At 34.8% G+C, this 72,089-nt stretch overlaps 2 protein-coding genes and 1 long non-coding RNA gene across 3 annotated transcripts; 2 read left to right on the forward strand and 1 right to left on the reverse strand.

Moving 5' to 3' along the window:
- Positions 1-28,664: 28,664 nt before the first annotated feature.
- LOC145585737 (uncharacterized) lies at positions 28,665-34,648 on the reverse strand. The gene is made up of 3 exons (XR_014100718.1): positions 34,393-34,648; positions 30,474-30,560; positions 28,665-28,920 (listed from the first exon to the last, which is right to left on the reverse strand). It is a non-coding gene; the product is annotated as an uncharacterized LOC145585737 (long non-coding RNA).
- A 9,850-nt stretch (positions 34,649-44,498) lies between these two features.
- Positions 44,499-47,378, forward strand: LOC145572302 (uncharacterized). The gene is made up of 5 exons (XM_081631297.1): positions 44,499-44,732; positions 45,231-45,476; positions 45,799-46,106; positions 46,769-46,904; positions 47,004-47,378. The coding sequence occupies exons 1-5, from the start codon at positions 44,499-44,501 to the stop codon at positions 47,376-47,378; spliced, it is 1,299 nt and encodes a 432-aa protein (XP_081487423.1).
- Positions 47,379-53,098: 5,720 nt separating this feature from the next.
- LOC145598518 (fructose-1,6-bisphosphatase, chloroplastic-like) lies at positions 53,099-68,036 on the forward strand. Its single transcript, XM_081654886.1, has 4 exons — positions 53,099-53,651; positions 55,240-55,464; positions 56,018-56,524; positions 67,775-68,036. The coding sequence occupies exons 1-4, from the start codon at positions 53,211-53,213 to the stop codon at positions 67,844-67,846; spliced, it is 1,245 nt and encodes a 414-aa protein (XP_081511012.1). The 5' UTR covers positions 53,099-53,210; the 3' UTR covers positions 67,847-68,036.
- The last annotated feature ends 4,053 nt before the right edge of the window (positions 68,037-72,089 follow it).

Below are 72,089 nucleotides of genomic sequence, written 5' to 3' on the forward strand. Positions count from 1 at the left end.
CTCAGTTTATTTCTAAGACTATGTATACAGACGAAAAAAAGAATGTATAAAAGTTGAAAAAAAAAATAAAAATGGTACAGGCGGTTACCTTACGTTTAACTCTAAAAAATCAGAAAACAACTACAGACGTTGACCGGGTGTTTCAAGGTTAGCACACGGAAATCCGAAAAACTTTGACGAAGACGGAAGCAGAGAATCTCTCTCTAAAAATATCATTTTCTCTCTCTAGAAAGTCAAATGAAAATGAAGTGAGAGAAAGGGGGGGGGGGGGGTAAACTTCTATTTATAGAAGGTGAAAACGCGGGCATCCCCGTTTGAAATTTAAATTTTACTATCCGTTGTTATTGTTCACCTTTGATAGGTGGACACGTGTCATAGGCATCACGTGACATTCACGTGACCCCTGTGAGGGGAAAATGTTGAGGGTAAAAATACCCTAGACATGAGGACCAATGAGAGGAGGCCACGTGTAAAGTTCAGGGTGGCCCAAGTGGCCCAATAGCCTCCTAACACGTGTCCCCTTCAGATAAGCTTCTGAATTGGCGGCCTTCAAGGGCCCAAATCCCAAGAAGCGCCATAATTCGACGCAGCCCACTAAAACCTAGGTCAAGTGACCTAGATAGGGGCACTTTTACCAACGACCCTATAAATAGGGAGATATTTCCCCATTTTGGGAACACATTCAATCATTTATTACACATACTTTCTCTCTCATCAGAGAAACACCTGAGCTTGGAATCCAAGCAGATCCCCACCTAAATTTCCGTACTCTTTATTCTCTTTAAAGTTACTAACTTGATCGTCGAAGGCGGAGCTCCACCACCCGGAGTCTCCGTTGTTTTTGCAGGTACAGCTAAGCCGGACCAATCTTTGTGACGTAACTCTCCCGAGGGACAAAAACACCCAAAACACCCCATATCGGCATATGATATTTTTCTCAATGAATTGAGCTACATGTTTTGCCGTTAGCTTAGCATATGAGGCAGCTTTGACCCATTTTGTGAAATAGTCGATTGCTACAAGGATGAATTCATGCCCCCTTGTCCTGGTGGCGTTATCTTTCTAATGATGTCGATAACCCAAGTAGAGAAAGGCCATGTCCGAGTAGATTGGGAATTTAGTGGCAGAATATGTTGCCTTTGTAGAACCTATTGGGCTTCCCACTTCCCGACATGAAGGGAGACTTGATGGTCATGGAATAATCTTGTCAAAACGGATCTGGGCTTCTCGAGATCAAATTTTGCAAGCTCACCTATTTGTGCTGCACCATATTGCAGAGGTTCACCCATATTTAGAAGAGCACATGGATAGTTTGCGTGTTGAATTTCCATCAAAAGAGGAAAGGGCACTAATGCAGTTGCATAATAAGATGTTTGTTAAATGGTTCCATAATCGTGTGATGTGTCAATTGGATGAGACTGTGTCTGATACAATAAAGTGGCTAGATTATGGTCCCAAGGAAGATGTTCATTCATTTGAGGTATATGACATAAATGGGTATACAATTTTGACTGAGAGTCGGGATAAAAAATACTCATCTACTCAAAATGGTGGTGTCACTCTTGTGGCTTCATCAAGAGAGTTTGCAAGTGCAAAGGATAAATCACCGGTTGACGCACTATTATCATACTACGGGCGAATTAAGGAAATATGGAACTAGATTACTGTGAGTTCATGGTAGGTCTATTCAAGTGTAAATGGGTCGATAATAATAGGCGCAATGTCAGAAATGATGACTTAACTCTTATAGACCTTGGCCACTTGCGGGATAGTCTGGAACCATTCATCCTTGCATCTCAAGCTAAGCAAGTGTTCTATGTAACTGACCCATCCGATCCAAAATGGTCCATCGTCCTTGCTGGAAAAAGGAGAATGTTAGGGGTTGGATAGGTTGATGACGAGGAAGAATATGATGCATTTGATGATTCTCCCCCTTTCAATGCACCTACACTTGATGTAGCAACTGATGTAGACGATGATGCTACTTTTATTCGATCTGACCACAATGAGGGAATACTCGAATGAGGTACTTTTATTGATGCATGTTTTATTTACTAAATATCTTTAGCTCCTACAATCTTGTTTATTTCATGAAGTATTTTACTTTTTTGCATTTTCAACGTATAAGCATGTAATATACACTAAATATGAATTGTTAAGAGGATTATATGTGAATTTGTTATGAAAACAAAGAAGTTAGTGGCAAGTAAATGGTCGAACCACGAAGACTAAGTGTATCAATTTGTGCAAATTAGACTAGTAGGAAAGGTTGTGAGATAGAGAGAGCTTAAACCAAACACTACTAAGAGAAAATAACTAAAACTAGGGAAAGTGGAATCCAATCACATCAATGCATTAAACAACATCATAAAAATAGATGAAAATGACCTCGATTAGGAACATCAACACATTTAACTCACTCTCGCACAATTAAGCATGTTAATTATCCTACTAAACTAATTCACTCTCGTGCAACTAGCCTAGCAAAGGTATGGAAGAATTTAGGGCTCTCAACCAACTCACTCTCGCACAATTGATTGAAAGCACAATTAAGAGCATATAATCGATTAGTTAGAAAGATTCTAATCCATAAAAGCATCACCCATACACAATAATCAAGACACAATTTCATACTAATCACAATCAATCATTCAATTCATTAATATAACCTTAATCTAATTCCCTAGAACAAAACCTAAGCTAACATAATGAAGAAAGACATGGAAAACAAGGTAAAATAAGAATAAAAAAAAGATTAAACAAACAAACTAATTAATCTACTCAAATCAACAAACAAAAAGCAAAAAAAACTAAGAATTAAGCAAAGAAATAAAGATGAGAGAAACTTAGAAAATGCTCATTGAATAGATGAGAAGAAGTTCCACAAAGTTCCTTCTTCAACCTCTCAAAAACTCCATGGAAATCCAAGCTTTCTCTCTCTACAACTACTCCTAAACTAGAGAGAGAAAATCCTAATCTAACCCTAAGAGAGAAAATAGAAGAGGCTAAACTAATCTAATCTATCTAAAATAAAATGTTGATTAAAAGTTGTGAGAAAATAACCCCAAAGAGGGTATTTATAATACAAGTTAAAATAATGTAAAAGAAATTTTAAAAATAAAACTAAATAAAACAATTAAAATAACTAAACTAAAAACCAAAAAAAAAAACAAAACTACAATAAAATAAAATAAAATAAATGAAATGGAAAAAGAAACCCCTAAACCCGTCAGACCCACGAATTCAACAGACCCCCCAATTCCCCTTTCTTGTGGTTGCTCTGATTCTTATCCTCAATTCCATTACTCATAAGCCGCATGCATCTTCACCCTTCATCGACATCAATAAGCAAAATCTTCATCAAGCAAAACTAAATCGCGGCCTTCCGATTTTCAATAATAGTCACGCGCAAAGCTCGTGAAATGGTTCGGTCGAACCATTGGTTGGTGCAGCCGAACTACGGGGTTGGTTCGGTCGAACCATGGGTGTGTTCGACCACACCTCTTCAAATTACAAAACCTCAAAAGTTTCTGACTCGTACTTCGACCGAACTCCTATTCGGTTTGCTCGAACTTGATTAATTTGCCATTTGCTCTGATTTTGCTCTATTTCTTGTGCGAATTGGTAGGGTGATGGCCGGAATTGAGTTGCTGCGTGGTGGTTGATTGGAGGTGGTTCGAGTAGGTGTTGTTGGTGGGCTGAGAGCTGCGTGAGGTAGCAGGGGCTGTTGGTGGTTTAATTGGTGAGGGAGAGGGGGGAATGTTGCGGGGTTGCTGCTTGGTGTCGTGGTGAGTGGTGGCTGCTGTTTTGTGTGGTGAAGGGGGCAGCAGTGGTGGAGCTGGTGGTTGTTGTTGATGTGCTTAGTTGCGTGAGGGAGCAATGCGTGAGGTGGTGAATGGAGGAGGAGTGGGGTTGCTTGTGGGTGAAGGGCTGGTTCAGGTGGTTGGTAATTGGATTTGAGTTTGGAGTTTGGAGTATGTTGTTTGACTCAATTCTCGGACCTTGAACCCGATCGACCAAGGACCCGAAAACACCTACATCCAAAAACAACACGAGGGGATTATCAAAAGATAAAATAAAATAAAATAAAATAAAATAAGATAAATAAAGTAAAATAAAATACTAAAACTAAAGAAATAATAAAATTAAATGAAATAACATAAAATAAAGAAAACAAACTAGAAACTAAAAGAAAATAAATAAAAAGAGAGAAACTAGGAATTAATAAAACTAAGTTAATCTAAATTAAACTAAAAACTACAAAATACTCAAATAAAAAGATAAAAGACGAGAATAAGCAAAATAATAGAAATAAAGGATAAAATGAGCTTAATTATTGAAATAAGACGGAAAAGTATTCAATAAACACCCCTAAAAGTGACATAAAAGTCACTTATCAAAGAACCTTCATTGTGATGAGGATATGGATGATGAAGATGATGACGAGTTGTATGATATTAATAAGGAGACATATTTGGGCAAACCGGAAGACCAAGCTCATGACGAGTTGCAATTTAGACTTGATAAATATGAGCGTATAGCTGACAGTACCCCGCCTATTCAGGATAATGTGGTTTCCAAGTTTGTAGGTGATTCACAAGGTCAAACTCAGATGCAAATTCAAGTGAAAACAACTGGTGGTGGAGGAGGGGTAAAAGCACCGGTGAACAGAAAGAGTAGGCGTGCAATAAAAGCTTTCAAGAAACCCAGGGTTCCCATGGTGCTTGAGTTTGATGAGTTAGGTCAACCTACTGGCATACTAACTAGTAAAATACTCTAAGTAAAAAGCGTCCTTAAACTTAGTAAAATTCTCTTTTGATGTGATATCAAAACTTACACGCCTAAGACTACGTAATATGGGCATGGTATGAGAAACAAAAATTTCATATGAAAAAAAATGTAAAAATGGGCAAACTAGAAGTGGAATAGCCGATGTTAGATAAAAGTCATCTTAAAACTTAGTAAAATGCTATTTTGATATGATTTCAAACATTAAACACCTAAACTAGGTGATATTGACATATTATGATAGAGAAATAGTTCATTAGATAATAAATGTAGAAAATGGGAAAGTAGGAGTCAAATAGTCGATTTCGGATAAAACCGTCCTAAAACTTACTAACATGGACCCTCTTTTGATGTGATTTCAAACCTTATTAGACACCTAAGAGTAGGTAATATGGGAGTTCTATGAGAAATAAATTGTTCATTCGGTAGACAATGTAGAAATTAGGCAAAGTAGAAGTCATGTCGGCCTTATCCGAAATGTATGTCAAATATATGTTGCCTTTGAAATATTTGACATACATTTAGTTTGAATTTTATGTAATATGAATGATGTATAATGTTTGGTTTTTTCTTTTTTTTTTCCAAAGGTTTGCAAGATTCAAAGGAGAGGCCAATTAACAAGGCAAGAAATTGATGAAATTCGCGACATGTGGGCTTTTTTCGTGATATTTTATGGCATCTAGTATTAGTGAGCTTGAGTTTTGTTATTATGAATAATATTTAGTTATCTTTTATTTTATATGTACATTTATTATATAGAATTAGTATGTATGTAGTATATATTATTTGTATGACTTTATATTATTTGTGAGTGTTATTATTATGCATTTTGGTGTAATTACCACTAGGTGAAAAAACAAAATTGGCACCGGTTCAAAACCCCTCAATGCCACCGGTTTTGAACCGGTGCCAATGTGGGGGTGCCAATTACTTGCATGAAAAGCCACAAGTTCAAACCGGTGGCAAAAATTTATTTCATTGTTTTTAGCACCAAAAGTTCTCAAAATATTACTCCCTCCGTCCCCGAAAAAACGACCCATTTGGGTTGATTATGCAGGTATTAAGAAATTTAAATAATAAAAGTAAAAGTATATTGAAAATACAAATTTACATTGGGTTTGTAAAAGAATAGAGAGAGAAAATAATAAAATTACATAGAAAATCAAATTTTTATATGGGGAGGCTAATTTTGCACAAATATTGTTGCAAATTTTTGAGTGTTTTAATACAAATGGGTCATTCTTTTTGAGACTAAAATGAGGCCAAATGGGTCGTTCTTTCGGGGACGGAGGTAGTAATTTTTTTTTTTTTTGTCTTTTTTCACTTAAAAATTAAATAAACTAAATTAAATAAGAACACAAAATATAAATCAAAAATCACAATCAATATAATCGAATCTATTCATTATATAAATAATCAAAAAAAATTTACAGTATAGATCAATAAAATCAATTACAACATATAAATCAAAAAAAAAATTACAATATAAATTAAAAAAAAAATTACAACATCACAATCAAAAAAACCCCATACAACATCTAAATCAATATACTTGAATATTGATTCTTGCATCAATATACCTGCACCAATTAAAACAAAAAAAAATCGATTAAAAGAAATTACAGTAGCTGCGAATAAAATATAAAAAACACCCATAAAATTAAAAAAAAATCAGTTAAACACCCAGAAAATAAAAAAAATCGGATCAAAATTGATTAAAAAAACCGATTAAAATAAAAACAAAAATCGAAAATCAGTTAAAAACCCAAAAAATAAAATTGAAATCGATTAAAATAAAAAACAACCCAGAAAATTAAAAAAAGAATTAAAATCGATTAAAATTAAAAAAACCGATTAAAACAAAAACCCAGAAAATAAAAAAAATCGATTACAATAAAAAAAAAAAAAACCCAGGAAATAAAAAAAACGAATTAAAATCGATTAACATAAAAAAAATAAAAAAAAATCGATTAAAAGATCAATTAAAACAAAAACCCAGAAAAAAACGATTAAAATCGATTAAAAAAACAAAAACCCTGAAAAATTAAAAAAAAATGATTAAAATCGATTAAACCTCAATAATTTTGGATTAAACCCTAACCTTGCTCATGCATGTGTTCGTTGTGATCTTGGTGGTGGTGGAAAAGGCGGTGTTGCATGTGAAAGTGGTGGTCTTCATAGTAAAGGAAAGGATAAGCTGAGGAGGGAGAAGGAGATCGAGAAATAGAAGGAGGGGAAGGAGATTGAGAACGAGGGTTTGATCGGTATCAAAAACCCAAAAAAAAAAATAATAATAATAAAAAAAAAAAAAAAAAAAAAAAAGAGAACGAGAAGGAAAGAGGAGGAGAGGAGACAGAAAGAGGAGGAGAGAGAAAGAGAGAAACGGCTGAGAGGAGGAGAGGAGATGTTAGGGTTGGGGTTTTGTAATGGGCCTTTTTTTTAATACTTAAAGCCACCGGTTCACAAAGGCACCGGTTCAAACCGGTGGCCTTTATGTTTTTGCCACCGGTTTGAAATGAACCGGTGCCATATGTCATGGTTCATTAAGCCGCGCATTTTTTTGCCCATTTTTGCCACCGGTTTGGACTGAACCGGTGGCATAAGGGGGTGCCTTTTTAATTTTTTCTACTAGTGTACATATTATTGTTAATTAAATATATTATTGATGTTACTTTTCATATGTATATTTATTTCATGTTGTTATTGTATTATTATTATTAAATTTGTAATATTTTAATTATTAATAATTATTAATATTAATTAATATTATTAATATTAATATTAATATTAATAATAATAATATGAATAATAATAATAATATTAATTTTCATAATGACAGATTAATATGTATATTAAAACAGGTCATTAATACTTTTATTATTAATTAATAATAATTATGGGAAAAAAAATTCAAATGGCAAGCAGTTTGGCGCCAAAACCGCTTGCCATTACACTGGACATAATATTATGTCAACTGCAAATGGCAAGCGGTTTTGGCGCTAAACAGCTTGTCATTCTCCCCTAATAGCAAGTAGTTCTAAACCGCTTGCCATTTAAATGGCTATTGGCAAACCCCCTAAGCCCATGCTGTTCAAAACCGCTTGCCATTAGGGGGTTTGAACCGCTTGCCATTACGTTTTTTCTACTAGTGACTAACTCACTTTCGTAGGAATCACGGTCAATTTTAGCAACAAAGACAAGCCATTTAAACCTCTAGATCGCTCTAAAGAACGAGTAATGCTCTCGTAAGGGTTTCCTAAGATATTAACCCATAACTCATAAGTAAATTGAGGAAAAGCACAAAAAGAGAAAATAGAAAGTTAAAACCAAAAGGAAGAAAAGTGCGCTTACCATGGACTTTTGTAAATATACAAAACACAAGTAGATACCAAGCTTCCTAAACAAACAATGGTAAGCACGTTCCGAGATATCTAGGGTTGATTGAAACATAGGACATGCTAAGTATAGAGAACTAAGAACACTCAATTCACTTTCATCTCAAAACATTTTTAGCACATTCTCCCAATTAGCTTCAAATCTACTTTTAGCAAGCATCTATATAGTTCCTCGAAGGAACCAGAAAAAGAAATAGATTTTAGGTTTCTTGACGTCTCAACTATTGTATCCCGCTCTATAAGCTTGACCTACATCTCCCTCCACCGATTAGTGACTCAACCACAAAGATCAAAAGGTCTTGGAAAGGGTTGGAATGTAAAGGTGAGAAAAATGAAGGTAGGCTAAAATTTGAAATTTGGTTGTGTACCTAAATTGTGAAGAAAAGATTGGCAAACTATTAACACCAAAACTAAGTACACCAAACAAAAACAGATCACCCCCCAAGCTTATTCAAATATAAGAATCACAAACATATGTATAAAAAGCGTAAGACGCTTCTTTTTTGGGTGTTTTTGTCCCTTGAGAGAGTTACAGCTCAGAGACTGATCCGACTACGTCTGTAACTTCAAAACAACGGAGACTTCACGTAGTAGGAGCTCTGCCTCCGACGATCAAGTAAGAAAGCAAAGGAAAATGAAAAAGGTGCGGGAAGTAAAGTTAATCTTCTCGGATTCCGAGATCAGGCGTTTTCTCTGATGTAAGAGAATGTAGGATAGGTGTAATAAATGATTGAATGTGTCCCAAAAATGGGGGATATCTCCCTATTTAAAGAGTCGTTGGGAAATGTTCCCTCTCTTAGGTCACTTGACCTAGATTTGGCGGGCTGTTGCGCCATTTTGCGGCGTTCTTGGAATTGGGCCTTGATGGCAGCAATTTTAGAAGGTATCTGAGGCTACCACTTTCCAGCCAGCTATTGGCCCACATGGACCTACCTAGGTTGGACACGTGGCCCTCTCTAATTGGTCCACATGGATAGGGTATTTTTACCCAAAACATTTGCCCCTTACAAGTAGCAGGTGGAAGGCCAGGTGGTGTCTATGACACGTGGCATTCCGGGAGTGGTGAACAGTAAAAAACTTTTCACCTTCTAGGGTGTGACAGGGATGCCCCCGTTTTACCCCTCTATAAATAAGGTTTTACCCCCCCCCCCCTCTTTCCTCTCACTTTTCACAAAGAACTTTTACTTCTTAGAGAGAGAAAGAGAGAATTATAGAGAGAGAGAGACTCTGCCCCCGCCTGTAGCGAGTGTCAAAACTTTTGTCTACGTTTTAAGGAACACATCCGGTCACCGTTTGTAGCAGTTTTCAGATTTTCTAGAGTCATGCAAAAGGTAACCGCCTCTACTCTCTTCAAGATTTTTGTAATTTTTCCGTTTATATACTTAGGCTTCAAAATAAAAATGGACTCCCCTTTGAAACACACGGCACCGCCTAGGTCTTTCAGCCGGTCTCCTAATACGGCTGAATCTAGAATTGGGGGTGCCTTTTCTGGACATTCGAACCTGCTTTGTTCATCTCCGAAGTCCTCCGTCTCTGTGTCTGTGCAAGATACCATGGCTAGAGTCAAACAAACGGCTATGAAGCCTAGGAAGCGACGCGCTCAGGAATCGCCCACTGATGAGATTATTCCGGATGAGGAATATGAGGGTTTGGAGGAGCAGGCGGGAACTTCTCCGGGTGGCACCCCTTCAATCCTTAGTGACTCAATCTTGGGGGAGACAAAAGGCAAGGATGATGCCTCTTCCCTGGCCTCTAGTTAGGAGGATTCAGGCGCTGAGGAAGCCGCTAAAAGATCTAGATAAGAAGCATCGGGCCTTGATCAGGAGGATATTGCAGCTAACTACCAGCAGCCACTTAGGGGGCCAATCCTTCCAAATTCCTTGCAAACAAGGATACTTTCTAGAGACCTGGCTGTCATGAGGAGTAGATTCCGAGATTTTGCGGAGGCTCAGCCGGTTGGGGAAGGCTAGAGGATAGAAGTTCCACTTGCTGAGGCAAAAATTGTCTGGGAGGATAATATTGAAAATGCCGACAACTTCTTCGGCTTCTATGAAGCCGTGATTAGAGCCGACCTCCGCTTTCCCCTTAATAGGGGTATTAAGAAAATTTTGAAGGGGTATGAGATAGGACTTTGGCAACTTACCCTAAACTCATGGATCAACATACTGAGCTACATTGCCACCTTTTAATTTCAAAATATAGAACCAAGCTTTGCGGCATTTGCTCATATACACTACATGAGCCGGGCTCTAGGCGGGTATGGGGCATGGTACACATTAACCACCCACCCGCAGTATCTGATGTCTTTAGACAGGCCGTCTAAATGGTCTGGCTGGAAGGAGAATTTTTTATTTGATCTCTTCTCCTAAGTTGGGACACAACCAGTTCTTACGCCGGTACAATCAGGACCCGGTGTTACTTGGGAAGAAATGCGCCCTCCCGCGAATTCCGTCTAGGGCCTATGATCAAATAATGGGGCCCGGATTCTTTGAAACTAAGACCGAGCCCTTGGAGGATGGGACCCAAATAATTTTCCCTAAGAACTGGATACCCCATCCGGACTTTTTGAAGGATGAGGCCTTCCTTTCCGCCTGTGGACTTTGCACCATGTTTCCACAGGGTAGATTCACTAAACGTCCGGCAATTTGCCGTCTATATTCGCCATCTTTTTAACAAATTGTTTCCTTTATTTTTGTAGAAGACGCAAAGAATATGGTTGAACCAAAAAAAATTCCTGCTAAGTCGGCTGCTCAGCCGAGGACAGAGCAGCTGTTAGAGAAGAGAGTCGCCTTAGGGGCCAAGGAGGCTATGAAGAATGGGGTAAAACCGCCTGCCATGCGTTACAGCTTTTTTGCATTAACTTCATAATTTACTAGCTGTACCCCTTTCCTTTAATCTCGAAATTCGCCGATTGTAACTTTTGTTTTTCATTTACAGGATGGAAGAAAATCAATTCTCCGTTCCATTACAAAGCTATTCAAGCGATTGGAGGATGAGCTAAACAAAACCCCGGCTAAGACAAGAAGGAAGAACCCACCTCACTCCAGCTCTTCAGCCAACCCCGATCGAACCACAACCGGGGGAAAAAGTCGGGTGTGATGAAAGCTCAGAACAAAATCTTAGAGCGTGCTGCTGGGAAATAGTTGGATGCCTCTACGGCATCAAAGAGTGGCGAGCCACTCACTGCTGCAGTCGGCGTTGCAGCGGCTGAAGGGGTCGAGTCTTCCCAGCTTCAACTTAAGGTAAGGCAGGGATCGAACTCCCCTGGCCGCTTGACTACATGCGAGTCAAGACTCGGGTCAGGTCATCTGGAGGTTCGATAAACAGCCGACATGAGTTGGGTGCCACCTGTGCTTCTTTCTCACCAGGTACATCTTTTAGTGCAGTTACCCCCTCATGCCGTCTAACATTTAGGCATTCGCCAAGAGGATGGTGAGAACTCTGACCAGGACAGAGAAGCATTATGTGCCTGATGTGCTGGCGGTGGATTTTGATAGAATCTAGGGCCTGCTGGCTAAGGTAACTTAGTAATTAGTACTTCATGCTTTTTTTTTTAATTTTCAAGTGTTTAGCTAACCGCCTTACCCCCCCCCCCCCCTCTTTTTAGGCGATGCTAAGGGTCCCCTTCAGGTGGAAGCAGGAAGAGGTAAATGATGCTAATGTAGGATTTTATAGGTACGAATGCAGAAAACATGAATCATATTCATATAACACCTAATCCAAAGATCATGCATAACACATAATGAATTAGAGTTAATACCTTTGTAGCGTGATTCCACGTGTGATCGAATAAGAACAAGGGAGACAAAGAAACTCAAAAGTGATTCCTCTACTACTTGGTCCATAGGCATGGATTAAGACCTCCACTAATGCTAGTTAGTTGCAATTAAACCCTTCAATTGACCTTCTATGGAGAAGAACGAGCAACGAACCAACCACGAACCACCACATGCGCCACTAGGGGTGGCCGACCGTGAGTCCAAAGGGGGGAGGAGAGAGAGCTGTGGGTTAGAGAGAGTGTGAGGGTTTTGGGATTTCTGGTTGCTTGATTCACAATCAACTGTTAATTATGTTGTATCATACAACCCTAGGCATGGATCTTATTTATAGATCTCATCTCTAAATAAGAGTCCATGACAAAGCCCAAAACCTAATTCTAATCTAACTATGCTAGCCCAATCCAATTCATGATTAGTTACTCATTCATGAGGACCATAAATGGGCCTCTAACTTGCTTAACCCAATACCCTTGTGTGTGACCTCATAGGGTCCATTCTAGTGAGCTTTGGACTATTTGACTAGCCAAAAGATCATTGATCATAGTCTAGCAACAGATAATGACGACCCAAAAGAATGAACTTATTATCTCCATAATAGTGATCCTTGATATATCTAGTAATTGCACTTATCGAAGACAAAACTCCTTCAATCTCCCACTTGTATGAGACAAGTGCACAATATTAAAATTCCTTAAGTCAATGTGTATCAATTTGATAATATGATTGCATCTCATGTCGTGATCATATTAATCCACAAAACTTTTCTTGAAAAACTGATTAGAATTACAAAACAAATGATTACTATGTAATCCATTCGAGCAAGGCCATGCATTTTTTAAATTCTCCCTGTTCAAGGGGCTAAGAAACATTCCTAATTAAATAGGTAGACTCAATCCAATCTTGTGGCAACAAAGGCTCCTACTCAAATCATGAGGTAACCAGGAAACATCTTTATAACCTCTAATTACGGGAAGACGTTTGAATGCACACAGTTACATCAATCATTGAATGGAATCAATGTTCCACTCATGTCAAAGGAATACACTAATATATCCGGAAGCTCTAAACTTGAGCTTCAGAGGAGGTCTATAGTTCGATCATGCATCATTCATGCACATCCATGTGTTTGACCGAGCTTCACTACACTCCTATAGCCCCATGAAATTGCGCTATCCAATCAATCATACATGATAGTCCATTTAAAGAAATCATTTATGTCCACTTTAATGATTTCGAACTAGGAACGGGAATAATATATGGATTTTGTTCACCTGTGACGTTTCATTCACTAGGTCATCAACTTGATGAGCCCATCAATCCATAATTATTTTGGACATTTTATTTAATATCATAAAACCATAATTAAATAAGAGAAATGATGAATTTCTGATTCAACGTAATTCTGCCAATGAATGTATTACATATGTAATAAGATTTTCTCCAAAAACAAATACAACTTAAAATACATTATTAGCCTCAATCTAGTTGCATTAGCATGTTTCTCATGCTTAAGTAATGGAAGGGTTTTAGTAAGTGGATCAGCGATATTCTCATCCGTATGAACTTTGCACATCTTGACATCTCCTCTGCCAACAATTTCTCGAATGAGATGATACTTCCTCTCAACATGGTTGGATTTGAAGTGTGACCTAGGCTCCTTTCACTGAGCAATGGTGCCATTGTTGACATAATATACCTCGATTCCCTTTTGAGAACTTGGTACAATGTCCATCTCAATAAAGAATTTCTTAATCCAAACAATTTCCTTAGCTGATTCTACAGCAGCTAAACACTCTTATTTTTGTTGTAGAGTCTGCGATAGTGCTTTGCTTCGAACTCTTCTAGCTCACTGCTCCTCCATTAAGATAGAATATGTATCCAGACTGGGATTTAAAATCATCTCTATCTATTTGGAAACTCACATTTGTATAACCTTTGACAACCAACTTATCTTCGCCGCCATATCCTAGAAACATTCCTTTAGTCCTTCTAAAGTACTTAATGATGTTCTTGGTAGTTTTCCATTGTGCTTCTCTTGGATTTGCATGAAATTTGCTACACATGCTTAAAGCATATGAAATTAAACATTCGGCCTTGTAAAAATCATGGCATACATTATCGACCCTACTGCCAAAGCATAAGGTATAATAGTGTATGCGTCGTTCGAAGTGCGCCAACGTTAAAGCATGTTGTGAATATGCTTGGAACTCATAGGAAGTGGGAATTGACATATACGATTAGGGACAAGGAAAGTAGGGAGCCACCAGCAAGTTTTTAATGAGCTTGTAAACCGTTCACGGATCATAAAAGGCAACCACAAATAAAGGGACAACGATAGGCAACATCGATTGACCCGTGAAGGTTACAGCTCATTCATAATCCATGAGATTACTAACTCCATATGGTTCGAAACCACGAAAGAAGGATCGGGGATGATAGTACGAAGTGAGTCATGGAGTCACATTCGCTCGTATTAGCCTCTACTCGATTCTTATGGTGAAAAGTGATTCATGCGATCTCAAAGCCATGCAAAAAAAAATATTCAATTCACTCCAAACTATAATTATGCTAAATTGGTTGAATATTAATGCAACACATAATTCTAAAATATTGTGATCACTTGGTTTAATAACAAGATTAAAAAGGATCCTAAATCGGTTTTCCAAATTATCTTATTAGGCGTTATATTTAATTACATATTCCCTTTAAACATGCAATATGGTGATCAATAAATATAATAGAATATACATTAATATTGAAAACAATTCAACAATAATAGTGTTAGTCAAATCAAAATAATAAATAAATCTAATCATGATACTAACAACAAGAATAAAAATAAGAGTAATTAAGTGATTAATTACTCACTTTCTGCGTTTCCTTGAATTGCTACATCATGAATAAACCGTTAGTAACTTCAATAAAAATAAATCAAATGAAAATTAAATTAAATAAACAGTAGAGTTTACTTGGTCCAAACACTCAGTTAATTATACCTTTCATGCCTTGGTTTAAGTATAGAACTTTGGGTATTGTATGAACTCCTTGTAGTGCTTAAGGAAGGAATGAAAGAATAGGGAGGCTAGTGTTTAGTCTAAAGAGGAAGAAGAGAATTATTTTGTTATCAAGATTGTTGATGATTGAAAAAGGGGTGATATTACCTCTATTTTTAAGGGAAAAACAGGGGTCGAAGAATCAAGATAAGATAAGAATTCGAATCGGATAAAACCCTTACGATAGACAGCAGTTTTTGCGGTTTTTGTTTTTATCATATCTTTTGATCCAGAAATCGGAATAAGATAAATAAGATATTGTTGGAAATTTGTTGAAGTATCATTTCTTACCCAATTAAAATCAGATAAAAATCGTTTTTAGAAAAAAAGATATGGATAAAATAGTGGGACGGTGTCAGTTTCGGATAGAGTTTGATATTTCATTCATATCTTTTCAGTTATAGCTCGAAATTGATATTATAATATATCATTGGAAATATAATTTAAAGGGCTATCCAACCATCTATTATTTGGATAAAAACTATGAGGCACGAAAATATTATCTGTCTATCTTTGAACGTCTTTCAATTCGAATAGAATTAGGACTTTCAAAAAAGGAGTTTTATTCAATTTCAAACTATTTAATCTTATCTTTTCAAAAAGGATAATTAAGATCTTGTAGAAACTTATAGAAGCTTCTAATTAATCCTAATTGGTTTAGGGATAGGATTAAGCTTTTGGATCCTCCACATGATCATTGGGTCGTAGGTAAGTTGGCTTAGGTTCGGTTTGGGCTCAACTTAGTATTTTGGCCATAACTTATTCGTTATAACTCGGATTTGGGCTTATAATATATCGTTGGAAAGCTTTTTTCTAACCCCATCCAAATATTAAATCTTTGGACCCAGATTATGGACCAAAATAAACTGGACTAAACGTTTTTATAAAAAAGGACATGAAATGAATGATTTTAAAGGACACGAAATGAATTATTTTGGGTTTAAAGGCACAAAAAGAGTAAAATAAGTGAAGGTTTGGTGAAATGGTCTAGGAATTGGGTTGGTTTATTAAATTAAAAATATGGATTTGAATATGGATTTAAGCACTCTACAGATTAAATACTAAATCGGACCAATAATGGCGGTGAAAGGTTGTTCGTCATCGAGTTTGGTTTTGGGGAGACATTTTTAAGTGTGTACAGAAGCCTCCATTTGACTGAGTTTGTAGAAAAGTTAGTTTCGGAAACGATAGTCAAAGTAGTCGATATGGACGGAGTATGATTTAAGACGTTCTGTGATCTTAAATCACTCTATATACGCCGATACCTGCAGAAAAATGTTAGTTCTACAGATAAAAGAGTAAAGGGATAGAATGCTTATCTGACACCAGTGTATCGGTGAAAAATGAGTTTGGTAGCTTCCTATGCTTGAAGGAATCCACCGGATGATGTTTTGTTGAGATACTTTCTATGCCTGAGGAAAGTCGACTAATGAGTTTGGTAGCTTTCTATACTTAAAGAAATCTACCGGATGATACTTTCCATGCTTAATGAAAGTCGACATATGAATTTGGCGGTTTTCTATACTTGAAGAAATCCACCGGTTTAAATACTTTCCATGCTTGAGGAAAGTCGACAGATGATTTTGGCAGTTTTCTATGCTTGAAGAAATCTACCGGTTGAGATACTTTCCATGCTTGAGGAAAGTCAACAGATGAATTTGGCGGTTTTCTATACTTGAAGAAACCCACCGGTTGAGATACTTTCCATGCTTGAGGAAAGTCGACATATGATGTAATCACTGACTTCTTCGGTTTGAGAGATGACAACGACCGACAATTTTCCATGCTTGCGGAAAAACTTGTCTAATAAGATTGTAAGTCTCTGTGTATCGAGAACCTTGCGCCATGAAATGATGGTGGTTCTATTGTCCCCAAGCGTGGGCTGTAAATGGTCTGCTTGTCCCCGAACGTGGGTTGTAGATGGTCAGCTTGTCCCCGAAAGTGGGTTGTAGATGGTTCGCTTATCCCCGAACGTGGGCTGTAGATGTTTCGCTTATCCCCGGACGTGGGCTGTAATTGAGACCTGCAAAATAAAATTTGCTAAGGGACTTGTATAGACTATGACTGACTTGATCAACTAATTTGACCAAGCTTGACTTGACATGACATGACATGTGTATAACTTATGGTTGTGAGTGCATATGGTGTGTGTGTGTGTGCAAACACAAGCAACAAAAAATTCAAAAGCAAAAATTTTCCGTCATTTTTTTCATGAGACAAGTGGAGGGTACCGACTTTCTCCCGAGAAAGACGTGAGAAATGAAGTTTTGTTTTCGAACTTCCCTCGATAAAAAAATTTGAAAAAGTTTTTGAACTTCCCCTAGAGAAAAGACATGAAAAAGGGAGAAGTTTTAAACTTCCTCGTTGAGCACGACAAAATGAATCGCATGAGTTAAATTGCTTGTCTTGAAAATAATGTATGCATGATGCATGTCCTTAGGCCAGGAGGCTAAGGACAATTACATCATGTCACACGATAGATGAATGAACTTAGGTCATGGAGCTAAGCGTCATATATGGTGTAAAGAAGCGATCTTGAACGTCACTTAGGTTTGGAAGCTAAATAAGCACGTATATAGATGAAGTGGGTATAAAAAATAAATAAAATAAATAAAAACAAGAATCTATAATCATATGTTATACGAGTTGAAACAGATTAAAGGACTTGGATAAGACTAGCTTGACACGAATAGATATAAAAATAAAAAAAAAATAAAAAAAAATAAAAAAATTGACGCTAAAAAGACACCTAAACTGGACAGGTTGTAGTATATCGGTTATATCTTTTGATCTGTAACTCTAATTGCGGAGAAACTAACTCCAAATGAAAGATAAAACTCGGGGCTACAGATCCGTAGGTGGTACGACACGTAACTCTTTCTAGAACTCCGGATATGACCAAAACAAGTTGACTCTTGTGCAGTATACGAGAATAAAAATCCGGGTTGACTCAAATTATAAAAAATAAAAAAAAAAAAAAAAAAAAAAAAAAAAAAACTATGACTCGACTCTAAAAGAATAAAAAGAGTTTGATAAGAGAAAAAAAATTAATTAAAAAAATTCAATAAAAAAATGCACATATAAGCACATCGTCAAGCATGATGCAAAATAAAATTTGGCCAAGGGACTTGTATATACTATGATTAACTTGACCAAGCTTGACTTGACATGACATGACATGTGTATGACTTGTCATTGTGTGTATATTTGTATTGGGTGAGTGTGTGCACAAACACGAAAATGCAAAAGCAAAAAATTTTCCGCCATTTTCGTCATGAGATGAGTGAAGGGTATCGACTTTCTCCCAAAAAAGAAAGACATGAAAACTGAACTTTTATTTTTGAACTTCCCTCGATGAGAAAATTTTGAAAAAGTTTTTTAAACTTACTTAAAAGAAAAGACATGAAAAAGGGAAGAAGTTTTGAACTTTCTCCTTGAGCCAAACGAAATGAATCGTATGGATTGAATTGCTTGTCTTGAAAATAATGTATGCATGTTGCATGTTCTTAGGCCATGAGGCTAAGGAAAATTATATCATGTGACACGATAAATGAATGAACTTAGGTCATGGAGCTAAGCATCATATATGGTGTAAAGAAGTGATCTTGAACGTCACTTAGGTCTGGAAGCTAAGCACATACATAGATGAAGTGATTATGAACGTTGCTTAGGTCAAGGAGCTATGCACGATATGCTTTTATGATTATAAATCAAGACGATATGCTTTGTATGATTACAAATCATTGATATATAAATGTTGCTCAGCACATTATGCGATGCATGAAACAATGAACATTACTCAGGTCAAGAAGCTAAGCAAGTATATAATGTTTCTTTTAATGAATGTTGTCTTGAAAGATGATGAAACATGCACAGTGTTGAAACAAGATTTCATGATAAAGGGTCCTTAAAGGGAAGGATTATCGATATGGATATGGATGTGTGAGTGAAGTGTGTGAATGTGATACTAAGGCTGGCTGCAAGGGTTATGGTGATGGAAATATATGTGAGAAGCGTCAAAGATGATGACTCTTTAGGCTGGGTAGGCTAAATGATGTGGCTCAAGCCCTTAATTCTAGATCTAGAAGGATAGGGGTAAGCATTGGATATTCTTTGACTCAATCAAGCATGGATAGAATATAAATGTGAATATGAATGTGGCCGCACCTCGATGTGAGGTTGCCTACGTATCCATTAGGAATCAGGCCAATGTAGCTCTAGCCGAACTTTGCACAAGTGTGTGTACACCTCAAAGTGGTCTATCAAGGGTTGTAATATGGTTAAGTGGCGGGTCAAAGAAGAAAAGGGTACAAGGCTCAAGACCCAATAGGATCCCCGAGATATGTAATTGTGAATTTGAATTTTGCAAGTTTAATTTTTTTTTTTTTTTTTTTTTTTTTTTTTTGCTTTTCGTTTTATTTTTCATTATTTTGAATCAATGTGGGCAATCTCATATCATGTGGTCCATCACTCACTTATCATTCACGTTTCTCAGGCACGGTACCAAGCACTCGATGAGAGACGCAATTTGAGACGTGTTCGTATCAAAGACATTGGAACACTTGCCCTTAGACATTGTTTTATTGTTCCTTTGCTGCTTTTTTTTTTACTTGCTTTTTGAATGTTACACAAATTACACATCTTCCTATCCCAGGGTTGAGTGAATGTGGGTTGAAAAAATGAAGGTCAAACGTTAGACGAGGCTCAAAGTGGTTGATGAAGAAATGGAATGTGTGCTTGAATGGTTAACGGGAATGACAGGGTTGCAAAGGTACCTTAAATCATTGGTATACCTTGTGTTTGGTACGGCAATTGATTTTTTTTTTTTTTATTTTGTGAATGACATGATCAAATGCAAAGGAACGAAATGCTCATTGATGGAGCATGGCATATAGACATAAGGATAAGGAGAACCTATACTAGACTTATTAGGGTAAAAGGGTTGAAACAAAAGAAAAAAAAAAGCATGAAATCTTGGTGAGAAGCTTGCATCATGCTTTGTCTTCATGGCTGTTTATGAGTTACTTCTTGCCTCCTAGTGAGGAAAAAAGTTTGTTGTTGTTGATGCTTTGATTGGAAGGAAAGAAGTAAGGAGTGACGTTCCCCTTATTCTTCCAACTATTGCCTAGTGATTTTAGACTCCAATACTGTGTAAGGAAGAACTCATTTAATGTATTCACTCAATACTCGGATTGAAAAGGAAGAGCGTATGAAACAATTTTGAAAACTGATTGGAAATAATCCACTCATTTCTATTACGACGGAAAACGATGCATGCATGGTCCTAATATACGATCATAAACAATATAGTGCATTACTCGAAGACAAAGTGTGTGCAATAACTCAACATGTGTGATTAGGTGAGTTTATTAAGACTCATGGTATGATCTCATGGCTAGACATGAGGACGTTAGTCATAAATAAGATCATCCACAATCAAAGACAAAGAACACATGTTAAGGTTAGCACAAAAATCGATCACAAGAAACTAGGAAGAGGACTAGAATTCTAGAATAGTTAGGACTCATGGGTATAAAAAAATAAATAAATAAATAAAAATAAAAATCAATAATCCTATGCTATAGGAGTTGACACGGATTAAAGGAATTGGCTAATACTAGCTTGACACGGAAAGATATATAAAAAAAAATTCATAAAGAAAGTTGACACTAAAAAGACACCTAAACTGGATAGGCTGTAGTATATCAGTTATAACTCTTGATCTGTGATTTTTATTGGGAAGAAACCAATTCCAAATGCAAGATAAAACTTGGGGCTACAGATCCATAGGTGGCACGACACGTAACTCTTTCTAGAACTCCGGTTATGACCAAAACAAGTTGACTCTTGTGCAGAATACGAGAATAAAAAACCGGGTTGACTCAAATTTTTTTTTTAAAAAAAATATCTATGACTCGACTCTAAAAAAATAAAAAGGGTTTGATAAGAGAAAAAAAAAATCAATAAAAAAATGTACATATAAGCACATAGTCAAGCATGATGCAATGAAGTTCGCAACTTAAAGTCAAGATCTATGTTCCACTATGGTCAAGCATTTGGGTGTCAAAGGGTACAATGGTTAAGAGTTTGGACGCGTTAGCAAGGCAGCCTCTCTTAAGGGTGTATGCCAACGGACGGCTCCGCGAGTTCGTGATGAAATCGAACTCGACTCCATTGTTTGGGTGGATTTAAAAACTCGGATGAACCCTTATTGCCATGAGCGTTTTCGGGTTGATAGAGCTTAAATCCCCCGGGCTAGCCACGTACGTAGAACACGTACTATTGTGGGAAAATAGGTAACCTAAAATGCATATGCATTTGTGACAATGCCAATTAAATCGCAGGAATACAATTCAAGAATCTTTCTAGTCTCATCCACTCATCTTAATTAAATACCGATCACTCAAATCGATAAATAACCAAGAACCCTCCCCAGTGGAGTCGCCAAATTGTAGGTGTCGTTCGAAGTGCGCCTACGTTAAAGCATGTTGTGAATATGCTTGGCACTCGTAGGAAGTGGGAATTGACATATACGATTAGGGACAAGGAAAGTAGGGAGCCGCCAATAAGTTTTTAAGGAACTTGTAAACCGTTCACGGATCATAAAAGGCAACCACGAATAAAGGCACAACGATAGGCAACAACGATTGACCCGTGAAGGTTACACCTCATTCATAATCTATGAGATTACTAACTCCATATGGTTCGGAACCATGAAAAGAGGATCGGGGATGATGGTAAGAAGTGAGGCATGGAGTCACATTCGCCCGTATTGGCCTCTACTCGATTCTTATGGTGAAAAGTGATTCCTGCGATCTCAAAGGCATGCAAACAAAAATTTTCAGTTCTCTCCAAACTATTATTATGCTAAATTAGTTGAATATTAATGCAACACATAATTCTAAAATATTAAATAACAAGATTAAAAATATTCACCATATTCCTGCGATCACTTGGTTTAATAACAAGATTAAAAAGGATCCTAAATCGGTTGTCCAAATTATCTTATTAGGCGTTATATTTAATTACATATTCCCTTTAAACATGCAATATGGTGATCAATAAATATAATAGAATATACATTAATATTGAAAGCAATTCAACAATAATACCGTTATTCAAATCAAATAATAAATAAATCTAATCATGATACTAACAACAAGAATAAAAATAAGAGTAATTAAGTGATTAATTACTCACTTTCTGCGTTTCCTTGAATTGCTACATCATGAATAAACCGTTAGTAACTTCAATAAAAATAAATCAAATGGAAATTAAATTAAATAAACAGTAGAGTTGACTTGGTCCAAACACTCAGTTAATTATACCTTTCATGTCTTGGTTTAAGTATAGAACTTTGGGTATTGTATGAACTCCTTGGAGTGCTTAAGGAAGGAATGAAAGAATAGGGAGGCTAGTGTTTAGTCTAAAGAGGGAGAAGAGAATTATTTTGTTATCAATATTGTTGATGATTGAAAAAGGGGTGATATTACCTTTATTTTTAAGGGGAAAATAGGGGTCGAAGAATCAAGAAAAGATAAGAATTCGAATCGGATAAAACCCTTACGATAGACAGCAGTTTTTGCGGTTTTTGTTTTTATCATATATTTTGATCCAGAAATCAGAATAAGATAAATAAGATATCGTTGGAAATCTGTTGAAGTATCATTTCTTACCCAATTAAAATCAGATAAAAATCGTTTTTAGAAAAAAGGATATGGATAAAATAGTGGGACGGTGTCAGTTTTGGATAGAGTTTGATATTTCATTCATATCTTTTCAGTATAGCTCGGAATTGATATGATAATATATCATTGGAAATATAATTTCAAGGGCTATCCAACCATCTATGATTTAAATAAAAACTATGAGGCACAAAAATATTATCTATCTATCTTTGAACGTCTTTCAATTCGAATAGAATTAGGACTGTCAAAAAAAGGAGTTTTATTCAATTTCAAACTATTTAATCCTATCTTTTCAAAAAGGATAATTAAGATCTTTTAGAAACTTATAGAAGCTTCTAATTAATCCTAATTTGTTTAGGGATAGGATTAAGCTTTTGGATCCTCCACATGATCATTGGGTCGTAGGTAAGCTGGCTTAGGTTCGGTTTGGGCTTAGCTTAGTATTTTGGCCATAACTTATTCGTTATAACTCGGATTTGGGCTTATAATATATCGGTTGAAAGCTTTTTTCAAACCCCATCCAAATATTCAATCTTTGGACATAGATTATGGACCAAAATAAACTGGACTAAACGTTTTTATAAAAAAAGACACGAAATGAATGATTTTAAAGGACACGAAATGAATTATTTTGGGTTTAAAGGCACGAAAAGAATAAAATAAGTGAAGGTTTGGGGAAATGGTCTAGGAATTGGGTTGGTTTATGAAATGAAAAATATGAATTTGAATATGGATTTAAGCACTCTAAAGATTAAATACTAAACCGGACCAATAATGGGGGTGAAAGGTTGTTCGTCATCGAGTTTGGTTTTGGGGAGACATTTTTAGGTGTCTACAAATAGCCATACGTCTCATCTCGTCTGGGATAACCAAACATTGAGATTTACTGCGCGTAATTCCATGAGTCATGGAGAAAAATCCTCTTTTGGATTTTGCCATCTCAAACCTATCAATAATCTTGTCAATATAAGTCTCTTGACACAGTCAAATCATCCTTCGAGACATGTCTCGATGGATCTTGATTCCCAAAATGTACTCAGTGTCACCAAAGTCTTTCATGGAGAAACAACTCTTCAACCACTCCTTGACTGACTCAAGCATTGTTATGTCGTTCCCCATGAGTACTATGTCATCTACATACAATACTAAGAAAACTATGCTGCTCCCACTGGACTTCTTGTATACACAAGGTTCCTCTTCACTTTTGAGAAAACAAAATTGTTTGATTGCTTCATCAAAATGAAGGTTCCAACTCCTTGATGCTTGCTTCAATCCATAAATGGATTTCTGAAGTTTGCATACCTTTACAGGATTTTCTGGATCTTCAAAACCCTCAGGTTTTGTCATATACACTTCCTCCATCAAGAACTTATTCAAGAAGGCGGTTTTGACATCCATCTGCCAAATTTCGTAATCAAAAAATGCAGCAATCTCTAGAAGAATCCAAATGGACTTAAGCATTGCTATTGGAGAAAAGGTTTCATCATAGTCAATACCATGAATCTGTCTGTACCCTTTTGTAACCAGTCTTGCTTTATAAATGTAGGCATTTCTATCCTTGTCTGTTTTAATCTTGTAAACCCACTTGCAACCAATATGTTTTACCCCATTAGGCAAGTCCAACAGGGTCCACACAACATTTTCAGACATCGATTCTATTTTGGATTTCATGGCCTCAAGCCATTCATTTGAGTTGGGGCTCGCGAAAGCTTGCTTGTAGGTTGTAGGTTCCTCATTCTCCAATAAGAAGATTTCATAATCCTTAGTTAACAGAACTTCAACAAACTATTTGTTTCTGATTCTGGTATATGTACGTGGGGTAGGAGCAACAATATAAATGTTCTCTTAAACTCTTTGAAGAATTTTGCAAGAATTAGATTCAAGTGGGACGATATGTGTCTCGCTAGTCGAATTAGCCTGCTCCGACGCGTGATTATGCGCCCTAGCCTCTGATGTGGTGTTACCCACATCCATTTGTTGCTCGTCTTGAATTTCTTTAAGAACTACTTTACTCCCACTTGGCTTTCTAGAGGGGAATTCCTTTTCTAGAAAAACACCATCGCGAGCAACAAACACTTAGTTATCTTCGCGATTGTAGAAGTAATACCCTTTTGTCTCTTTGGGGTAACCCACAAACCCACAAAGAAACACTTGTTTGATTTAGGGTGTAGTTTGTCACCTTGTAAACGTTTTACATAGGCTTTACATCCCCAAATCTTGAGAAAAGACAAACTTGGAACTCTTCCATTCCATATCTCATATGGTGTCTCTTCAACTGCTTTGGACAGGCTTTTGTTCAGTACTTTAGCAGCTGCTTCTAATGCATATCCCCAGAATGATATGTGAAGATCAGTAAAGCTCATCATGGACCGAACCATATCCAGTAAAGTCCTATTCCTCCTTTCTGACACGCCATTTAACTATGGTGTCCCCGGAGGAGTTACCTGTGAAAGTATTCCACAATTAATCAGATGTTCATTAAATTTTTGGGTTAAATATTCACCACCACGATCAGATCGTAATGCTTTAATTGTTCTCCCAAGTTGGTTTTGTACTTTATTTTAGAATTCTTTGAACTTTTCAAAGGCTTCCGACTTCTGCTTCATTAAGTAAATATAACCAAATCTACTTAAATCATCAGTAAAAGCAATGAAGTAACTAAATCCACCCCTAGCTTTTGAACTCATTGGTCCACACACATCCGTATGTATGAGTCCCAAAAGGTCACTTGCTCTTTCACCTACACCGGTAAAGGTTGACTTAGTTATTTTACCTAGCAAGCATGACTCACAATTGTTAGTCCAGGAGTAGTAAATATGAGGGATCGAATTAATGACCTCTCTTAAATTGTGGTCGTTGATGCCTCCACTTCCTAATGCCCCAAATCCACCTCGATAGATGGCACTAAGACATTCATGCAGATTGGTCAACTTATAGTGCCTGAACCTTCTTTTCCAACAAGTTGGAATAGATTCTAAAATGAGATTCCTGATTTTCTCTGCATCCGAAACATCTTTCGCATGCCTTTCAGGAGTAAACCAATAGTGTATCCGCTCTCAATGGGTATGTATAAACGAGCCTCAACCCTTTGACTTTTGAGAACATTTCTCAGCTCGTTTTTCCATTCCCTGAAGATTCTGAGATTCAGCCTTAATTTCAATTTCTTTGGCAAAATAGTGTTGTCGTAAAGGTTATTCATCTACAAACAAAAACCAAACAAACAAAACACTAGGAATGGGGATCAACAAGTAATCATCACAATTGCAATAACTTGTGACAAACATGCCAATCAATGGTTACGAAGACTAATGGTAAGAGCAATCAAAAGAGCTCAACAAACTATCTCCAAGAGGTCTAGCTAGCGCCAACTACAAGAGACTCTAACTAGGAAAGTCACTAATCGAACTCAATCGACAATTGTGAGCTAAAAATTTATGGTCCATATCAATGTAGACTCAAAATGCAATCTAGCATAATTCTCAAGGCCTAATAAAATTACACACATGCACAATTTCCATTAATCACTTTAATCTCAACAGTTAATCAACACAATTACCAAATTAAGCACAATCAATCAATTATCCAAATTTTACCCAATGCCTAGCCAAACAACTACTCTAACATCATCATCATCTAATCAATTAACAACTAAGAAATCAAGAATCAACAATATATCAAGAGCAACTATACTAATCAAGCATCAAACATAAAAATCAATCTAAACAAACATGAATATTAAACAAAGCAATAAAATAAGATAGAGTTAGAAATGCTCATTGATAATAGAGAAGACCTTCAACATAATTGTCACCATTGAATCTCCAATCTCTCAATCACCATTGAATTTCCTAACTTTATCTCTCTAAATCTTCTTCTAAACTAACCCTAAAACTAGATAGAGAAGCTCTCAACTAAGCTAATATTATGATCAAAGATTATCTCTAGTTGCTTCTCGTTACTCTCCTAAAAATTGGGTTACAAGGCATAAATAGCAGGCGCAAAACAAAGCCGTTCAAAACAAGGACCCGGAGCGGCACCCGCACGACAAGGCTGCGTGCCCGCGCCGGTGGGTTGCGTGCCCGCGCCCGCACTCCTCTGGGTTTCTTCGATTCTTCTCGAGGCTTCGTGCGTTCGCTAATGGGCTTCAAATGAGCAAACTGAATGATGATGATGGACACTAAGGAGGCAGATCCAAAAGAGTTTAACGGTGGGTTCAACACCACTCCTTCATGAGAGCGCGGCTTAAGAGCGCAAGAGCTAGAACTTTGAGAATCCACTTCCTTGCATCTTGAGCTTTCCTATTGCCATGAGCTTGCTCCAAAAGCATCTTCCACCTTAGTTTACCACCAATATCAAGACCCGAACCTCGTACAATACCTACAACCACGAAAAGAGAGTAAATAAAGGAGAAAAGACTTAAAAATAACCATCAAAATGCACAAAACTATAAAATTAGAGAGAAAAGGTAAAACAAAGAGGAAAATCATGAAACTAATTTATTAAGAATAAAAACTATGAAAAGAAGGTAAAAAAAACCTAAATACTCATTAAATGGGTGTCATTTATGACACCCACCAAAGCACAATTCAACAAGCACATTGAGGCAATGGGAATCAGGCACGTTGGAGATTGACTTTGATTTCCCTGTTTAGTGTTTTAGTTAATTTAAAACATTTTAATGTAAGGCACTAAGAAAAAACCATTCAAGTTTTGGAGTAATTTAAATTTCATGCAATTTTATCACTTTATTTGTTATTCAACTGTGGTTTAGGATTAAATAATGAGTCCATTCGAATCTAACAATATTCAAAATAGGATATCAAGACCAGTCTTGATAAGGAAATACCTATTAAGTGAACATTAGGTATTTTAATCGAAAATTATCCCTAATCAAGGTCATTTAAACGTTGGACGATTAATGACCACTTGAGATTAGTGTGTAGTTTGATTTATAGCACTGCTTCTTGTGCTACAAGGACATGATGATCATAAATCATTTGCACATGTATTGGTTTGGAACCATACTGGATCGATCTATACAAAAAAGACAATACAAAACACCTAAAATAAGCATTATAGATCGCCTTAGAGGCGTTCTTCAATTAGGGTGCCTTATAAAGTATACAAGACACCTTTTTGAGGCGTCTTGTATTCTCTCTAATATAAAACGTCTATCTAAGGTAAGTGTTTCCTTTTCATTGTATTAAATCAATAAAAAAACAAGGGAAAGGGGACGGTTATCATATGAAAGGTGTTCTATATGGATACAAAAGAGGACACCTATCTTAGGTGACAGTCCTCTTGTCTTTACTTGTTTTATAAAAAAATAATAAAAAAATAAAAAAAAAAAATATATATATATATATATATATATTTAAAAAAAAACCAAAATATATTTACCATAAATTGTTAAAAAAAAAACCAAAATATATTTACCATAAATTGTTAAAACTAATTCTATAAACTCTAAATTCAAATTAATTCAAAATAAAAAATGGAAGTTACAAATTTATAATAACAAATCATTTCAAACTAACTTAATTACAATTTACATAATTGAAAATAAAAACCAGAAAGTATGGTTGTTTTATTAATAAAAAAAAAAGGGTCACTATAATAATAAAAAATAAAAAATAAATAAATAAATAAAAAATAAAAAGGTCACTATGTTGAAATAAAAATCATTTTGGTAATATATAGGCCTAAGTGGTTATTTTTGTAATGAAATATTTTATATACTGATCAATATGAATAATAAAGATCACTATGTTAAAATTACGATAATAGCGTCGTATTTCAAGTTCACAATATTATTAAACGTTGTAGTAGTTATAATAAAGGTTACTATGTTAAAAATAAGGTTACTATGTTAAAAATAATGATCACTATGTTCAATATAATGTCAGTTGCGTGTGTATAGACCTCGAGTCCACAATAATATTATTGTGGACATGTTTAATGGTCACTATATTCAATATAGTGTCAGTTGCGTGTGTATAGGCCTCGAGTCCACAATAATATTATTGTGGACCATCAGGTCCACGCAAGTCTTTTTGTATATCTACTACAGTTTAAAATTCTAAAACCAACTCTCAGTCTCTAATACGGAGTATCTTAAATACGAGTAACTACAATTTCTTGAATTAAATTGGAGAGCTCCTTCGACTTGTCTTCAAGATTTCAACGCGTTGATAATTGGAGTATCAATTATGAAACTCTGCAACAAGCCAACAACAATTAGATTAAAGGGTTTAAAAACAGATTATAGAAACATTTAATCAAAATGCAAGTCTACTAAATTAGAGTTTAAGTACAAATTTGGGTACTAACATTTACAATTTTTCATCTTTTGGGTACTACCACTTTTTTTTTCACCGTTTGGGTACTCAAGTGTACAATCCGGTGATAAAGTGAGTACCTTGGGTTAAATAAGTTAGTACCTTGGGTTAAAGAATTTATTCCCCAAAAAATATTAGTACCCTATTAATTGCACCCGACCATGATTGGATGGGGGCCTCTAGGGGACGTACACGTGTCTACGGGGAAGAGGGAAATTCTGCTGCAAGTTACGTAAATCAGTGGTCCAAAATTAAACCTTTTGTAAAAAAAATAAAAAAAAAAACCGTCATGTACTGGATATTTAGTCCATTTAGACGCCATTTTATCACATTTATTCCCCTACTCTGCAAATTCTCTCTTCTTCTTCTTCTGAATATTCTTCATCTTTAGTGGCTCCCAAATCTGGTAATTGTCCAAGAATTTCGCAAGAATACTGAGGTAAGCAACATACTCCATTACTGTGCAAGTTTTTTTCTTCGAAAATGTACGTATTTTGATTTGGGTTGAAATAGGGTTTAGGGTTTTGATTTTTTTTTGTTGTTGTTGGTTGAATTATGCAAATTTGTGTTAAATTTATATGCTGGATGTGTTGGTAGTTGTGTACATTTAGGTTATGTGTATGTTGATTGTTTCAGTTGGTTGTCCTTAATCTCTATTATGAGTTGTGGTTAGGGTTTAGTTGAAAACAGAGTGTTAGTGTTAGAAATTTAAAAAATTATTATGTTTGGTGATTGTAGGAGTTAAATGGACGGACTTGAGAATGCTCACCCTTTGCTACACCTTGATGTCCTCCGTTTTCATGTTTTCACAGGACTAGACGCAGTGTCAACAACCGCTGCCTCAAACACTTGTAGGAGGTGGAGGGAGATGAATTTCAACGGCTAGTTGAATATTTGCAACACACACCTTCAATTTTTGGGAATTTATTTTTTTTGTTAAAAATATTTGGAATATATTTATATGCATTTGGATATGTATGCTTAAAATAATGAATGTACTCACTTATTTCTAACGTTTTTCAAAGAGGGGACTAACTTTTTTTTTGCCTAAAAACTGAAATAGGGGACTCACTTTTTTATGTTGAGTTAATTGGCCTGAAACCTAACTAGAGGTCCCAAAAGGTGAAAAAAAAATAGTGGGAGTACCCAAAAGGTGAAAAAATGAAAATGTTAGTACCCAACATTATACTTAACTCCATTTATATGCTTAAATTAATCAAGGTACTCACTTATTTCTAACGTTTTTCAAGGAGGGGACTAACTTTTTTTTGCCAAATAAATGAATGAGGGGACTGACTTTTTTTGCGGTGAGTTTATGTTGAGTTAATTGGCCGGAAACTTAACTAGAGTACCCAAAAGGTGAAAAAATTAAAATGTTAGTACCCAACATTATACTTAACTCACTAAATTAAGGAAGAAAGCTCCACCGTACAGTCAATCAAAGGTATTTAATTGCGAGTTGGCGACAAGAATCCCCAAAACGGATGAATTAAGCAGAAGGGGAACGGATCCTACGCATCTGGTAGAGCAAAGAATTCATCTAAACCATATAATTGTATGAAAAGCACAAATTAAAATTTGAAATTTATGAATAAAGTTTGTAAAATCAATAAAACAAAAGAACCAATGTTAGTGGGAAAACCATAGATGCATGTCAGATGCAAAATATGGATTTCTCAAATTCGTCGTTTTGAAATCTTTCATAGCTACCTCACCCTTGCAAATCACCTATATTAGTATAACTTAACATTACTGTTTGAAGTGTGTAATTCTCCTTCATTGGAGCATTCTCATTAAACAATATATATAGGTATGTACAACCTAATTATGAGAGGCCTAATTACACAAAATATCATTTACAGAATATTAACAAAGATAATATATAAATCTATTATCTAACACACCCCCGCAGTCGAAGCGGGAGGAGGTCGGACGTTGAGACTGTCTCTGAAATCCAAGAATAGTTGGCGGGGTAATCCTTTTGTGAAAATATCGGCATACTGGGACGAAGAAGGAACATGTAAAACCTTAATCTCACCGATAGCAACCTTGTCGCGCACAAAGTGAATGTCCATCTCGATGTGTTTGGTACGTTGGTGTTGTACCGGGTTGCAAGACAAGTATACGGCAGAGATATTATCACAATAAACCAAGGATGCTCGTCGAATAGGGCAATGTAACTCGAGGAGTAGATTCCGGAGCCAACATAATTCAGAAACAACATTAGCAACACCTCTATATTCTGCTTCGGCACTTGATTTGGACAATGTAGCCTGTCGTTTTGCGGACCATGAAACCAGATTATCACCCAAATAGACACAATACCCTGAAGTGGAGCGCCGAGTGTCCGGACAGCCGGCCCAATCGGCATCTGTGTATGATGTGAGGCTCGTAGGTGCAGAACGGTACAAATGTAATCCATGATCAAAAGTGCCTTTGATATATCTAATAATACGCTTAAGAGCGTTATAATGAGGTTCCCTAAGAGCATGCATGAAAAGACAAACCTGCTGAACCGCATAAGCAATGTTAGGTCTCGTGAGAGTGAGGTACTGAAGAGCACCTGCAAGGCTCCTATAGAGAGAGGGATCCTGCATTGGGTCACCATCGTGAGCGCTAAGCTTCGACTTTGTGTCGACGGGTGTAACAACCGGCTTGCAATTATCCATCTTAGCCCTGTGAATAATTTCCTCTGCATACTTACTCTGACACAGGATCATGGAGTCTTTCGTGCGGGTGACAGAAATGCCCAAAAAATAACTCAACTTCCCTAAATCAGTCATGGAGAACTCGGACTTTAAAAGAGCAATAATATCACCCTTGAGCTGTTCCGAGGAAGCTGTAAGAACAATATCATCCACATATAGCAAGAGATATGCAACATTAGCACCATGTCGCAAAATAAAGAGGGAATTATCACTTTTGCTACAAAAAAATCCAATCTTCAAGAGAAAATTAGCAAACCATTGATACCAGGCCCGTGGAGCTTGTTTAAGTCCATAAAGAGACCTATTGAGTCGACAAACATGAGTGGGAGCATCGGGATTAACAAATCCCGGTGGTTGATGCATATAAACTGTTTCTTTGAGATCACCATGAAGAAACGCATTTTTCACATCTAACTGATGAATGGGCCAATTTCTACTCAGAGCAATACTCAAAACCGTACGAATAGTTGCCGGTTTCACCACGGGACTAAAAGTCTCATCACAATCAACACCAACCTGTTGAGACTTGCCGTTGACAACAAGTCTTGCTTTATGTCTCTCCAATTCACCATTTTCCCTGTATTTGTGCTTAAACAACCACATACAACGAATAATATTGACTCCCTCCGGTCTCAGAACAAGATCCCAAGTATGCTGACTAGTAAGAGCATTAAATTCCTCATTCATGGTAACATTCCAGTTATGGTCAAGCATGGCTAATTTCGGGTTTTTAGGAAGAGGAGAGATAGCGGGAACCACAATATTGGCTTGATATTTTGGGTTCGGCTTAAAAATCCCGACCTTAGCACGAGTTGTCATAGAGTGGGAAGGTTGTAGAGTAGGTCTAGAGGGAGGAGTAGTAACCGGAGTTGGGTTCGGTAGAGAACCGAACTGTATAGATGGTGAAATAGGGGAGTGAAGTGGGCTGGTGGGTGAATTTGGTGGACTGGGCAGAGGGGATTGCGGGTGGGCCGCGGCCTGCTGCTGAATGCCGCATGTGGGCTGCGGTGTAGTCTGTGGGTTTTTGTGAGTTTGAGTATTTGAGTGGGAGTGAGTGTTTGGCGGGTTTGGGCTTGCAGGGAGAGTAGTGGGCTGCGTGTGTGGGCTAGAGGGGGAGGGATGTTGCACGAACAGAGGGTGCAAATCATTTGAGGAATGTGACTCCAAAAAATCATACTCATGGTGCTTAAGGTGTTGAAGGTTAGAAAAGGGAAATTGATCCTCAACAAAAGTCACGTGGCGAGAGATGATTAATTTATTTGAAGAAAGATCATAACACAAATAACCTCTATGATTAGACGGAAATCCCAAGAAGACACACGGAGTAGACCGAGGGGCAAGCTTATGGGGTGCCGTGGCACTTAGGTTTGGGTAGAATAGACAACCGAAAATACGAAGGTGATCATAGGAAGGGGTCCTTCGAAAAAGAATGTCGGTTGGGATGTGATTTTGTATGATTGTAGAGGGAAGAATATTGAGAATGTAAGCAACCATGTGAACCGCATATACCCAAAACGAAGGAGGAAGAGAGGCATGAAAAAGAATGGTACGAGACATGTTATTGATTGTGCAGATAATTCTTTCGGCTTTGCCATTTTGTGAAGAAGTGTTTGGGCAAGAGAGACGAAAAACGACGCCATTAGTTGCACAAAATTTTCGAAATGGAGAATTGTCAAATTCACGTCCATTGTCACTTTGAAAGGTTTTGATGTTGCTTTCAAATTGAGTTTTAACATATGCTCGGAAATTAAGTAAAATATCAAAGACTTGGGACTTGTATTTGATCGGAAACACCCAAATAAAATGAGAGAAATCATCAAGAAAAACAAGATAATATTTGTGACCCAATTTGCTAGAAATAGGAGATGTCCATAAATCCATATGAATAATATCAAAGGGGGCAAAAGTAACAGTAGTAGATGACTTAAAAGGAAGTCGTACATGTTTTCTCAAAGGACAAGAATAGCAAAAATGAGTAGTATTTCTCTTATTACAACGAATTAAATTTTTGTTCCTAAGAATAACAAAAACTGATTCGCTGGGGTGTCCAAGTCTATGATGCCAAATAGAAGGAGAAATTGCAGCTAGAGAAAGATGACAAGAGCCCTATGAAGCGGAAGAGGTTGAAAAAGGATAGAGGTCTCCCACACTATTGCACCGAGCTAGAGTTGTCCCCGAAAGAAGGTCCTTCACAGAAAAACCAAGAGGGTCAAACTCGACAGAAACAGAATTGTCACAAGTAAATTTTCTAACAGAAATTAAGTTCTTAATAATGTTAGGAACAAAGAGGACATTCTTGAGGTGAAAATCGTGTAGGGTTTAGGAAGAGAGAAGAGAGAGAAACCCTAAAAGGAATCTGATACCATGTTGAAGTGTGTAATTCTCCTTCATTGGAGCATTCTCATTAAACAATATATATAGGTATGTACAACCTAATTATGAGAGGCCTAATTACACAAAATATCATTTACAGAATATTAACAAAGATAATATATAAATCTATTATCTAACAATTACCTTCACAATGAAAATTGTTTTTAATTAATTAAAATTCAAAACAAAATGTTAAACATTGCAGAAATAAGAAAGAAAAATTAAGGGAGAAACTAGTGAATTAAAATAATTAAGCGAATGAATTTGTACCTTGGGTTCGTGAACAAGGAACAATAACAATTGTGGGCGCGATTGAGGAGAAGCCGCGATGGAGGGCGGTGGAAGATCATGAATGGTTCATAGTTTCTCTTCACGAAGATGTTTAGGCCAGTGGGTTTCATTTTTCATTTAACAAGATGGAGATGAATTGGTGAAAGAGATGAGAAATTGAAGAACAAGAGGCGTGTAAGGTGTAACTGACATACTTGAGAAGGTAGAACCGTAGAAATTAGAAAAGGAGGTGGGTAGGGTTTTGCGGTTAATTTAATTTTTTAAAATTTATTATTTTAATTTAACTATAAAAGGCGTGATTTTTTTATAATAACTAGCCTTCTGGCCCGTTCCATGCACGGGTTATTACTTAGAATGTTTTCCTTGTAATGTGTTGCTTATTTGTGTTATACTAGGTTAGGTCCCCTGCCATGCACGGTATATTGTAATTTTCATCATTAAATAACATTATTTTTAATTAAAAAATTTCTAAAACTATTGTGAGCAATTTTTTACCAAAAAAATAGTTATTTTCTTCTTATATCATGTCTTTACAAAAATATTTAAATACTTGTATTAATATCACGTTAAAGAGTTGTTTAGTACTTTAGTCGAATGAGTATATTAAAATTGTGTTGAATGACTGATTTTAAAAACGGTCGGTAATTAGCAACCAATTTTATAATCATTTGCTAACATTCATTTTATCGACCAATTTGATGCTCGTCATTTTAATTTTTCAAAGACAAAATTGATGTGTCGTTTTTATTTTTTACCATTAATCAAAGAAGTATTTATAAATTATATAGGTTTTTTTTTTCTTCCTGATTTAGTAATTATTCTTGTCCAGTATATTCTTAAGATTATATATTCTTAAAAAAAATTCACAAAGATTGCATTTTCAAAATAATTATATGGTAATGTTGCCAAAACTCATACCTATAATAGTTGTGAACCCATCTATAGAATGTAAAAGATCTTTAATTATTTTATATGGTTAATTATGACAATTATTATTGTATATAATAATTTCCTTAAATATAAAAGTTTTATAAAAGGATTGTTTTTTTAAAAAAAAAAAAAATACTAAGGACACACCAGAAATTGACACGTGTCATTGCTGGTGTGTCTTTTAGTATATAGTTATTGATGAGTCAGCATTGTTTTATTGTACTTTATATATATATTTATATAATGTGAACTAATTAGCTCAACTTTTTTTTTTACTATTACTTTATTTTAAGTTTAGGAGATGAAAAGACTACGGCTTTATTTTGGTGTAGTTAAATACTTAATTTTCTTACTTAAATTTGCAAGTTACAGAATGCATAAAGACGTAAACATTATTTTTTTATAAAGAAGGTGACATGTGGCATATGAGTGATTTGGGTGACATGTGGCATATGAGTAATGTGTGGTTTGTGTTTTTAAATACTAAGTATAGATATTACTATTATCATTATTATTGTTATTATCTTCAAATAGAACGGTTAACTATAAGAGGCATTCTAGATAATAAAGTCATATTTTTATAAAAGAAATAAAATAATCAAATAAAGCTGTTAGCTAGGACAAGCGTTCTATATGGTTTAATATAGATAGAACATTTATTTAACTAAGGCGTTCTATATAATAATAGAGGACGCCTATCCACCTTGACAGTTTTGTATTAAGTGTTACTTTTTCCACTTTTTGTGGTAGTGTATGAGAATAGTTTAAGAGAATTAAAAATCGCCATAAGTATACTTCGCATTATGGCTATCGGAACCTATTTCCTCGACCATGAGTATTGTGAGTTCTCTTGTTTGAGTACTATTCGGATGAGGGTTCGGTTCAGTGAGGTCAAGTGATCAGAATGCCTAGGTGGAGGCTGCTTCCGATCAATAATATTAACGTATAATTAATATTACAACTTAATCTTAACTGAACCCTTCGGGTCACGCCCAAGCAACTAACGAACCGACACGACAAATTAATTTGGAATGAATTAATGAGCCACTCGAGTAATTAATATTTAGACGTCGGAAATTTGAGCTTGGAGCGTCAAAGCCGAGCGTCGGAAGTCGAGTCGAAATAATAAAGGACGAGATGGTAAAATTACTAATTAATTAACAATTTACCGAAGTGTGTAGGTGGCCGGCTATTTGGAGCTCCTTGGGGATAATGTTTGGTCCCTTCCCTTCCTTGTGGTCCTCACCTAACTCTTCTCCTAATGTGCCACTTGTTGATTTATTAGTTGTTTGATAATTAATTTTATTTTTCATTTAAAAATAAAATGAATAATCAAATCTCCCACACTGATGGAAGAGCAAATCTCACTCATGTTTTTCCCTATAAATACCCAAGTTGGGGTATGGGAAAAATCACTTGAGTAAGGATTTAGAAAAGGCATCTCCATTGAGAAAACCTTTAATCACGTATAATTACTCGAGTATTAGGTCAGGCTTAGCTAACCTCTAAGCATTAGGCCTTTTTCGGGGTCCAGTTGCGGGTGGACTTCCGTAGGAGGTCTTCGTGCGAGCGAGACTGTAATCCCCCATATTTTTCTAATATAATTATTTATTATTTTTACAATATTTTAATTTTAATTTTATAGTATGAATTATTTTGATATAAAAGTAATAAGCTTTTATTATTAGTAAGCTAAACTATTATGTTTTAATTTAAATCATAAGTCTTTTTAAATTAGTAGGCCAATGCTTAAATTCTATTCAAGCCCAAATCACACAATTCTTACTCCTAATAAAATTAGGAAACTAAAGCCCAAATAAAAATACAAAAACCCTCACCTCTCTTCCTCTCTTTCACGTGAAATTGGAAAAAAACAAAAAAAAAAACCCTCACTTCTTCTTCCTCCCCTTCACGTACTACTCACAAAAGAAAAAAAAACAAAAAAAAAGGTAAAGCCTTGAAGTGCGCAGCATCACCGACCACAGCCACCGCCGCGTCACCCCTGAACCGCCGTTCTCCAGCCACCATCGGCAGCCCAGTTCGCCCCCTCCTCTCTTCTCATTCTTCCTCTTGTTTTCTCTTCTTTTATTTTGTTATTTTGATGAAAAGCTTCAATTTTTATTTGATTTCAATTCTAAATTATTGTTATTAGGCTTTGATAGTATGTTTAATTTATAAAAGATTATAAATTTATGAGTTTTAGCATGTTTAAATTATTATATAAAATTTCAGATAATATATGTTGTATAATTTAGGGTTTAAACATTATTTTTTTTCATGTTTAGGGCTTGAAAACGTACTAATCAAGTTATCTAATTATACTATGTTTAAATTTTGTTAAAGTATAATTATTTTGATCATATATAAAATTTCAGATTATTAAAGTTTCGATTTTTATAAGCAAGTTATGTTAATTTCATGTTTTATGCTTCTAAGCCTACAAAATAATTATTGTGGGTATTTTTTGATTAAAAAGCTTTGAACTTTAAATTCTAACCTTACAAATAATTTTTAGATTTCATACTTTTTATTTTGAAGCCTCTAATTACATTGAATTGATATATTTTTGGGTTTTTAACACACTAACTTGCTATATAATGATTATTTCAAGTAATTATGCTTATGGGGTTATTTTATATACTTAAAACAAATTTTCAGATTTATTTACTTACTTTAAAGTTGCTGTAATTTGATATTAAACACTATATTTTCATAATTTTAACATATAAACTTATAGTTGGGATATTATATTATTAACTTTGACTATTGGGGGACAATTTAAAGGCTTTATTTTGATGATTTAAGAGGTTTTAAAGTAGTTTAGTATTGCTGTAAATTTATTTGCTTGGGTATTGATTTATTTCTCATTGTTTGGTTTAGAAGAGGACTTTGTAGAAGGCGACTTTTAGTTTTAAAGTGGCCAACCGGATTGTTTACACAACGTACGTACAAGTTACGAAACCTTGCTTGTAGGTGCATGTTTAAGGACGGATCGAGAACTTAGTATCATGTATAGGAATGACTGGGTTAAATTGTTTGGTTATACATTGTGAATTTCAAATGATGTGCACTATTTTATATTTCAAGTATTTTTTGTGCTCTAATTATGCAAGGTGCGCTTAGAGGCAAAGGTATGTGATTGGTGTAAAGATTAATTTATTACTCATTCATGATTATGCAAACAGGATGAGTAAAGGAAGAATTCAAGTCTTATACGACGAGGTTAAGGTTTTGGGGTGCCTTATGCACTCAAGGTGTTTATACACCGAGGTAGTAAAGGAATAAATAATAAATGTTGTTGTCACTAATAAATCAAGAATTTAAATTGGAAACTTGCCTTGTTTGATTCAATTGTGTTTGGAATGTTTGTATTGTAATGCATATGTGTCATCATGTAGACACCCATTTGTATCTCCCCAAAACCAAACCCAGTGATGAGTGTCTTTCACGTCGAATCATAATCGAATGAAGTGAAAGTGTGGAAAGTCTAGTGTTGCGGATAGTTTTAATTTCTTTTCTCTTCTCTCTGTTTTTGAAAACTTATTTTAAGAAAACAGTCAATCCAGTTTGGTTGGTCCATGATATGGGTCCAATAGTAGTATAGTTGGATGGGGCTTGACAAGAGTTTTTCAACGATATATTATAAGCCCAATTCCGATAAATATTGAGGAAGTTATGGTCAAATTACTAAACTGGGTCCGGTTTGAGCCTTATATGCGGCCCAATGATCTAGGGAAGGGCCTAATATAATTTATCATTCCTAATGCAATTAGGAATGGTTTTTGTCTTCTAGATTCTTCTAGAAGGTTCTTTTCATTCCTAATTCAATTAGTATTGATAAATTGACTTTTGTTGACTTTTCAGAGTTTTAATTAAAATCAAATAGCATTTTCGAGGAAATTATATGATTTTATCCTCCAGTACGGCAAACTTATCTGATTTTCGAAAACGCGTTAAAAACAGGCTTGGCGCCTGACTCCAGGCATTGGCGCCTGGAACCAGGCCTGGTGCCTGGCGCTAGCCATTGGCGCCTGGCGCTAGTGTTGGTGTCTGACACTAGTTAGGGCAGGGTTTGCGCCAGCTCTGTTTTTTTTGTGCGTCAGACTCTGTTTTGTTTATTTTATCCTTTTGGCTGATTTTCTCTATATATAACGTATTAAAAACTCCGTTTTCATTCACCAGTTATCATCAACAATCAGTTTTAATTAGCATTCGCCTACAATCAGTTTTCATTCAATTAATCCTCTCATTCTCTTAATCATTCATCAATTCTTTCTTTCTCTAAACTTGGTTTTCACATACAAAATTCCGCATTCGCAAGATCTAGAAACACCTAGCCATATTCGAAGTTGCCTTCGCCCTAGACGTGAAAGGTTTAATTTCTGAGGGTTTGATCCCAAATCTTTCTTTCAATTATTTAATTTAATTGTTTTGTTTATTATTTTCCTTGAAGTTACAAACGTGTGTATTTTGTTATTAGAAAGAGGTACGAAGCATCAAAGTAAGTTCTTTAATGGTTTTAATTGATGTTATGATGTAGAAATCATGTTTAGATTGTTATTATGATTCCTAGTATCATGTCTAGGGTATTTTTAATATTAAATGATGTCTTTTATTCTCTTCCTAATATTTATGATTGTTAGTATCATGTTAGGGTTAAAGATTTGATTTTTATTGCTTAGGGACATGCTAGGGTTTGTTATTAATCTTGTTAGTATCATGCCTAGGATCTTGCTATTATTATTATGCTTTAATATTAACATGAACATGATCATGATTATAATTGTTATAATTTATGATGAATATTATTATTTTAATTATGATTAGTATTATTCATGTTTATTCTAATGATTGATTATTTATTATGATGCTTATTTATTTATTGCTTGATCACACCTTTTATGCATGTTTAAAGGGAATTGGTACTTGTAATCACGCTTAATAAAATAATTAATAATCTTGTTAGGGTTAATATGATTATAATTCAAGTGATCGCCAATAATAGATTTATTTGTGCATTAATATTCAACCAACATAGATAAACAGGTTTAGGGTTAATCCTAATGATTGTATGTTAATTAGAAAGCGCACATGAATACGATCAGAATAAAGTAGAGGCCTATTATTAGGGCAGGTTCAATCTCTTTTTAGGTTGGATTTGTACCATCATCCCCGAACCCTTATTTGGTTCTAGACCTTATGGAGTTGACGATCTCTTGGATCGTTAAGGGGTGTAACCTTCATCCTATGAACGGTTTACAAGTTCCTAAAACTTGTTGGCGACTCTTTTGCTCTATCTTCTTTCCTTTTGGGCGCCACCGTACTTTAGTGTATGATCACAGTGGGGTTCAAGCTAGGGGTTTAATGCTTGAAATATTCCCTACACATCACATAGTTTAAATTTGTAAAACACGTAAAGTGCAAGATGGATGAGCAATAAAACTCTGGATTGGTGCACGTCTGGAGTAATGACAATCAGGGGTTGGGGTACATGGGGTATTAGCCGTGTACTTTTATCGAGGCCGTCTGATCTACGAGTCTCCTATTTCAAATATTTTTTTAAAACTAGGAGTTAGGTGATATCTCATACTAACTACGGTCACGGAGTCGCGCCCGTGGTCTTTGGATGTTTATTGATGTTTCCGAAAAGAGGCATGGGGTTTTTCTTTTATTGATGTTCCAAATGGATCGTGGGTTGGACAACCTTGTCTATTGCTAAATCCAATGAAATAAATAAATGAGTTAGTTAATATTAACTAGTGAGGTCTTAATAAATTTGATAATTGAGTCATGTGTTGAGTCTATATTTAATGATGCTTATGCTTGATTATTAGCAGCATGTTAGGTATTTTCTTACACATGCAACATCTATTTCTAGATGGTGGGATCTTGAGTGAAGAGTTGGTTGCTTTTCTTATTTTATTTACTATTTACAATTAAAGTTATTTAAACTCAATTTTGCTTTCATACTATTTCTATTGGTTTCAGTTTTGAATAAGGGCCTTAAGGGTTCCAAGTTGTAAGATTTAATTTGGTTTTGGTTACTGGTTTTGAAACTTATATATATATTTATTTTAGTTTTTTCGTTGCTATTTTCTGAAAAAGCCTTAACGTTTGAACACGTGGCGATAGCACCCCAGTAATTCTCTTGGAATTGTTCAGGTTATTCACAGGTTTTTAAGAGAGAATTATTGGGGTGTTACAAAGTGTTATCTGGGAGCTTAGGTTAGATTTAATTACCACTAAAGCCAATTAGCTTAGTATAACTTAAGCGCCTATTCAATGGTTGAAATTTTGAATTTTAAAGACAATTTTTTTTTATTATTATTTATTTGAAACTAAGTATGTTTTAAACCATTTAATTTAAATCAATTTTGAAGTTTATTTTGTCTACTTGGTGAGCTTTTGGTAGACTTAAGAAGGGAATGCATGCATATTTCATACATATCTTTGCATTTAATTATCACAGGAAGTGTTATTTTCTTATTTATTTAACATGTTGTAATTATGTTCTAATTGATTTATTTTGTGATGTGCTTGTGTTATGCTTTTTGAATGTTCGTTGCGTTGGGTTAACGTAGAAAAGAGATGAGCGACTCAGTAATCACGTCTGAAAGCATGAATAATGATATTAGGAACAACCCCATTGTCGTGTCTGGGGATGAGAATGATACTCGAAGTGAAGATACTATAGAAAGGTTTGAAAAGACTATGACGCCAAATAATCCTGATGAGGAAGAATACCAGTACATACATGAGTTTAAAACAACAAAGATTAAAAAGCATAAGATTAAAACCTACCAAAGAATGTTCCATGAGTATACTCTTATTGAATTTCCAGATGAGGATGAGCTTGAATGGCTACAACCACCACCTGAAGATCCAAATGCTGGGAATAGAGCTACTAGGAATCCGAATCCACTCTACAAGGCAATAATTATTAAAGACTCGGATGATGAAAATGATCTTGATTTTGATGTTACTAATTATAATGAGAAGAAAGATAAGAACAACAATGTGATACCTTGAGGATTATCTTTGTTAGGGTGGAGTTAACATGAATAAGGCATTTTCCATTGATAATGGTTATTAAAACCTCATTATAGTATGATTTGGATGATTAATCTTAATAAGTAGCTAGTGCTACATAGTTTTTATTTGGGATTGATACCTTTATATAAGTTATAATAAGAAGTTGGTATTTTATTTTAAGAGCTTCATTTTTACTTTTATTTGGGAGCAAGAGCAAGAGCAAGTTTAATTTTTGTGATCATATAATTTTTGGGGAGAATTTCTTTGTCTGTGATTAAACTTAGTAAGAGTGTCGCGGGATGGGGAAATCATTTTCTTAACTTCATTTAATCCTACGTATGAATCGTGTTTTTATCGTGCGGTTTTGCTTGGGACAAGGGGGTGCAATCTCAAGGTACCCTTTTGAACCAATTTATGTGACAAATGTAATATTGTGATTTAATGAATATGTGCGAATAGTATTTGGGTTTCATTTTCAATGGAGTGCATATTTATTTTATTTCAAGCGTAGAGCTAGAATGGCTGAGAACGTTGCCTTAGCTGATGCTATTCGTTTGTTGGCTGAATATCTGAACCAAAACCGGGGAGACCAAGTCGACCCCCAAGCTGAGATATTTAAGAAGCTTGCCCAGGTTAGGCCACCAGTTTTTAGGGGAGGTGCTGACCCTACTTTCCTAGAAAACTGGATTCGAGAGTTTGACAAGCTGTTCGTGGCACTCAAATGTCCTAAGGGTATGAAAGTGGACCAGGCCGTTATGTACCTTAAGGACAAAGCTGATATCTGGTGGAGAGACAATGATGTGACCGTTAGGGCCAAACCTAACTTTGGGTGGGAAGTGTTTAAGACCTCCTTGAGGGACAAGTTTTACCCCCGTTCCAGAAGAAACAGAAGGCTCAGGAGTTTATAAGCCTGGCAATGGGGGATATGTCGATCACTGAGTATTATAATAAGTTTATGACCCTTTCTAGGTTTGCTCCTGAGGTAGTACCAACTGAAGAACTGAAGGCTTAGAGGTTTGAGCATGGATTGACTAACGAGTTACAACAGGGCCTAGCCGGAAAAGTTTTAAAACCCTTGACAAGGTTTATGAGACAGTTGCCCATATGTACCATCTGAATACTAGGAGTGCTAGTGCGAGTGCTAAGCCTGGGGAAAAAGGAAGGACTTTGGGAAATCTGAGAACCAGAGTAACTTTAAGAGGCCTAGGAATGGGAACTCATTTGATAGGGGTAACCAAAATGTTAGCAGTTCTTCCAATGCTAACAATGGAGAGAGAACCAACAACTGTAAGAGGTGTAGGAGGAATCACCCTGGGAGAGACTGTGATGGGAATTTGGTGACCTGCCGGTTCTGCAACAAAAGGGGGCACAGGGAGTATGAGTGTTACACCAAGCAGAAACAACAGGGAAATGGTGGGAATGGTGGGAACACCCAGCAGAGGCCTAACAACTTCAACAACCAGGGGAATAGGGGAAATGGTTAGAATGGGAAGTTTGGGAATAGTAGCACCAACAACAACAGGTCTGGCAACGGCAACAACAACAACTTAGGAAACAACAACAATGATTACCAGGCAAGAAACAACACTCCCGGCCGCTTGTCTGTGATGAGCAAGGGAGAAGTTGAGAGATCCTTGGATGTAGTTACTGGTACTTTTTCTATCCAATCTGTCTCTGTCAGCACTCTGTTTGACTCTAGAGCAGCTTACTCTTTCATTTCTACTTCTGTTGTGTGCAAGTTAAACTTAACTGAATCGAGTCATATTGATGTGTCAGTCAGTTTGCCTACGGGCAAACTTGTTCATTGTAATAAAATATTCAAAGTTTTGCCTTTGAAAATAGGAGAAGCTATCTTTCCATCAGACCTTATTGAGTTTAACCTAGGGGACTTAGATGTAATTCTGGAGATGGATTGGCTGAGTTTATACAAGGCCAAGATAGACTGTGAGATGCAGAGGGTGCAACTGAGTGATCCTTTGGGTAAGACAGTGTCCTATAGACGGTTAGGGAAGCTTAAGGGTTTTGGGATCATTTCTGCTATGAAGGTGAAGAAGCTAGTGAATAAGGGATGTCCATTGTACTTTTAATGTGTTCAAGATTTGAGTATGAGTGAGAGTAGACGGATGGAGGATGTACCCATTGTGAATGATTTTTTAGATGTCTTTCTAGAAGAGATTTCGAGAATGCCACCTAAGAGGGAAGTTGAGTTTACCATTGACTTAGTTTTAGGAGTTGCACCTATCTCAAAAGCACCTTATAGAATGGCACCAACTGAGATGAGTGAACTAAAGGCTCAATTGCAAGAGTTGTTAGACATGGGGTTCATTAGGCCCAGTGCATCACCTTGGGGAGCACCTGTGTTATTTGTGAAAAAGAAAGATGGAAGTTTGAGGCTATGTATTGATTACAGAGAGTTGAATAATGTGACTGTGAAGAATAAGTACCCTCTACCTAGGATATATGACTTGTTTGACCATCTGAAGGGGGCAAGTGTGTTTTCGAAGATTGACTTGAGGTCGGGGTACCATTAGTTGAAGGTTGCAGTTAAAGACATTCCAAAAACAGCCTTTAGAACTCGGTGTGGACATTACGAGTTTACGGTCATGCCTTTTGGGTTAACCAATGCACCAGCCATATTCATGGACTTGATGAACCAAGTGTTTCATGAGTACTTGGACAAGTTTGTAGTCGTGTTCATTGATGATATTTTGGTGTCTTAGAAGAATGAGGAAGAACATGTTGAGCACTTGAGAACTACCCTTGAAACTCTTAGGAAGAATAAGTTGTATGCTAAGTTTTCCAAGTGTGAGTTTTGGTTGGAGAAAGTTGCATTTTTGGGGCATTACATTTCGAAGGAGGGTGTATCCGTGGATCCTGCGAAGATCAAGGCGGTGAGTGAGTGGCCTACACCTAAGAATGTGACTGATGTTCGTAGTTTCTTGGGGTTAGCTGGATATTATAGAAGGTTTGTTAAGGATTTTTTGAGGATAGCCAGACCCATGACTACTCTTATGAAGAAGCAGAGCAAGTTTGAGTGGAACGAGAGTTGTGAAGCAGCTTTTCAAACCCTCAAAGAGCAATTGACCACTGCACCAGTGCTGGTATTACCGGATGGGAGAGAAGGATTCAAAGTGTATAGTGATGCCTCGAAGCATGGTCTGTGATGTGTCCTACAACAGAATGGAAAGGTGATCGCGTATGCATCGAGACAACTGAAGAAACATGAAGTCAACTACCCTACCCATGACTTGGAGCTTGCAGCTGTTGTGTTTGCTTTGAAGATTTGGAGGCACTACCTTTATGTGTTTCTTGTAAGATCTTCACGACCATAAGAGTCTAAAGTACATCTTCACCCAAGATCACTTGAATATGCGGCAACGTCGATGGTTAGAGTTTCTCACAAACTGCCATGTCCACATCCAGTATCATGAGGGAAAGGAAAATGTTGTTGCTGATGCCCTTAGCAGAAGGTTAAGCCATGATGTCAATGCTTTAATTGTGGCCAATGAGTTGTGTGAGGATATGAGAAGATTAAACCTTGAGGTTGTTAATCAAGGAGAGTTAGACGGGTTGCTGAGTGCCCTGACAATCCAACCATCCATATTTGAGGAGATTATAGTGAAGCAGTCGGAAGATGAGTCATTGCAGAAAATCAGAGATCGAATGACTAATGGTGTAGAGACTGAATTCAAGATTCATGAAGACGGGAGTCTGCAATTCAAGGAGAGATGGTGCATACCACAGAAGTGCGAAGAGATAAAAAGAAAAATCATGAAGGAGTGCCATAATACACCATATTCAGTTCACCCTGGGGGAGATAAGTTGTATAAGGATCTGAAAGAGTTCTATTGGTGGCCGAATATGAAGAGAGAGGTTGCTGAGTTTGTATCAAAGTTTCTGACGTGCTAGAAGGTGAAAATAGACCACAAAAGATCCATGGGAAAGGTGCAACCATTAGAAATATACCAGGTTGGAAGTGGGATTCCATATCCATGGACTTTGTAACAGGCTTACCAAAGACTCGTACTTGGAATGACACGATTTGGGTGATTGTAGACAGACTTACTAAGTCAGCAATGTTCATTCCTATCAAAGAGACCTGGAAAAAGAAGCATCTAGTAAGTGTCTATGTGAAGAATTTAGTTCGGTTGCACGGAGTTCCCAAGGACATAGTGTCAGATAGAGACTCGAGGTTTCTATCAAAGTTTTGGCAAAAAGAGCAAGAGAACCTTGGAACAGCATTGAATATGAGTTCTACCTTCCACCCTGAAACAGATGGTCAGACTGAGAGAACAAACCAAACCATGGAAGATATGTTACGAGCTTGTGCTTTAGATTTCCAAGGGAATTGGGAGGATCACCTACCTTTGATCGAATTCTCCTACAATAACAGTTACCATGCAATCATCAAGATGGCACCATTTGAAGCATTATTGTATGGAATAAAGTGCAGAAGCCCAGTTTTCTGGAATGACTACAGTGAACGAATAACCTTGGGAACAGATTTCATTGAGGATATGGTGAGCAAGGTGAGACTAATCCAGTCGCGTATTAAGGCAGCACAAGATAGACAGAAGAGTTATGCCGACTTGAAGAGGAGGGATAATGAGTTTAGTGTTGGGGACAAGGTCTTTCTAAACGTTTCTCCAACAAAAGGTGTGATGCGATTCGGCAAGAAAGGGAAGCTTAGTGCAAAATATGTGGGTCTGTATGAAATTCTCCAACGTGTGGGGAAAGTGGCTTACAAATTGGATTTGCCAATGGAGTTCGAGAAAATGCATGATGTGTTCCACATTTCCCAATTGAAGAATTATGTGCCTAGTGAAACCCATGTTTTGCAGCCGGAGACTATTCAACTAGATGAGTCTCTAACTTATGAAGAAAGACCGGTCAAGATACTAGATCACAAGGTGCGTAGTACTAGAACCAAAGATGTGAAGTTAGTGAAAGTCCTTTGGTCGAACCAGGAGTACGAAGAGGCTACTTGGGAGGCCGAGGAATAGATGAGAAACAAGTATCCCGAGTTGTTTGACGAGGTCAGTTACGAGGGCGTAACTCTTTTCTTTTGAGGCGGGGTAGAATGCGATGTAATTTCGCGCTTTTACCTCAACTATACCATTTATTGCTTGAATTTTCATGTTTTTTGTTATCATTATGCACTATTATTGCGTTTACATACAATAAAATTATGTAAACTCTGGCCAAGTATGAGTTCATTGAGTACAAAGTTCAGTTTGTTGAGTATACTTGTTAAGGAGCAAGCAATTTACAGCAACACAAAACATAAAAGTTTGAACAGTTTTGGGAGAAATTGTGATTTTTGGGTTAAGTTTCGAGGGCAAAACTTATTTTAAGAGGGGTAGATAGTAATCCCCCATATTTTTCTAATACAATTATTTATTATTTTTACAATATTTTAATTTTAATTTTATAGTATGAATTATTTTGATATAAAAGTAATAAGATTTTATTATTAGTAGGCTAAACTATTAAGTTTTAATTTAAATCATAAGTCTTTTTAAATTAGTAGCCCAATGCTTAAATTCTATTCAAGCCCAAACCAAACAATTCATACACCTCTCTTCCTCTCTTTCACGTGAAATTGGAAAAAAAAAAAAAAAAACAAACAAAACCCTCACTTCTTCTTCCTCCCATTCACGTACTACTCACAAAAGAAAAAAAAAAGGTAAAGCCTTGAAGTGCGCAGAATCACCGACCACAGCCACCGCCGTGCCGCCCCTGCACCGTCGTTCTCCAGCCACCACCGGCAGCCCAATTCGCCCCCTCCTCTCTTCTCCTTCTTCCTCTTGTTTTCTCTTCTTTTATTTTGTTATTTTGATGAAAAGCTTCAATTTTTATTTGATTTCAATTCTAAATTATTGTTATTAGGCTTTGATAGTATGTTTAATTTATAAAAGATTATAAATTTATGAGTTTTAGCATGTTTAAATTATTTTATAAAATTTCAGATTATATATGTTGTATAATTTAGGGTTTAAACATTGTTTTTTTTTTCATATGTAGGGCTTGAAAACGTACTAATCAAGTTATCTAATTATATTATGTTTAAATTTTGTTAAAGTATAATTATTTTGATCATATATAAATTTTCAGATTATTAAAGTTTCGATTTTTATGAGCAAGTTATGTTAATTTCATGTTTTATGCTTCTAAGCCTACAAAATAATTATTGTGGGCATTTTATGATTAAAAAGCTTTGAACTTAAAATTCTAACCTTAAAAATAATTTTAGATTTCATACTTTTTATTTTGAAGCCTCTAATTACATTGAATTGATATATTTTTGGGTTTTTAACACACTAACTTGCTATATAATGATTATTCCAAGTAATTATTATGCTTATGGGGTTATTTTATATACTTAAAACAAATTTTCAGATTTATTTACTTACTTTAAATTTGCTATAATTTGATATTAAACACTATATTTTCATAATTTTAACTGGGATGTTATATTATTAACTTTGACTATTGGGGACAATTTAAAGGCTTTATTTTGATGATTTAAGAGGTTTTATTTAAAGTAGTTTAGTATTGCTGTAAATTTATTTGCTTGGGTATTGATTTATTTCTCATTGTTTGGTTTAGGAGAGGACTTTGTAGAAGGCGACTTCTAGTTTTAAAGTGGCCAACCGAATTGTTTACACAAGGTACGTACAAGTTACGAAAACTTGCTTGTAGGTGCATGTTTAAGGACGGATCGAGAACTTAGTATCATGTATGTATAGGATTGACAGGGTTAAATTATTTGGTTATACATTGTGAATTTCAAATGATGTGCACTATTTTATATTGCAAGTATTATTTGTGCTCTAATTATGCAAGGTGCGCTTAGAGGCAAAGGTATATGATTGGTGTAAAGATTAATTTATTACTCATTCATGATTATGCAAACAGGATGAGTAAAGGAAGAATTCAAGTCTTATAAGACGAGGTTAAGGTTTTGGGTGCCTTATGCACTCAAGGTGTTTATACACCGAGGTAGTAAAGGAATAAATAATAAATGTTGTTGTCACTAATAAATCAAGAATTTAAATTGGAAACTTGACTTGTTTGATTGAATTGTATTTGGAATGTTTGTATTGTAATGCATATGAGTTATCACCAAGTCTAAACTTGTAAAACACATAAAGTGCAAGATGGATGAGCAATAAAACTCTGGATTGGTGCACGTCTGGAGTAATGACAATCAGGAGTTGGGGTACATGGGGTGTTAGCCGTGTACTTTTATCGAGGCCGTCTGATCTACGAGTCTCCTATTTCAAATATTTTTTTAAAACTAGGAGTTAGGTGAGATCTCATACTAACTACGGTCACAGAGTCGCACCCGTGGTCGTTGGATGTTTATTGAAGTTTCTGAAAGGAGGCATGGGGTTTTTCTTTTATTGATGTTCCAAATGGGACATGGGTTGGACAACCTTGTCTATTGCTAAATCTAATGAAATAAATAAATGAGTTAGTTAATATTAACTAGTGAGGTCTTAATAAATTTGATAATTGAGTCATGTGTTGAGTCTGTATTTAATGATGCTTATGCTTGATTATTAGTAGCATGTTAGGTATTTTCTTAATTTATTTTGCAGCTTGTATGTACTCAGCTTTGCTGATTGCATGCTTTTGTGTGTGTGTTTATTTGGTCATGGCCTTCTCCTTTCAATGACCCTGTGACGATCCAATTTTTACACTTAAAATATTGGGGAGAAGATTAACCACATGTTCTTACACATGCAACATCTATATCTAGATGGTGGGATCTTGAGTGAAGAGTTGGTTGCTTTTCTTATTTTATTTACTATTTACAATTAAAGTTATTTAAACTCAATTTTGCTTTCATACTATTTCTATTGGTTTCATTTTTGAATAAGGGCCTTAAGGGTTCCAAGTTGTAAGATTTAATTTGGTTTTGGTTACTGGTTTTGAAACTTATATATATTTATTTTAGTTTTTTCGCTGCTATTTTCTGTAAAAGCCTTAACGTTTGAACACGTGGCGGTAGCACGCCAGTAATTCTCTTGGAATTGTTCAGGTAATTCACAGGTTTTTAAGAGAGAATTATTGGGGTGTTACAGAGACTAAAAGCTTTCCAAAGTAAAAGCTCGTGTTGTGACGAAGCACTCGTCAAAGGTATTAATCTTTTAATTTCTTAATTATTATTGTTTAAGTTAATTATGTCTTGTGATTATATTAATTGTAAGTGTGGTCTTAGCTCGGGTTTTCTTCCACAGCGAGATGGACTCATCGAAACCCAACACATAGTGTCGTTATATCGTGGTCAGGCTAAAAGTTTTGCTTTATACATTAGTTATATATGATATGATGTTTAGAATTCTAATGTTATCCCAGTTTTGTGTCAAAAAAAAATGTTATCCCAGTTCAAGCAAATATATATAGCTAAACTTTTAGTCAGGTCACGAGATTACGACACTTGACATTCTAACTTTTTGCCAAATTTCGCGTCACGTTGGATAGATTTAAATAGACGATAAAAAAGTGAGTTTAGAATTCTATTTGGATAGAATGTTAGGATAAAATTGTTAGTTTAGAATTTTATTATCGATAAAATACCAATATTTCAGATGTACAAATTGAATTACAATTTATTCAAAAAAAATTATTAGATTATAATTCTCAAAAATTATCATATAAATTTAGTTTTAATATCATAGTATATTTCGGAGCGAAAGAAAAAGTTCAAAGCGTAAAACATCCATTTACAATATATACTAATCGGTTAAAATTATATACTTCACAATCTAATAAAGTAAAGTCCTGTCAATTAGGGTTGGGTCATGAATCATCTCAGGTTGGGTCACTTCAAGTTACGAGTCAAGAAATGTTCATCCCTTGTCCAAAGTTCTGGGTTCGGGTCAATCCGGGTGCTTTGAACATTTATTTTATCTAGTTTATTTTTATTTTTTTTAATGTATTAAATCGAATATTTTCACTAACATTATTATTAGCCATTGCATGCCTGACATATTTTAAAATTTGACATATAGATTATAAATTTATCTCAAAATTCAATAAATAACCCGGACATCGCACCGACAGAAAACTAGTATATATATAACTTTTCTTATGGGTATCTTAACTTCTCTATTATTAATGATTATCGTTTAACATCTAACTTACATATGTAGATATGTGCCACGTGGCACCCTTCACATGAGGTTCTATAAATGGAGGGTTGAGAGAGATTTCAAAGTGTCTCGTGGGGGTAGGTTGGTCATTTCATGCGGAATTTAAATTTTGCCATTTTAGATTCAGCGGTACAAAATACACTCTCAGTGGTACAAAATATAATTTTAGTGGTATTTAAAAAAAGGTTCAAATGTCTGATTAGGCTGTCAAATAATACCATTACATCTCAGTGGTACAAAATACACTCCCAGTGTTACTCAATGCGGTTTTAATGGTACTTATAAAAATCCTCAGTGGTACAAAGTATACTCTCAATAGTTGTGGTCCCAATTTTTTTTGTCGTTTTTGCACGTGAAACCATCTCTCTTCCTAGTATATTTGCTATATTATTTTATGTTGTGAGACATTTTATTTTGTCTCACAACCCTTGAAATGTACTTCCTCCCCTTCACATGTATTAGAAATTAGAAATATGCTACATCACCGTAATATGCCACATCTATTATACTATGAACTTGTTTCAATTACAATAAAAATGTTTATCACAAGGTTTGAACTCAAGATTAATAATACTCCCTCCGCATTCAATTATCTACAACATTTGCCATAATTGGATGCTACCTATCATCTACAACAAATGTTTTTATTTCTATTATTAGTAAAATTTATAGTGTAAACAAACATCCTTACCCTTACTTTTTTGTTTTAAATTTGTTTAACTTATCTTAATTATAAACAAAGGGAACCACCTTTTCTCTCCTTTTTCCCACTCAAATGTACCCACATGCAAAATTAAGTCACATGCACCACTTTCTCTCTCCTATTTCCCTCATTTTTTTCCAACTTAATTAAACACTTTAACTTTTCATTAAACTTCCCTAAAAGTTTTGCCTAGGAGTCCGTAAAAGTTGTCTTTGTTGCAGATAATTGAAACCGGAGGGAGTAAATGAAATAATCTTATTACCAACTTTGCTATACGTTTTCATTATGCTTCATATTCTATTATAATACACTAAATACTTTAATTTGTACATGATATTGATTTGAGTGCATTTATTTAATTTCATTAGTTATTATTGTCTACTTATTTTTTTTTTTTTTTTTTTGGTAATTATATAGTTATGATTTTATAGTCCAAATAATATATATTGATATTCAAACAAAATCCGGTGAAACGTCTAGGGCCACACACTAGTTTAAAGATTAAAAAGTACTCTGTATTAAGAAGTAACAATAAATAAAGGTAGGATACAAAGAGGGTAGAAAAGTAGGAATACTTGTGAATAGGTATGAATACACTAGTTCACTCAGGATCAATTACTAGTCGCCTAGCTTCAATTATTGCTTGGGTCATTCAATTTCGAGAAATCATTTGGAGTAACACCACGAATCAAGTTAGCTCTTATTCCAAAAGGTAACTGTTGATTCAGCAAAATCTGATCACACAAAACAAACAGTGGATTGTACATGGAGGATAAGTGGGACCAAATCATATCATACTCTCATTAGCAGCCTTACAATTCCCCACAAACTATGTACTCACATTCTAATATCACCCCAAAATATCCTTTCAAATTCCTTGAATTTCATAATCATCTATTAACCTTTCAAGAAAAAAAAAATAATAATAATAATAATAAAAAAAAAAAAAAAGCATAGGAAGAATAATACCAATGGCAGCAATAGGACCAACAACAACACCAGTCAAATTGCGTACCTCTATCTTTAATCCTCATTTATCTAGTCTTTCTCCATCTCAACAATGCATAAATTTTACCAAGTCGCTTCATTCGTTTCCTACTGCGGGCAATAGGAAACATTTAGCAGCCGGAGTTAGGTGTAAAGCTGTAGGAACAGCTGCCGAGGCTGCAGAAACAAAGCCTAGGACTAAGAGTAAATTTGAGATTCAGACACTAACTGGTTGGCTGCTTAAGCAGGAACAAGCAGGGGTTATTGATGCAGAGCTTACTATTGTACTGTCTAGCATCTCCATGGCTTGTAAACAAATTGCTTCGTTGGTTCAACGCGCTGGTATTTCTAACCTTACTGGAATTCAAGGGGCTGTTAATGTCCAAGGAGAGGATCAGAAGAAACTTGATGTTGTCTCCAATGAGGTATGATCATTGATTTTATTGTAGTCAGTTAAACATTCTTCTTCGTCTTTTTCTTGAACGCCTTAATCCCATAAGTGAGGTTACTACATGAACAAACATATGGTCACTCATCCTAGTACTACTCTCATTCATTGTGACTCGAATAAAGCAATGTGACAGATGTTTACACCGGCTATCACTGGCCTACCAAAAGTCAGTTTTAACATTTTTCTTCATCTTTTGCTTGAACGCCTTAATCTGATAAGTAAGGCCAGCTACATAAACAAACATAAGGTCACTCATGCTAAAGCTACTCTCAGTCATTGTGACTCATCTCAAGCAATGTGACAAATTTTTACACCGGTTGTCATTGGTCTATCAGAAGTCGGCTTTAACATTGTGACATGAAAATATACCAAAATGGCTAATTTGACAAAAGTATTTATCAAAACGGCTAATTATAAATTTAATTCCCAAACTAGCTAAATTTATTGATTTGAAAGGATATTGTTTATTTACCAAAACGGTTAATTACTTTATGTTTTTTTTTTGTTGTATTTAAAAAGAATTAGTTTTTTTTTTTTTTTGGTTTTATTTAAATTCTAATGTCATAGTTTAAAATATCCCATTAATTTGAACAATAAAAATCAAAATAATATATACGAAGTATGCAGCAATTCTCAATTTTTTTAAAAAGTTACACAACATAAACAAAACAACTACTCAAAAAAATGATCCAAACTTCCAATCAACAAAAGAAAAAAAAAATACAACTATTTTTTTAACACATAAAGATAGAAATAAATATACTACGTATGTAAGTTTGATTTATCATACACATTAAACAAAAAAAAAATATTCATACTAGCCGACATTAACAAAGAGTATACAATTAATAGACATGAAAAAGATGAACAATACCTTAAAATCTCTTATCGTCGTATAAATTTGCAATAGTCATTTTTTTTTTTTTTTTTTTTTTTTGAAGACAAATTTGCAATAGTCTTGATAGAACAATACTACTTGAAATTCCAAATTTTTGTGATTGATATGATCAAGATGAAAAATTAGTGCTTTTAATTTATTTATTTTGATCAAAATTAGGGTTTTGTGAGTCTACAACTGCTTACGTTCTTCGTAGTTTTGTATATTGCTTAAATTTTCCAACTTAAAAAAAATCTTTAAGTAAATAAAAATAAAACCAAAAAAACAAAGTTTAAAAAAAAAAAAAAATGAACCAAACCGGTTCAAAGGAAATAAGAAATAGATAAATTCCTTCCAAGCTAATAAATTAGCTAGTTTGGGAATTAAAATTTATAATTAGACGTTTTGGTAAATACTTTTGTCAAACTAGCCGTTTTGGTAAAAGATCCAGAAATCTAACATAATATAAAGTTGGTTTACTGTTGGATTACATTCGAATAATGATGAATGACCCAGATTGATACTCATATTCAATAATACAGAGAAGATAAGAAGAGCATATCTATTACTAATGAAAAATTTAAAGCACAATCATGTTGTATCTGAAAATGTGAAGGCTGTAAATATTAATTTAGAATGACGAGCGTTTATGCAAAAGTTAACTACAAAGATAAATATCCGACAGGTGTTTTCAAACTGCTTGAGATCAAGTGGGAGGACAGGGATAATTGCATCAGAAGAAGAGGATGTACCAGTGGCAGTCGAAGAGAGCTATTCCGGAAACTATATTGTTGTGTTTGATCCACTTGATGGATCATCCAACATCGATGCAGCTGTCTCAACTGGTTCCATCTTCGGAATTTATAGCCCAAATGATGAGTGCATTGTCGACTCTGACAATGAAGATGAGGTAACTCTCATTATTCTTCATCTCAGTCTCTTATTAGCCAAAATAAAACGAGAGTTCCTAATAACTATTGTTTAAATTGCTGTTGGAAACATTTCTACAATCTTATATGCTGATTCCTGAGGAAAAAAATATAACCATATATAAAGAGATGTCTTTGATAGAATTAACAAAGAAAAGTTTAAATTCATGTAACTCAAACATAATTTATATCTCAGTTTTGTAGCATCATCACTTCAAAGCCACTCGAATTTCATCATTTTACAAAAAATTATTGTAGTTCCATAGACTGTGATAATAGACCGAAAACATATAGAAGACAGAATTTTGTAGACGTTACGGGAGAACAAAAACTATGTCTAATATTTGATGCTAAGGTACAGGCACCAAAATTTTATTTTATGACAAACATATCCTACGTTTTTTTTTTATTTTTTTTTTATTTTCTAAAATAATGGTTAAAAGAGGGAAAAGCTAATAAAAGCTGTCAGGTAAAAAATACATTAAAAAGACATTTCTTAAGTATGTTTAATTATAGTTTAAACAATATTTGCAGCTAAGCGCCGAAGAACAGAGGTGTGTGGTGAATGTTTGTCAGCCAGGGGATAACCTATTAGCAGCAGGGTATTGTATGTATTCCAGCTCTGTAATCTTTGTACTTACCATTGGAAAAGGGGTGTATGCATTCACATTAGATCCCATGTATGGCGAATTTGTCCTCACTCAAGAAGACATCAAGATACCTAAAGCAGGGAAAATCTATTCATTCAATGAAGGTAACTACAAAATGTGGGATGACAAATTGAAGAAGTACATGGATGACCTTAAAGACCCTGGATCGTCTGGAAAGCCGTACTCGGCTCGTTACATCGGAAGTTTGGTCGGGGACTTTCATCGAACACTTCTATATGGTGGCATTTATGGGTACCCAAGAGATTCTAAGAGCAAAAACGGGAAGTTGAGGCTCTTGTATGAATGTGCACCCATGAGCTTTATAGTAGAACAGGCTGGTGGAAAAGGATCTGATGGCCATAATAGAATTCTCGACATTCAACCTACAGAGGTAAGTTCAATCATCATAATATACTCCGATATGATCAAATTTTAGGATGTCCCATATGTTAACATTGTTGATAGAGGGCAGTGGTAAATCCACCAAAAAAACGATGGGGGGTACGAAATTAACACATTTAAAAAATTAAATCAATAAAATTATAAATTATAATTTTATTTTTTTTTTTACGAATAAAATTATACATATTATTTATTGATGTTAACCATCTATTAGCCATTTAAAGTTGACTTTATTTTTGCTGAACTAATATTATTTTTACTAAAATTAAAAATATTTCTGCAAAACATAAATAATATACTTCCTCCGTTTTTTTATTATTGCACCATAGGAGTTGGATACAAATATTTTGGTAGTGGAAAAAAGTAATAGAGAGAAAGGTAAAAATACAAAATTGCCCATGTGACATATTGATAAATTAAAAAGTAAGTGTGAAAAAGCAAGGGTATGTTGGGTATTTGTAGTGTGAACACAAATAATTTTTTTCCTAAAGAGAAAATGGTGCAATATTTGTGAAACTTCCTAAAAAGGCAAGTGGTGCAATAATAAAAGAACGGAGGAAGTATATATATATATAGGGGAGGGATCTAGTGAGAATAGGTTCATATGTAAGAATTCATACTTATATGAGAACTAATCTATAATTTAGAACACGTGAGTAAAAATTTAGAACATACGAGTAAAAATTTAGAACATGCGACTCAAATTTAAATTTAGAACATATGACTAATAATTGAGGGATACCCAGTCAATTCCCAGATAAACAAAATTTGTTTATCTGGGGGTATAATTGTCTTTTCAAGTACCAGTTGAGGGGTATATGTGTTTTTTCATGTACTAGTTGAAGGGTACATGTGTAATTTCCTCACCAAATAGTAAAAGCAAGAAACAAACAGTAATTGGACAACTCACCAAAAGTACTGAATAAATGACTCTGCTTTTTCAATATATTTACAAAAATGCCATCATTCGTTTATCTTGCAGATTAACTTGTATTTTCCCCTAATAATTTAGAACATATGACTAATAATTTTGAAAATGTGTGTGAGCAATAATTTAGAACAACTGATTCAAGAATTAGAACATGAGAGTAAAAATTTAAAAAAATTGCTTCATGAAATTTAGAACATATGATTAAAATTTAGAACATCTGATTTTAAATTTAGAATGTGTGAATAAAATATTTAGATTACTTGGTATAAAATATAGAAAATGGGAGTAAAAATATTGAACATATATAAGTAAAAATATAGAACAAGTGAGTCAAAATTGGAGCATATACTTTCAAATTTAGAACATATAACTAAAAACCTTAGAACACACGCACGTTTTAAAATTTAAAACATATAAGTTAAAATTTCGAAATAAGTCATTCAAAATTTATAATATCTAACTTAACTAATTTATGGTTTAGAACATGTCATTACTAATTTAGAACATCTGATTTAATTTAGAACACCTGGGAAAAAGTATAGAACATCAAATTTAAATTTTAGAACATACGAGTAAAATTTAGAACATAAAAAGTGTTCTAACATAAGAAAATTCTCACGAGAGCCTCCCTATAACAAGTGAGGCATACTACTTTTTTGAATCAGTAATTGAAATATAAAAATAATTAAAATATATACTCTATTTGTTATTTAAGTGTTATTTTTTTTACAAGCACATAATTTTAGGCAATTTAACTAACTTAAATAAATAAAAGGTAAGTGGAGTAATTGTAGTATTAAAAAATTGTAAAATAAAAATAGGGAGATTGTTAGTAAATTGAAAAGCAACAAATGAAAGGAAAGAAATACTTCCTCCGTCTCACATTATTGCAAGTGCAACAATTGATTTTCTTATATCTCACAAAAAATACCCAGCTATTGAATATAATATGAAACACAAATAGTAATAAAAGTAGTAGTAGGTCAGGAGATATATATAATATTAAAATGTACTCCCTCTGTTTCACTTTGTTAGTCTCCTTTGTAATCAATCACTTAAAATAAGAAAATGATAAATCTTAATAATCTGGAATTTGATTGCATCTTTGTAATTAATGTTTTGTCTTTACCAGTTTTTTTTTATTTTTTTATTTTTTTTATTATTTATGGGAATTGGTTGTAATCAAATTGCCTTTAATAAATCTTGATTAAGTTTGGAAGAAGTTTTCATGTCAGCAATCTATCCACTAGCACATATATTAACCAATCAGAATTATATGACTCTTTAAACACTCAATTAGATTAACTGTTCACAAATTATAAAAATTATATTCCCTATAGATTGCTAGGAATATTTTTCATATGGGTGTATCGTATTGAAACACCCAAAACAGTATATGACAGTAACAAAGTAAAACAGAGGGAGTAGCTTTTTGCTAAAAAGGTAAGTGTGACCCTTAAAAAAAACTTGGCCATATTTGTAAGGGAAAAATTTGCAAATTGCAGTCATTTAATTTATTTTTTTTTTTTTTTTTTTTTTGCAAATTGTAGCCCAAAAGTTCGTATAAATTGTAAATGGCAGCCCGATTCAACTTTTACATGTCGAGAAAATCTTCGGTTAAGGTTTTAGGGGTCATTTTAGCTCTTAAGGATCCGAATTGAGCTCAAAATTAGCAAAAAAATAACGTAAGTGCCTCATTTTGCGTAACAAAAATATATTGATTTGTGGGAAACTGTAAAAATGAGACACTTACGTTAATGTTTTGCTAATTCCGAGCTCAATTCGGTTCCTTAAGAGCTAAAATGGTCCGTAAAACCTGAAACGATGATTTTTCAACATGTAAACCGATGAAAAAGTTTGTGCTGCAATTTATACGAACCTTTGTGCTGCAATTTGCAAAAAAAAAAAAAATTAAATGGTTGCAATTTGCAAAATACGAACTTTAAATGGCTGCAATTTGCAAATTTTCCATTTGTAAGTGTAATACTAAAAATAAACACCAAGGGAGTAGATGCACATACTAAGTTTAAAACTAATCATTCAAAAACTCTTATTTTGAATATATTAAGGTACTATAATATACATATAGTATAAATGAAGTAAAATAATTAATATTTGATAGTAGTGCTATATTATTAACTAGATAATACTCGAACCATGCATTCTTTTTAAAATATTGATACTTGAAGTACAGAAGTTTCTAGATAAATACGAGTATAACACAATAATCAATGATAATAATAGCATTCAAAACAATTATATTAATCAATAAAAAATATTGAATTTTTTAAGTAAATTAATGACAAAAAAATATAAAAAAATCCTATTTAGTATTTGTAATAGATAATTTATAAAATATAATATAGTAGTCTAAGGTTAAAACAAAGATAAAAATATGATGTCAGCAATTGATTTAGGTGGGAATTTTTTTTTTTTTTTATCATAACTGGACATGTGTAAAATTTGAAGAAGAAATGATGTTAGTGGTTGTTATTTTAGTAAAATTTATGGACTAGATAATCTATGAGCGACGTTGGAGTTTGCACATATAGAAAAAAAATAAATTAATTGCATTATGATTTAATTTTTTAATTGTAACAATACCAATCACATGAGAGTTATTTACACCTGACAGTTTCATAGAAACTAAATCTCTAAATACGCAAAATAATTGGAAAAAAAATATTGAAATAAAGAAATTAAATTATGAATTTTTTGTACTTAGTAATATGAAGAAAAAAATATACAATTATGAAAATTGATAATTACTCTATACTAATTTTTTAAACTCGTTGTCATTTATAGAAAAAGAAGAAATTTAGGTTGAGAAATTACTTTAGGAGTTATCCATTCTTGAAATTTAGAATCTTATTTTCATTATGAAAAAACAAAACAAAAACAGTATAATAAAAAAGAGGGTTAGGAGGAATGGGGTAATTGGATTGGAAAATTTCCGAAAGCGGTTTCTATTTAAGTATGTTTTATAAATGAAAAAATTGTCGGGAATAATCCCACGTTGTCGTCCACTAAAAATAATCCCACCTTTAGATTATTTTTTAATAATATGACTTTTAACAACAATCTTCTGTAAATGGTCCCAATCGGTCAATTAACGTTGTTATAGCATGTTACTTGACACGTGTTGGAACTTGATTGGCCTAAAAAAATAAAAATAATAAAGTTAAAAAAGAACAACCTCCCTGCTGTACCGACCACCACTGCCATCGTAGCCGGCTGTGCTGACCTCCATAGTTCCTCGAATCCGCCTCACTAACCTTCCCCGTCACCCAATGTCGACCTCGCTCACCACCCGTGCCCTTGATTCTAGACTCGCTGGCCTGTCCTCCCCTATCTCGCGTCTTCCGATTCCAGCCGTCATGCCAAAATCCCCCGTCCTCCAATTCCGGCTGCTTTGACCTCCCTTGCCCCCGGTTCCGTCCGCATCAAACTCCCCAATCGTTTCCAGAGATTTGGTTTGGTGGTTTTCGAATGGTCTTGGGTTAATGGGGTATTGATTTTTTGAAGGGGGCTAGTGGTGGGCATGGGCCGTGCCGGGCCTGCCGTGGGCCGTGCCTAGGCGGGCCATGAACAGTGTCGTGCCGGGTCGTGCCGGCCCACGGTGGAGGCGGGCCGTGCCGTGCCGTGCCGGCCTTCAAGGTTTCCCTGTCCACGGCACGGCACGGCCCACCGTGCCGGTCGTGCCGTGCCGGGCCGCCCGTCGTGCCGGCCACCGTGCCGGCCCACGGTGGAGGCGGGCCGTGCCGGCCCACGGGCCACGGCTTACCCTTTTTTCTTTTTTTTTTTTAAAAAAAAAAATTAAAAAAAACTTTAAAAAAACTTGAATTTTTTTTATGAAAGAAAAAATTGAATTGAATAATTATACAATTTAATATTTGAATTTAATAATTATTAAATTTTTTATGGAGTTAAGTTATATTAAATATTGTTTAAATTATATTAATATTTATTGTTCATTCATAATTTACTATATATCATATTATTCATATAACTATATAAGTATTAGACAAAAATTAAATAACAATATAACATATTCCATAAAATTAAAAGTTGAAAAAATTCATTCATAAAAATTTATTAAGTAAAAGATAATATGAAGTACAAGTGTACAACTAACAATAATTGATGAATAACTTATTTTGTTATTTTATTATACGGCTAATGTTAATAGAGTACATAGCCAACATAGGAAATACTAACATTTTCACTAATTAATAGAGTACATAGGAAATACTAGAATTTTCGCTAATTAATATTAATTCTCGAGTTGTTGGTAATCTTCAATCAAGGTCTTCATTATCTTCTTCGTCTTCATCTTCGGCTTCATGTTCACTAGCTAATGCGGAGGAGCTAGTTGAACCAGAACGATCGGAACCATCGATGTTGTCGTTGGCCGTAAAAGTACGATCTTGGATGCGTTCTTGGGCATCCATCCAATCCTTCAAGCAAACACACATTTCTAGTGTTTCGGGCTTCAAACTTGTTCTTCTATCGTCTAGAACCCTTCCCGAAGCACTAAAAGCTCGTTCCGAGGCAACGGAGGAGGCTTGGATGCTGAAAATATCACGTGCCATTGCCGCCAAAATTGGATGCTTTGTGCTTTGGGATTTCCACCAATCTAGGATGTCCATCCCCAACCTCGAATCTTCGTCCAAGCCTTTCATGAAGTCGTAGTTTAAGTACATTTGCAACTCCGAAACATCGCTTTGTGTTCGCCTTGATGATGATCCACTACCTGAAAACTTAGATAACATGTTAGCAGCTTGGGCCGCCAAACTTTTGCCCGTTTTACTTACGCTTTTGGATGTTTGAGAAGGGGCAAAATGAGTGACGGTTCCATATTTAGATTCATAAACTCTATATAACTCAAAAAATTTATCTTTCACATGATTTTTATATTGTTCGACACCATCACCGAGTTGCATGCATTCATAGTAAATATCAATTAGCATAAATGTGCCATCATACTTTGATCTAGGATCTAAAATAGAAGCAAACATATAAACCATAGGAAGCTTAGTGTAATATTTACGCCATTTAGCCTCCATTTGTGGAACATAATCATTGTAATCTTGTTGTGATCGATGTTCATAAAGAAGTTGAGCAAATAAACATGCATTTTGAAGGAAAGAATGAATGCAAGGAACATAAACAGAAGAAAAACAGTGAGTCATACTATATAATAATTGTAAAAATTGCATATATTTTTCACAATTATCCCAATCGGAGTCTGCTATCATGAATTGTGGATACTTATTATTGTAAAACAATGAAAATGGAACTCTATACGAAAGTGCCTGACTCAACATGTCATAGGTGGAGTTCCACCTAGTTGGACAATCCGTTTTAATTCTAATAGGCTTTATCTTATTTTGCTTAAGATATCGCCTCCATTCCTGATACCTACTGCTAGAAGACATAATAGACAAAACAGCATTTCGAATTTTGGAATAGTATGGACCAATTGCTTCTTGTCCATCCTTAACACACAAGTTTAAAACATGACAAATGCATCTAATATGTAATGCATCTCCATCCATTATGACATTATGCAAGTTTGGTTTAATTAGATTAGCACTAGCTGTCATGGATGTTGCATTATCAAACGTCATGGACATGATTTTGTCCCTAAGACAATATTCATCAAGAGCACTCATAATACAATTAGAAATATTAAAGGCCGTATGGGGGTATTCAAGCAATTTGAAATAAATAATACGTTTTTGCAATAACCATTCACTATCAACCCAATGACAAGTAACACACAAATAATGTAAACCATAACCACCATCCCATGCATCAGAAGTTATAGAAACTCTTGAAGTAAGAGTTTTAAGTTCTTCAATTAATTTCATTTTGTATTCTAAGTAAGTTTTCATGGCAGCTGTTTTAACGGTTTTTCGGGAGATTTTTTTGTGTTGGGGTTGTAGTGCTCGTTTAATGTAATTGTTAAACGGATCACTTTCAGCAAAAAGAAAAGGTTGTTCGGCTTGGACTATCATTCTCCCAAGTTCATCCCTATCCCTCTCATAATTGTAAGTGAAGCCATAAGGATGGAATTGAGAAATTTTTGGTTGAGTTGGGTCAGTACTAGGGGCACCACATTTTTCACTGTGTCGGTTTAGGTGCCCCGTACCGCCTTTGGCTGGAGCCGAATAAATATTACCACAAGTTTTACACTTGGCTTTTTCACCATCTCTACTTAACAAGAAATATTGCCAACATTTACTCTTTCGGTTTTTCAAAAGGGTCATTTCTTCTTCGGTGTACCATTCAATGAATGGGTTATCAGATGGGGGAATAGTATTTTGGACGGATGGGTCACTAGAGCCGGCAGGTTGTGTGTTGCTTGCTTGAGTTGTTTGATAGTTAAATTCAAAAGGCATATCATGTGCGGAGGCATAATAAGGTGGAGATTGGGTGCTTTGCCATGGTTGGAATGTCCCTTGTTGATCTAATCCGGTGGGAAAATCGGTAGAAAACCCGGGGTGGGTGGTGGCCATTGTAGGGATTTGCATAGTAGGGATTTGCATTGTAGGGGGGGGCATAGAAGAGCCTTCCAATGGTCGTTTAGATTTGGCTTTTTTAGAGGAGGATTGGTTCGGGTTTGATGCCATGATTAATTAAGATTATTAACTAATAAATAATAATTAACAACAATATTAACAATTATAACAAATTAACAATTATAAGTTTATAACACTAACAAAGTAACAAATTATAACAAATTATAACAATTAACAAGTATAAGTAAGTTTTTTTTCTTAATTATTACTTAATTAGTAAGTTAATAAATTTTCAAAAATAATTATAATAATAGTAGATTATCTAAATCAATGAGATCCCAGGTAGGTTATGGTTAGGATCGACGTTGTCCAGAGCCCAAATCCCGCCTTAGACAGATTTCAACAATCCAAATAACCCACAATTAAAATAGAAATTAGTTTTTATGTAATTAAGTAGTTCCAAGTATACAATAATAATAATAATAATAATAATAATAATAATAATAATAATAATAATAATAATAATAATAATAATAATAATAATAATAATAATAATAATAATAATAATAGTAACAATAATAATAATAATAACAATAACAATAACAAATTAAAATAAAGTTGAGTTAGATCTTACAACGACGCTTCAACGCTTTCCCAAATTTATAATTTCTCGAATTTATAATTTCCCGAAATTATAATTTCCCGAATGTAAATATAACAAAGTATTTTTTTTTTTTTTGGTAGTAGACTAATAATATTAAAAATGTAAAATTTATAAGAGAATAAGAGATTAAGAAATATTAAGAGATTATAATTTATAAATTATAATATATGAGAATAATGAGATTATGAGAATAAGAGAGTAAGAGAATGAGATGAGAAGTTGAGTTGTGGAAAGAATTGGAAGTTTAGGGTGGTATTTATAGGTGAAAATATAGCCGTTTATAGCCGTTTATGGCCGTTTATGGCCGTTGGAGGGAAAACAAAAACAGCCTTATAGCCGTTAGCCCGCGGGCCGTGCCTGCGGGCCGTGCCTGCGGGCCGTGCCACGGGCTATTGGCCGGGCTCGTGCCGTGCCGGGCTGCTTTTTGGTTTTTTTTAACCGCAGCCCGCACGAGGCACGAGGGGCGTGCCATCGTGCCGGGCCGGGCCTGCCGGCGGGCCGTGCCGTGCCGGGCCATCCTCGTGCCGTGCCCGGGCCGCCCGCGTGCTGACCCGGCCCACGCCCAGCTTTAAAGGGGGCTTTGAGGTTGGGTTGGCTAAGGTGGGATTCCGATCAACGTGGTCAAGTGGCGGTGGTTTCGGGTCTGGGTAGGATGGTGGTTCCAAGTTTTGGGTTTGGTTGGTGGTGGTGGGGATGGTGGTGTGGCTGAAGTGTGGTGCTTGTGTTTTTTCCTTTTTATTTTTTTTTCTTTTTATTAGTTTTTCTTTTATTTTTTAATTTTTTTTCCAATCAAGAGGCAATGTGTAAATTAATTTTTTGTTTTAAATAAACCTGCTCAACCGGTTACAAGTCATTTGGGACCAATTAAAGAAGATTTGCATTAAAGGTCGGATCATTAAAAGATAATCCAAATGTGAGATTATTTTTTGCGGATGGCCCAAAGATGGGATTATTATGGGCAATTTTTCCTTTTATAATTAAATACCCACAAGTATTAGTATGAACAAAACCTTTTGCATGCACCCGGTTTACAATAATTTTATTGTACATCGAACATTTTACGTAAAGTGACCCTTTTTTCTTATAAAAGTGACCTTTTTTTTTTTTTTACGAAAGTGACCCATATTTTCACAAAAGTGACCATTTTTTTCACAAAAGTGAACCTTTTTTTTTTTTTTTATAAAAGTGACCAATATTTTCACAAAAGTTACCCTTTTTTAACACAAAAGTGACCCTTTTTTTTTTCACAAAAGTAACCTTTTTTTTTCCACAAAAACAGAGTATCAAAATCAAAAAGTTATCATTTTCTTCTACAATTAGCAAGTATTTTCCTCCATTTTCTCTCTCCTTTAATGGCGAAATCAATTATAATCTGCCCTTACCACCTTCTTCCCAACAATACAATTCAATACAATTATCCTCCATCATAGGAGTATTCACTTTCCTCAAAATTCAACCATTTTTCTTCTACAATTAGCAACTACAATACTTCTCCCTTTACTTTCCTCCATTTTCTCTCTCATTCAATCCTTCAATGGCGAAATCGATGAAGCATGAGAACAACAACAACCCCTTGGACCTCCTCAACGAAGAACTCCTCTTCATAATCCTCGATCATCTCTCCATTGACGACCACCTCGCTGTTAAATCATTTTCTGTCTCCTCAAAATCATTTTTCTCGGTGATGAAGTTGCCCAGCCCAGCCCGATTTACACTAATTTAGTGTAAACCGGGTGTTATTAAGAGTTTGTGTAGTATGAATAATACCAAAGGTTTTTGTTTTTTTTTTTTTTTTTTTAAGAAAAGAAAGTAATAAGTGTTTAGGCTAATATTCTTTTTTTTTATTATTATTTTTTTTTTTAATTTTTAAAGGAAGAAAAATTAAAGTAGAAAGCATATTTTGGGACAAGTGTAACGTGTTAATTATTTAACTAAAGAGAATGGTTATTAAGCTTTTAACATTTGCACTTACTCTAAAGAAGTCTTAATGCAGGGTTGTGAGACATTCCAACCCTGCCTAACAAATAATAAAATATTTGGGAGAGAGAGAAAGGAAGAGAGAAAAAAAATAATGTGGGCCCCACAGCTGTTATTTAAGATTTGCATTCATGTGCTAATACTGAGAGTATACTCTCTCCCTTTTTTTAATAATATGGAGTTGGGATTTTCCACTATTTATATGTCATCTTGAATTAATATTTTTACCAATATATAATATATGAATATAATTACATAATATGTTGTTGGATTTGTATAATATCTACTTTTATGATTTATTTTATCATAATTTTTACTAATTTTTAATTAAAGATATTGATGGTGAAAGTTGTCTCCGCCATTGTGTAATCCAATTCTAGTTTTGCTTTTTCTTCAAAAAAAAAAAAAAAAAAAAAAAAGAGGAAGTATTTTGTAGCAATGAAGTTCCAACATAAGTTTTAGTAATGTACTACTATTCCACCAATAGTAGAAATTGTACCACTAAGAGCGATTTTATACCACTAAACCTCTAATGGTTATTATTTCATCACACAATAATAATAATCTAAAGTCTAAATTCATAGGGTGAATGTCACTTTCTGTCCTTGTGTGAACGCCTCCACTAACTCTAAAGAATTTTTCATCGACCGTACGATTAGGCTATAAATCTTAATCTATGACAAGACTGAAAAAACCTATTATACATAATAACCAACCTTTTTGAACAAATTTTTTTATTGGGAGAATGGAGGTACAATTGTACCTCTATGTAGGTATCCCTAGATCCTGCCACTATAAATGGGGTTATAATTAAAATTAGAATCTTGTCTAAATTATTTGCTGCTCTCCCTACACCAAAAAATATAGATATATCTAAGAAATAAAAAAAAAAAAGTTAAAAATAAAAAATAAATTAAAGTTAACAACTAATAATCAATTTTTTATAACCTTGTCTTAAATTTCTTCTTTGCGACCCAACCTAATTAACGTTACATCATCTAAATGTAATAGTAAAATTTATAATAATGGGGCAAAGGGAATACTATATTGTATGACATTTAACTAAGAGTGTGTTAACAATTAAAAATAATATATTGTTTAGTTTTGTTTATTCTTATGTCTTTTGTTTTGTCTTTGTAACAGATACACCAACGTGTGCCGCTCTACATTGGAAGTGAGGACGAAGTAGAGAAATTAGAGAAGTATTTAGCATAAAAGTTCCATTAATAAGCAAAAAGTTAGACTTTATTTGTCTATAAAATGTTATGCTCCTAATCATTTTTCTTAAGAATTGGCTACTTATGGTTTATAGATTGTAAGGGCCAGAAACTAATTCCCTTATGGCCTATTTTGTATGGAACATTTCATTGGAAATGCTGAAATTGGCCCAATTGCCTTGTTTGGATATGCTTGTAATTTGAAAATTGGATTTGGCCCAATTCCAAGGTTTTGAAGACATAAGTTTATTTTGATAAAATTGAAATTTCAACTATAAGCCATCAATTAAAATTCCAACATTAAGTAAAATAAAATACTCAACTCTACTGCCGAATTTCCTATTTTCATGCTTTCTCTCATCCATTAAAATGTACTCTCGTGTGAGATTTTTCTTTCATTGCAGCCCTTTTAAAAGGATTTATGTCTTCGTCGTGTGCAATTAATAGATATATAAATGGATCAAATTATGGAGATAATTAAGTTCGGACATTTGGGTCGTCGTTTATCATAGCTAGAGATACTAACGATCTTTGGACTAGTAAAATAGCTCAAAACCCAATTGGACAGATCCTATAAGGTCACACAAAGGGTCTAGATCGGGCACGAGAGGACGAGGCCCATGATGGGCCTCATCCCCTAGTATGGCCGACCATGAGGATAAAGATTGAGGGTTTTGGGCTTCCTAACCCTAGTCTAATTATAATGTGATTATAAATACACTAGGTAAAGGATTTATGTCTTCGTCATATGCAATTACTAGATATATAAGTGGATCAAACTATGGAGATAATTAAGTTCGTACATTAGGATCGTCGTTTAATCATACCTAGAGGTACTAACGAACTTTGGGTTAGTAAAATAGCCCAAATTAAAGCCCAATTGGACGGATCCTATAAGTAAAGGGTCTAGATCGGGCACGAGAAGACAAGGCCCATGATGGGCCTCATCACCTAGTATGGTCGGCCATATGGAGTGGATTGAAGGGTTTTGGGCTTCCTAACCCTAGTCTAATTATAATGTGATTATAAATAGACTAGGTGCCTAGGGTTTTGCCATAAGTTGAATTCAGTTGATCAGTGTGATCAAACCCTAATTAGCAAACACGAGACCAACCCCTCTCAAACACTCCTTTCTCTCACGGCACTCTCTCTCCTCCTCGGCGCCAGTGTGGTGGTTTGTGGTGGTGGTGGTTCGTGGTGGTCAGCTTAGTCCATTAAAGGTGGTGATCACGGTTTTCCTCAATCACTCGACAAATCTAGTATTGGTGGACGGCTCGTTCGAAGCTTGTGGATTAAGTAGAGGAGCAACGCTTGGGGCTCTATTCTCTACCTGATTTGTCAATCAAATTGCTACGTGGAATTAACGCTTCAAAGGTATGATATGTGTCTTGTGTGCTATGCATGTGATCTTGGGAATAAGTACTTGATTGAATCAGTTAGCCTTTTGCATGAACGCGCTTGATCCTATAAATACGATTAATTTGAAGTCCATGTTAATTTTATAATCAATTAAGAGAGAGAATTAATTTAATTATGGTTCAATTATTATTTTAATGTGATTTAACTTTTGGAATTGATTAAATGTGATTTAATTATGCTTAAAATAGCCATGAAGAGGACCGAACTAAGCCCTAGAGTATTCAAAATTTTCGAACCCTAGAACCCTAGTTTCGATTTTTTCGAAAAACCCTAACCCTAAATTTTGAATTATTTCGAAAATTCATAGCCTAAAATATGATTTTTGTGCTTGATTTTGATTTAATTGGAATTGTTTTACGTTCAATAATTTTAATCAAATTTATTTTACATAAAATTATTTTGTGTATGATAATCGATTTAATTTTAAGATTTAGAATTAAATTGGGATTAACTTTATGATGAACCCTAATTTCAAAATTGAATGTTGATTTAATTTTAATTTTTGGACTGATTTGATTTAATTTTAATAAAAGTTATTTTAATTAAATTGAAAACAAAAAAAAAAATTGTTTTGCTGGCCGGTAGCCGCGGATGGGTGGCACAGCCACGTCGGCTGCCGACCTGATGGTCAGTCTAGATAGAAGGCAGGAGGTCTGAGGTGGCTGTGGGCAGCAGCGTGCAAGCGTTGCACGGCTGCTGCCATGGCTGCTAGTGCTGCTTCCACGCTGCTGCCTTGCGACAGTGGCTGTTATTGGCAGCCAGCCACTGTGGCTAGCTTCGGCTAGGCAACCACGGTGGCCGGGAATGGTGGCTGGCAATTTTTCAAAAATAAAATTCTTATTTTGAAAATTATTTCAAGACAAATTAAATATGATTTATTTTGGGATAAAATAAAATTTTTTGAAAAATAAATTTGGTTTTATTTTAGATAAAATCTTTTATTTTAGGATAAAATCAAATATTCAAAAGTTGTTATATTTGATATTATCCATATTTAAAGTTGTTAAATTGGTAATTATCCATAATTAAAGTGGTTAATTTTGGATAAGATTGATTAGGATATTTTGAGCATATTCCAAAAGGATAATAATTGATTTAAATAATGTGATTATCCCATAATTAGATTAGGATATAATTGATTTTAAAATTATTTGATTGGCTAGTAATTAGGATAGAATCTCTAAAAGTTGTTAGGATAATTATGGAAGATTAAATATGATTTATCTTTCTAGATTAAAATAAAATTTGATTCTATCTCATGCCTAAATGAAAATATATAATATTTTATGATTGGTCATGTATGATATATGATATTATCTAATTATGATTAAAATATGAGATATTTTAGGAAATGTGTTGCCTTAATAATGAACATTCGATGTTGTATTTTAGACAAGCATGTTAAGTGATTTATTATATGTCACTGTTATAATATATGATATTATGTTGCAGTATATATAGACTAGTATGGACCATAGATTCTAAAATACGATTTGCGCATCTTGATGTATTTTTGTAATCTAAAAACGGTCTGCGTATCGTTAAGTATTTTAGTAACTTTTATTTAAAGTAAATAGATTAGTTATTTAAATATTGTTAGTCCATAGAAGCCCATGAAGTGAAGGCCCAAAGGAGCAAGGTGGATGGAGATCCATGTTGATTCAAGTGGGAGCTTTTTATTTTTAGCTTTCTTAGGACTAAGGGACCATACTATGTCATGGTTTGTTGCATTAGTATATTATGCATGTTAGATTTATTTATGTTGATTGATGATGCGCTAGAGTTCACTAAATAATCACAACATAAATGAATCTAGGTCCCAGTCATATTGAGATTGCTTTTCCAATTAGATACCCAACAATCCTTTAATGGTGAGTGATGGGTCGGCCTCCGCAGAGCGTCACTTGTTATTTTAGGTAATGTGGGGTGGATCACGTTCTACATATTTCATTGGTTATGCTTAACAAGGTTACCTAAAGCGTTTAGAACCTTGAAGCAAAGGGTAATAATTAAGCATGTGATGGTTAAGTATTCAACCAAGAGTTACAAGAGTTGTAATTAGTAAAGAGTGTATTCACCTTGAAAATGTAATGCTTGCTGGTAGGGCCTCAGTTCGGTCAACTATTACACAAATAAATGATCTTGGAATCACTTAAAATTCAATTGGGATCAATTAATGTTGAATAAAGTGTTTTAAAGTTACCTAATTAGTTTGTATGTGGTACTTTAAATGTTAAATTAAATATAATTATTAAACTTTACCCTATTTTGACATAGATGGGTAACTGTAACCACAACGAAAACAACATTTACAATCTTCGACCATTCCTTGAGAAGGATAGGTTGATAGGAGAAAACTTTTCCACTTGGGAAAGAATGCTAAGGCTCATTCTGAAATATGAAGGTAGAGAGGATGTCATTGACACCCCATTGCCAGGACCTCTATCGGAAACTGCAACTGTGGCAGAAGTCAAGAAGCACAAGGAAGCTCATGATAGAGTTGTGCCTATCACTTGCTTGATGATTGCTACCATGGAACCTAGTCTTCAAAAGCGTTTTAAGGATCAGGATGCGCACACAATCATGCAAGAACTCAAAGATTTGTTTAAGAAACAAGCTAGAGTTCAAAGGTACGAGCTCCATCGTGAGATTCTAGATTGTAGGATGGAGAAGGGTGCCATAGGTTATGATCATGTTTTTAAAATGATAGACCTTATTCAAAATACGGAGAAATTGGGGCACCCATACAGTAATGAGATGACAACTGACATCATTCTCCACTCACTTCCAGAAAGTTTTAACCAGTTCATCATGAAATTTAA

The sequence above is a fragment of the Chenopodium album genome, chromosome 2 (genome assembly GCF_948465745.1).
Source record: "Chenopodium album chromosome 2, dcCheAlbu1.1, whole genome shotgun sequence".
Lineage (NCBI taxonomy): Eukaryota > Viridiplantae > Streptophyta > Magnoliopsida > Caryophyllales > Amaranthaceae > Chenopodium > Chenopodium album.

Excerpts from the sequence above, each read along its gene's own strand:
- LOC145572302 (XM_081631297.1), top strand. The coding sequence starts at position 44,499 with ATGGAGGATGTACCCATTGTGAATGATTTTTTAGATGTCTTTCTAGAA. Across the intron at positions 45,477-45,798 it reads TGACCACTGCACCAGTGCTG|TATCATGAGGGAAAGGAAAA; the intron begins GTATTACCGGAT and ends GTCCACATCCAG. Across the intron at positions 46,107-46,768 it reads CTGCAATTCAAGGAGAGATG|TTACCATGCAATCATCAAGA; the intron begins GTGCATACCACA and ends CTACAATAACAG.
- LOC145598518 (XM_081654886.1), top strand. The coding sequence starts at position 53,211 with ATGGCAGCAATAGGACCAACAACAACACCAGTCAAATTGCGTACCTCT. Across the intron at positions 55,465-56,017 it reads ACTCTGACAATGAAGATGAG|CTAAGCGCCGAAGAACAGAG; the intron begins GTAACTCTCATT and ends CAATATTTGCAG. Across the intron at positions 56,525-67,774 it reads TCGACATTCAACCTACAGAG|ATACACCAACGTGTGCCGCT; the intron begins GTAAGTTCAATC and ends TCTTTGTAACAG.